We start from the raw sequence: 72,089 nt of genomic DNA, 5'->3' as shown, positions 1-72,089 counted from the left end.
TTCCAGGTACCAGATTCATGTCTTCTTTTCTTTGCACTCAATTTACTTGTTTAGAGTCCAAATTTATCCCTTATGCAGCAGCTTCCTCCGTTTCTTACATTCCTCCATAGCTTACGTAGCGTGAAAAACTATGTCAGAGTTCTTTAGTTTAGTCCTAATTTTTCTTTTCTGTTTTTAACCAGCTAATAAGCTATTTAGAGCATCTACACTTAGTCATCCCATGGAGGGTGTCTTAACTATAAATTAAAATCAATTTAATACTAATATAATCTGAAATTCCCACTAATTTTTTATTAACTTTTCTCCTTCCATTGGTGATCTTTAAATGGGTGTCTTATGTGTACAAAAACTTCTCCCCAAGAGAGACCATATTCTAGACAAGCTTGTGATAGTCTTCTACTTGTCTACAACAATAGAACTGTGGGTTAAATTGATTTTAGGAGATACCTGCAAATGTTTTAGGAGACATGAAAACTGCAAACTTTTTTTTTTTTTTTTTTCTGAAATTCTGTTTCTCCTTTGTATAGATTCATGGTTTCAGTACTAAGGACTGCAAGGTTTATCATTTCGCAATTATTAACCAGATACAAACAGATTCAGATTGTGAAAACACAAATCTTAGGTTCATATTCGAAAACAGTGAATGAAAAGAAATCCAGAGCTGAAGCCAAAGAGAACTAGCTCTAAAGAAAAGGAGAAGAAAAGCTTTTACAGGGAAGGGAAGATATTTCTTTTCTCAAGACTTCAAAGATCACACAAATGACAAAACTAATCCCGATCTTCATCTGCGTTACAAAAAGAGAAAGAGAAGTTTGAATATGACAAGTTGTGTAAGTAAAAGCCTAAAAGGTCATTATCTAGAATGCAAACTCATTCAATCCAACAAAACAAGAAATGTAATACGCCAAATTCTGCTAGACCCTCGCAAATGGTGATCAACAAGAAGAGTTTGTGAAAGCTTAGCAACTTCAACTGATCACTAACTAAAACGAGAACGGCTACATCTGTGATCACATCTAGTTTCTATTTACTGGCACCTTGCAGCCTATCTCACTCTAGAACCAAAGAACTAGTCGAAAGATTGTGTTGCTCATCCTATCTATCTTTCCACACTCATTGAGATCATGTTCATAAAAACACATTGTGTTGCTCAATCTGTCTAACTTTCATAACAGTGCCTTACTAAACACAAAGCAAAATTTGAGAATCTGATAAACCAAAAACGAGCGCTAATTAGCAGCTCTAGCCTTAGCAAATAGCAAGCATCACATCGTACCTAAATGACTCAATCCCATGACGCAAAGGTTCAATCTTTTCAACAACATAACCAAGAAACTCTCCTCTCAAATCCACCGCCTCTCTCCATTCACCACATCTCTCCTCACCAGTGACAAATTCCAAAAAGAATGGCAAGATTCGTCACAATATGGAGAATGCCTCTTGGGATTTAGATCAAGCCCCCACGAACGAAAAATAAGAACACAAAACCAAATATATCTCAATTCCTTAGCTCGTGTTAATTTCTCGATTCAGAACAAACCTGATTTAAGACCCAGAGAAGGAACAAACACACAAAGGATTTAAATCTCTCCAGCCCCTTTCGGGGAAATCAATTTTTTGGAAAACCCCTCTTTATTCTCACTACCCATTTCCTTCCCAATTTTTTCATAAACCAATTATACCCCTTATTCATTTAATTGTACATTTAATTTAATACCAACACATTTTTTATTCAACCAATCAAAAATTTTCTCTCTCTTCTCTCATTAAAAAACAAACCTACTAAATATCTCACCTTTTACGATTGCAGATTTGTTGAAATATTTTAGAATTGCAGATTTGGGACAACTGGAACAACTGGGTACAACTAAGTAGAATATTTACGGAAACCCTAAGTTTGGTGCAACTGGGACAAATGTGTACAACTATGTTGATGGTCTGCTACGGAAGTTATGAAATTATAGGCCGTTTTTTCTCTCTTTCTTTTTCAGGGACAATGAAAAGGAATTCAGTCATACGCTTTGCTTATGACGGATACTATACAAGTATCGGAGAAGATGTACATTGGATTTCTAATGCTGAAGATGAAGAAGTGCATTCTTTTCTTATGAATAAATCGAAAGGGGGACTATCCGGTTCCCCATAATAGTCAATGGGTTCTTCCTGAGGAGATAAAGCAACTGTTCGCCTATCCTCCGGATTATGAGTTAAAACAAGGAAGAAGACAAGAAACAAGATTCCTCTCCGTTGGAGGACATAGAGGAAGAGGACGTAAGAAGAGGTCGCATGGATCGAGCGGTTTGGGCGAGTGGTTTACCAATGATGCTGACGTTGATGGAGACGATGCGGGTGACCAAGGTTGATTTCTCAGTGCTATTTATTAGGTAAATTTAAGAAACGATGTTGTTTGTATTGGTTTTATTTGTGAAACTTATATGTTCTGTGTTGTACAACTAAGTTTTAGCAAGTACAACTATAGTTTATTTCTTTCTCGTATCTGTGCAAATTTTGTCAATCTTGGTACAACTAAGTACCACATGTACAACTAAGGTCTAATGCCTTGGCCAATTTTCAGAATTTTATATAATATGAAAATTTAAAACCAAATTAAAAAAACTTAAAAAAGGCATACACGATGGTAATGAAATTACACAAGAAGTTTTTAACAAAAAAATTCATATTTTTAGAAAATACTGAAATTCTTATTCAAAATCTCACATTTATACACTAACAACCTTATACTTTCATGGTTACTTTATAGATTTGAACTAAAATTTTATAAATTTTTGAAGTACTTGTATTTTGATAAATACAAATGCACAGATACAAAGTAATGGTATTTTTATGAGGCAATACATTCGGTTCCACCAACAAAAATTAAATTAGAGTTGATAACAACTAGATTTACTAAAATCTTTGTATTGTACAACTATGAGCAAAAATGTGCAACCGAGTACAACTGTACAACTATGAACAAATCTATGCTATTATTTAATAATATTTTTCAAAATGACGGCGCCAGATATGCCATTTGTCAGAATTTTTTAGATATTTAGATATTTCCAGATATTTTTAGATATTTCACTGTTTTTTTTTTAATTTTTTTCCAAAACTCTTACAAACCTACATATTTGTCAGATTTTTTGATTAATTTAGATTTGTTTTTTTTGGTTCAAAACGCTTAGATTATATTCAATACATAGATTGATACATAAAAATTTAAGATTCAGATTAAAAGATTCATACATAATTGGATTCAAATTCAAAGATTCATACATAATCACAAAACATAAACCCAGAAACATAGTTGTACCTAATCGTACCAGTTGTACCTAAACACTTAAATTTATACATCAACATCAAAGACCAGTATACAAGCGAAACTCATCATCAGAGACCAAAATAGGAGCTGAACTCTTCTCTTGCTCCATGTGCTTCGCCTGCTCTTGCTCCATCTCCTTCTCTTTTTCCTTCTCTTCCTCTTTCTTCAATATCAAACATTCAAAAGCAATCTTAAATTCTACCTAAATAATACGGATGGTTTTTGGTCACTATGAAACTCTCATTGTCTAAACCAAGACAATAAACGAGCAATCCAAACACAAACTCACATAATCTCATTATCTATCTACATAATTATAAGAGATAAAGTTTGGGTTTTCAACAAATTCAAATCCGAAACACATTTAAACACATTTTGAATCGGAATCCTTTTGAATCTATCTAAAGTAATTCAAATCCGAAAATAGAGAGAAATTCAAATCAAAAATTGGGACAAATTCAATCAGAAAATTACAACAAATTCAAATCCGAAAAATCATCCGTTTCACAAACAAAACCCAACAAAATCCATCGAAATCAAACAAAAGAAAGAATGAGAATGAAGAATTTATAGCTTACAAGAAAGGAGACGAAGGAACGTGGATTTGGATTGGATTTCTAACAAAGAATTTCCAACGAGAAGAAGAATGAAGGTTTCGATTCGGAGAGAAGAGGGAAGAAAAGAAGGTTTGCCGGCGACGAGAGAAGAACGACGGAGAGATGAACGGCGATTAGTCGTTTTTTTTTAGAGAAAAGGGGAAAAAAAATTAGAGTTAGGGATTTGATTTTGGGACTTTACGTTTTTGAGATTTTTGGGGTTAAATGATCCAAAATCTGACCCAATATATGTGGATCTAGATCCAAATTGAGGTTGAGTCAGTAAATAAGTTGAAAACCCAAGTTTTATTTGTCTTTTACTCTTTTCCATAATTAAAATAATTAATTTAACACAAGTTTTTTATTTGGGGGGCTAACTAGAGAATGATTTGAGGAGAGGGGGCCGATGAGAATTTTATCCACACACAAATTTGAAGAAAAATCAAAGACAGCGAGAGGGAGAAATCTACCCGGGAAGAAATTCGCAGGCGTGGTGATTGGAGTTATGAGAAAACGGGAAAAATGGGTTAAGAAACCCTGAGGTTTAAAGAAATTTTTTTTTACTCAGATGTTATATAAAGGTTAAAATATTATTAGTATATTATACATTTTTTTAAAATTATTTATATATCAAGTGTTTTTGTGTAATTATAATTAATATTTTTGATTAGTTTTTTTTTTATTGAGATTGTTTTATTCTTTTTTAATTAAGAAATGATTAATGAAAAATTAGTTTAATCCACTTCATTAAAGGAAAAAATTAAAGACATGTCATGAGAGAAAAAAAAGAAAGAAAGACGAAAGGTTACATAACTTATTGTTTTGCGAAAAATTTACATGTCACGACTGAGTTATAATGCTTCACAAAAGACGAAATATTGCGTAAATTTACATATTACGGCTGACTTATCAAAAGAACAACCTTCACAAGCTTGTCGTGCGTTGTTTCCTCATCTATCTGCACAACTCTACACCCTCTATCGTCGGTGTTAAATACATATTTGTGTTTCTTTACCCAATTACCGGAAACAATAATTACCGGAAACAGATCAATCATATCGGGAGAAGGATGAACGAAATTGAAGAAGAATGAGGAAGACGATGACAAATTGGATGTTCAAAATTTAAGTTCTGGTGATGTGAGAAGCACAGGTGAAGAACAACACAGTGAAGAACATCCTTCGAGTAGAAAAAAGACGTTTCGTTTTTCTTTTGATGATGATGACATGGAATGTCGTATCCGACGTCATTTATTAATTGATGAAGTGGCAAGTAAGCCACCAAGCGAATATGTAAATCAGCTTAATTAAACCATCCATCAAATAAAACTTTAAGTTAGTCGCAACATGAATACTATTACAGTAATTAAAAAACAAAAAAACGGCTACCAAATATTGTTTAATGAGTCGACCGTAATTGCATGTTATTCTGGTAATTAATCTTTCGCTACTAAGTCAGCCGTAATTAGGCCCTGTTTTCCGTTAATCCAGCTCATTACGGCTTATTTATGACACTCGAACATAAATCAGCCGTAACGACAGTCCATAACTAAGTCGTCTTTGATAACTCAGCCAACCGGAGAAAGTTAATTCAACCGTGTCGAAGCAATAACTCAGCCAAAATTTTGACAAATCAACCATCGGATAAAAACTCAGCCGTAACTTAGGCTGGGTTATGCTCGTAAGTCAACCGTTTGCTCTTAACTCAACCATTTTCCTTAAATCAGCCGCAACATACCGTAACTCAGCCGTCATTGCCGCTGTATCGCTTTACCGTTGAGTTCATTAATACACGTCAGCGATTTCTGACATGGCGACGCGGTTTTCCTGACTTGGCAATGACATTCTTTGTAATTACGTTTTTTCCTATAACGTTTAACAGGGCAAGCTGGGTATATAAAATATACCTAAAATATGATAGTAATAAAAAGGATCTGTACGTTTCTGGTCATTTCACCTAATTTGTATGACATCTAAGAAACTTTCCCTTAAAAAAAAACAGAAAAAAAAGTCTGACCTATTTTTTTGGTTATTAAATCCTGACTTTGACAAAACGTATGAAACAGCCCCGGACGTTAACGTTCGTTAACAAAGCAACAATATTAAAACGATGTGTATAGTAAAAACGAAAAAACACATGACTCTCTCACAAAACAGAGTAAAAGGTAAGGCATAGCCGCAGAGGATTTCTAGGAAAAAAACATGACTCCTTAGTCCTTAACAGGGCCGTGCCTCAATGATAAGAAAACAAACATTTGCTTGAGGCAGTAAATTTAGGAAAAAAAGGTTAGGGGCATCATATATTTAATCTCATTAGAGTTATACATATACGTTCATATGGACTTACGAAGCAATGTGTAAAACTGTAAATGTTAGGAAACAATCAAACAAATATTGGGCTTTAAGTCTTTCACAATCTATTGATATGGGTAGATGATCACATGGGCTTAATTTATTAATTAAAAAAACAAACAATTTACCTACAATAATTAAGGCGTTGAAGTGGAGGTTATTAAACAATTAAGGTAAAAGAAGAGATATCGCTTTCTCTCTCGTTAGCCTTTTTTCTGAACAGAGAATGTTGTGGGAATTTTATAAAAGCTTTATAGAGATGATTGCTGATTTTGATGTTGTGATGATAGAACATCTTAGAAGATATAAAGAAGGTAAATCTCGTTTTCATTATCTCAGCAACAAAATTCAGAATGAGTTAATAGCTTTGTTAGCCAATGAGAGAAATGGTATGATTGTCAAAAAAATTCAAGGTGCAAAGTATTTCTCTGTGATTCTTGACTGCACTCGAGATATTAGTCATCATGAGCAAATAACTGTAATTATTCGGTGTGTAGATATTTCTTCAACTTCGACGAGGATCAAAGAATTTTTCTTAATATTCTTGAAAGTTGATGATACATCTGGACAGGGCCGTGCCTCAATGATAAGAAAACAAACATTTGCTTAAGGCAACAAATTTAGGAAAAAAAGTTAGGGGCATATATTTAATCTTATTAGAGTTATATATACATATATGATCATATGGACTTACGAAGCAATGTGTAAAACTGTAAATGTTAGGAAACAATCAAACAATATTGGGCTTTAAGTCTTTAACAATCTATTGATATGGGTAGATGATCACATGTGCTTAATTTATTAATTAAAAAAATAAACAATTTACTTAAAATAATTAAGGCGTAGAAGTGGAGGTTATTAAATAATTAGGGTAAAAGAAGAGATATCGCTTTCTCTCTCGTTAGCCTTTTTTCTGAACAGAAAGTTGTGGGAATTTTTTAAGCTTTATAGAGATGATTGCTGATTTTGATCCTGTGATGATAGAACATCTTAGAAGATATAAAGAAGGTAAATCTCATTCTCATTATCTCAGCAACAAAATTCAGAAAGAGTTAATAGCTTTGTTAGCCAATGAGATAAAATGTATGATTGTAAAAAAAAATCAAGGTGCAAAGTATTTCTCTGTGATTCTTGATTGCACTCCAGATATTAGTCATCATGAGCAAATGATTGTAATTATTCGGTGTGTAGATATTTCTACAACTTCGACGAGGATCGAAGAATTTTTCTTAACATTCTTGAAAGTTGATGATACATTTGGACCGGGCCGTGCCTCAATGATAAGATAACAAACATTTTCTTAGGGCAGCAAATTTAGAAAAAAAAGTCAGGGGCATATATTTAATCTTAGTAGAGTTATACATATATGTTCATATGGACTTATGAAGCAAAGTGTAAAACTGTAAATGTTAGGAAACAATCAAACAAATATCGGGCTTTAAGTCTTTAACAATCTATTGATATAGGTAGATGATCACATGGGCTTAATTTATTAACTAAAAAAACAAACGATTTACTTACAAATAATTAAGGCATTGAAGTGGAGGTTATTAAACAATTAAGGTAAAAGAAGAGATATCGCTTTCTCTCTCGTTAGCTTTTTTTTTTCTGAACAAAGAAGGTTGTGGGAATTTTTTAAGCTTTACAGAGATTATTGCTGATTTTGATCCTGTGATGATAGAAAATAGTAGAAGATATAAAGAAGGTAAATCTCGTTCTCATTATCTCAGCAGCAAAATTCAGAATGAGTTAATAGCTTTGTTAGCCAATGAGATAAAAGGTATGATTGTCAAAAAAATTCTAGGTGCAAAGTATTTCTCTGTGATTTTTGACTGCACTCCAGATATTAGTCATAATGAGCAAATGACTGTAATTATTCGGTGTGTAGATATTTTTACAACTTCGACGAGGATCGAAGAATTTTTCTTAACATTCTTGAAAGTTGATGATACATTTGGAGAGAAACTTTTCCGTGAGCTTCAAGATGTGTTGGATGCTTTTGATTTAGAAATTGGTAATATGAGAGGACAAGGTTACGATAATGGCTCCAATATGAAGGGAAAGCAAAAGGGAGTATAGAAAAGATTTCTTGAGATACATCCCAGAGCGTTTTATACACCATGTAGTTGTCGCAGTTTAAATCTTGCACTTTGTGATATGGCAACCACTTCCTCAAAGGCAATCTCATTTTTTGGGATTATTCAGCGTATGTATTGCTTCTTTTCAACTTCGAATAAGCGATGGAAAATATTTGAAGATCATGTTGATGGCCAGACACTTAAACCTTATCAAACACCCGTTGGGAGAGTCATGTTGAAAGTGTTAAGGCAATTAGATTTCAGGCTCCTAAAATCATGAACGCTTTAGTTTACATTGCCGAAAATAGTGATGATCCGAAAGAACAAAGCGACGCTGAATGTCTTGCAACAAGTGAAACACATGGAATTGGAAGTTTTGAGTTCTTGGTTTCTTTGGTTATTTGGTATAATCTTCTATAAGCTGTTAACATTGCGAGTAAGAGTTTGCAGTCAGAAGACATGAATATTGATGTGGCTATTTCTCAACTGAAGGGGTTGGTTTCTTATTTTCAAAATTATAGAGATTCAGGCTTTGAAAAAGCAAAAGTAGAAGCTATAGAAATTGCAGAATCTATGGAGATTGAGGCTGTATTTCCCAAAAGTAGAAAGCAGGTCATTAGAAGAAAACGACATTATGGTGAAGAATCAGAGAACGTCGAGGGAAGTGTGACATTATCACCTGAAGAGAGTTTTATGATTGACTACTTCATCCAAATCATGGATCAAGCTCTCCACTCACTTGATACGAGATTTGAGCAATTTCAGAGTTATGAACAATATTTGCTTTTTTGTTTGATTTGAAGAAATTGAAATCAGCGAGTGATGATAGTTTGATGGCTTCTTGTGCCAATCTTGAAGATTCTCTAACCCATGGAAAGAATTAAGATATTGTTGGTAACGATCTCTTCTTTGAACTTAAAGTTCTAAGAGAAGCCTTACCAAAAGAAGTTAAAAGACCTACTGAAGTGTTAGATTTTCTGAAAACAGTTGAAGATTGTCATCCAAACTCTTGGATCGCTTATCGAATACTGGTGACGATTCCGGTTTCGGTTGCATCCGCTGAAAGAGTTTTTCAAAGCTGAAGTTAATTAAATCATATCTTCGTTCGAGTATGTCATAAGAAAGATTGAGTGACTTGGCTATCTTATCCATCGAGAGAGAATTGGTTAGAAACGTTGATTTTGAAAGTTTGGTAAACGATTTTGTGGAAAAAAAGGAAAGAAAAACGTTTTAGATTTAATTTTTTGTTTTAGTTTAGTTCTTTTTTGTTTTATGACGATGATGTTTATTTTTGTAGACGTTTTTAGTGTTGGCACGGCTCTGCTCTTTAATTGTTTTCTCTTCTTCGTAAGGCTTTTTGTTTCCTAGAGAATTATCTTCTCAATCTATTCTAGAAGGAGGAACTAAGATGAGGTAAGGCGTTTTTGTTAACCTTAAGGTTTACTGCAATTTCATTACTTCTGAAATTAATTTGGCTTATATGGTGAATAGATCACATTTACAAATTTTGAAGAAACGATTTCCGTTTCATCTAAGTATTTATTATTTTTTTTATTGTTAAGTGATAATATGCACCTACGTGATGATTGATGATATTGGGCAAGTTTATTTCATTGTACTCTTTTGCTTAGCAGGAATTTCTTTCAGATTTAATTATACTAGCTGAAGCATGATGAGTGATGAACTTGAAAATTTTCATCAAAGAAGCAAATTTATATGAAAATCTAAACGGAAAATTGGAAACGATAATCAATGGGCTGCCTCAGAATTCTAAAATCATATGTGGTATATGTTAACCCTAAGAGAAACTCGAATCTGATGTTCTCTATCTCACTATAATTTATGTTCTTCTTAACCAAAATGCTACGTTTTGTTGCCATCACGTCTTTAACATCTGTTAACGTTGGAGACTGTTTCACACGTTTTGTTAAGGTTAGGGTTTAATAACCCGAAAAAAGGTCAGGTTTTTTTTTTCTGTTTTTTTTAAACTTCAGGGGTTTTTACCCATTTTTCCGAGAAAACGTCTCAAAGGTCTTTTTTTTGTGAAATAGGAAACTCAAAACTCCCCCATAAAAACAGATAATTGTTTTAAATTATTTTTAAATCGAAAAATATGGAAATTACTTTTTTACCCTATTCATAACTCTAAAACTACATAGAAAACTTGGATATTTTTCCCTCACCCAAACTCAATCGGATCTAACCTAATTTTTCTAAAAACTAAAGACATTTTTTATTTTTCGTTTTTCTAAATCCCTAATTTTACAAATTCTCCTCTAACTCTTCCTCTTTCTTTTGCGAGTTCGTGTGATAACCACTTCTCTTCCCCTCTTTTCGATTTTCCTCTCTTCCAATCAAAGAAAAACCGCTCCCTTCAACCCATATTAGTCGTTCAATTTCATTCAATTCATCAATTCGTCTCTCAAAATCTTCCAACCAAATTTTATTGATGTGTTCGTGAAACTAGGGAGAACTTAATTGTGAGAAATTATTCGGATTCGATCAAGAATGGTTCCTAAGACACAAAAAAAGGAAGAAGATAGGTGGAGTTCCAAATAAAGAGGTCATGGACGATGGAGAAGGGGTTTAGAGCTGAATCCTATTGTTGAGGAGGAAGTGGTAGAAAAAGTAATACAGAGGGAAAACTAATTCGTTTTGGCTGGGAAAGGTATCGTGATGTCATTTATAATTGAATTTAAATTTTTGGACAGTAATAATGGTATAAATAAGTACAACTAGTGTGTTTTTCTAATAACGATAGAACTAGATAAACTAGTCGGATTTTATTTGTAATATTACTATAACTAGGTAGAACTATTAGCCTTATTAGTCTTTTGAAAAATTTCGAAGAAAGTATAACTTTATTCGATTACTGATTTTCCAGACTAGAGGATACAGAATAACGTCTAAGAGACTTGGTAGAAATAGAGGATCATGCTGATTCTCCAGACCCACTAAATGAGCATGCTGGTGCTTCATACCCACCATGTAAGCGTCTGACAAGGTCAAGAAAAAATGTGGTGTAAAGACAATGATTGGAGAAAATACTACATATGTGGAGTCATTCTTTCTAAGAGCGGTGGATGATATGAATTATTTTTGGTTGTTATGTTTTTAATATTTCTTCATTGTTTACATCCAAATGACATTGTTTATCTGCATGAAGCATCTTCATAAAGAATATACCGTCTTCATTATATATTCGTCTTATGGTGGTTGTTTCGATTTATACTACTGGTAGTACTAGGTGAAACTATGTTGTTGATTTTGTTTTTGGATTTGTACTACTAGTATTACTAGGTAAAACTATGTTCGACATCAAATTACACATTTGCGTCGTCAAATTTACACATGTGCGCCGTAAAAATTCAATTTTAGTCCACACGTGCGCTTTTTTACTCACATATGCGCCGCTAAATTTACTCTTAGTTATACAGAAGATATTAGTTGTACCAAAGTTCAAATAGTTCTACATTGGCTGTTTTCCATATAAATTAGTATTATGTATCCTAAAAATTTGTACTTTTTAGTTCAGTAATTGATTTAAGTAGATTAACCTATAATTCTGAGTAATTTAAGTCGATTAACCTATTGATCGCACACACGATAGATCATTTGACAGGGCTGTATTTTAATTTTCGTACCTACAAATAATACTATATTTGATTTTATGTCTTGTTAAACTATGATGAAATACTAGTAATACTAGAAATAATAAAAATAATGGTAATAGTAGTAATCCTAGGAATAATTGGAGGAAATTTCAAATTTCGGGGGAAACCCAAAAAAATAGGGAAAATTTTTAATTTTTGATTTTGTGGGAAATTTTATCCACATGTGCGCCGTCATACCCACGTGTGCGCAGTCTTTTCCACGTGTGAGAAGCCTTTGACACATGTGCGCAGCTTTTTTACCACTTCGTTATACCTAAGGTACCAGTTGTACCAATTTTCTACATAGTTATACTTTTGGTGTTTTACAGTTTAACCAGTATTACACATCCTAAAATTGCTTATCTAGTTGTACAGTTGAGTGAACTCTATAATTACAGAATTCTTAATGTTTTTTGTAATTGTATGTTAAAAATATATATAATTATAAATTTTTCATCCTAAGTTGGTGTTTTTATAAAAAGTGAACTTAAATGTATAAGGAATATGTTGTATGGTGTCTATTAAAACAATCCGATATGATATAATTTTTTTTCTGAGTTAATTCATTATAAATCATTTATAAGGGTTCATTATCACTTAATAGTCAGTGTTGGAAATCGAAATTCATATTGCATCATACTTTTTCTATCAGTATTACCAAATCTCGTCATTAGTACTAATTGTTATACTCGTTTTACCCATTTTCCATAGAAACAAGTCATAATATTACATCAGGAAAAGCTAGTGTTACATAGTTATCCAAGTCGAAACTGTTTTACAAATCATAAAGTGCAGATAAAATCAAATACTATGATTGCCAAATAATAACTACAAACAAAACAAAACATAACTTCCACTCTTGACAGTTGCTCCTACAATTCATGTTTACTGATGACGTCCACAAACAAAATATATCTACAGTTATTTTCAACTGAAGCTATATATACACTGACATTCTCATCATCAAAAATGTTCATCTCTTGCTCTGGTCCTAACAGTAGTGCATTATACCTCATTTGCAATTTAACCTTATTTTTATCAAACCCAAGCTTCGTGTATATCCTACCTTCTAACGTGGAGAGAGTTATCTTCTCCCATGATTTCTTTATCATCAAACTATACATACCATTGTATATACCAAATAAACACTCATTTGCAATTTAACCTTACTTTTATCTAACCTAAGCTTCGTGTATATCCCACCTTCTAACATGGAGAGAATTATCTTCTCCCATGATGTCTTCATCATCATTAATTTGGTTCTATACCAGATACAAACATTGTTAGCTCAAAAAAAAGTCGTTGAGGCACGTGAATAAGCAAAGAGAAGCATCAAAGGCAAGTGAACAGAGTTTAAAACAGAGCAAGAAGAAACATATTGTATATGAACTTGAGAAATCTTAGCTACAAGATCATGTATATATCTAAAGTAACGGAGATGTGGCCAGTTATTTGTCCAAGAACTTATAATCAGGTGGCAGAATATTCTAGTGTATAGTTCGGGAATGGTTCCAGAATAACTGATCCGTATGTGTTAAAACAAAAGAACATGTTAGTTCTAGTGAATTGTTTGTAATATTATTCACTATATATGTTCACAATTACTTAAAAGAAAAACGTAAAAAAAAAAAAAAAAACTGCGTCTTTTGAAAAATTCTGAAGAAAGTATAACTTTATTAGATTACTGAATTCCCAGACTAGAGGATACAGAATAACTTCTAAGAGACTTGGTAATACTAGAGGATACTTCATATTCTCCAGACCCACTAAATGAGCATGCTGGTCCTTTATACGCACTTTGTGAGCGAGTGACACGGTCAAGAAAAAATGTGGTGTGAAGACAAAGATTGGAGAAAATACTACATCTGTGGAGCCATTCTTTCTAAGAGCGATGGATGATATGAATTATTATTGGTTGTTATGTTTTTAATCTTGCTTCATTGTTGACATCCAAATGACATTGTTTATCTGGATGAAGCATCTTCATGAAGAATATACTGTCTTCATTACATCTTGGTCTTATGGTGGTTGTTTTGATTTGTACTACTAGGTAAAATTACACATGCGCGTCGTCAAATTTACACATGTGCGCCTTACAATTCAATTTTAATCCACACCTGCGCCTTCTTTACTCACTAGTGCGCCACTAAAATTACTCTTAGTTATAAAGAAGATAGTAGTTGTACCAAAGTTCAAATAGTTCTATATTGGCTGTTTTCCATATTAATTAGTATTATGTACCCTAAAAATTTGTATTTTTAGTTTAGTAATTGATATATATATATATATATATATATATATATAGATTAACCTCAAATTCTAAGTTATTTAAGTCGATTAACCTATCGATCGCACACACGATAGATCATTTGACAGGGCTGTATTTTAATTTTCGTACTTTAAATTTGTTTTCTCATTTTGTACCTACATGTAATACTATGTTTTATTTTATGTCTTGTTAAACTATGATGGAATACTGGTAATACTAGTAATACTATAAATAATAGGAATAATGGTAATAGTAGTAATACTAGGAATAATTGGAGTGAATTTCAAATTTTGGGGGAAACCCAAAAAAATTAGGGAAAATTTCAAATGTTTGATTTTGGGGCGAATTTTATCCACGTGTGTGTCGTCTTACCCACGTGTGCGCAGTCTTTTCCATGTGTGCTTAGCCTTTTACACATGTGCATAACTTTTTTACAACTTAGTTATACCAAAGGTACCAGTTGTACCAATTTTCTACATAGTTATACATTTGGTGTTTTCCAGTTTAACCAGTTTTACATAACTTTAAAAATTGCTTATCTAGTTGTACAATTGAGTGAACTCTATAATTATAGAATTCTTACTGTTTTTTGTAATCATATGTTAAAAATATAATACTAACAGATCGGGGAATAGCAAACCCTACTTCGGACGTGGATGGGCCCATGGACAGAGAGAGAATGTTGGACCCACTAACGGTGGCGGTCAGAGTGATCGGATTGTTAGACATAAATTTCATCTAATTTGTTCAACTGTAAAAAATGAAATGATCATGTTAAGAGTGGTGTATGACTTGGATTGGTAATACACTCAAATTAGCCCTAAACTACTCACTCAAATAAAGAGATCAGTATAGTACTTAAGGGTCGAATTCCACAAAATCCTCAAAATCACACAATAGATTATTGGTTTTCTAATCAAGCTACGCAGAAAATAATGTGAAATAAAATAGCTGAGAAATCAAAATCGGGTTTAAAATGCAAAAGGGAAAGAGTTACGCATAGGAAATTTCTGAAGAAAAAATTCAGAATTGTTTAAATAAATTATTATGACTTAATTAAGAACTAGTTCTAAACCTCAAATCACAAAAGTAAAAATCAACTCTCGCTTTAGAGACTATCTATGTCTACACCTAGAATTTCAAATCTTTTTACAAATTCTTAAATCTAAACATGCATTAAAGATCAAGTTTGATTAGTTCACAAAAGTTCTTAAACCAAATCTCTTTGTGAATAGTAATTTTTGCTCATCTAAGATAGTTCAGGAAATCAATTACACTCTCATGTCACTTAATCCTGAGATCAGATTCTAGGTCGCGATTCTAAGCAGGAAGAGCAATCCAGATGAAGAACTCCATGAGATTAGCCCAACAATTCATTCAGATTTGAAAATTCATCAATAACTCTTGAAAATCCAAAACTCTAACAAGAAAACTACTCAGACATAGAGATTAAAACAATCAACAAGATTGAATAGAATTGCATAAAATTATTTAATAAAGAGATTTTGCAGAAATCATCATCACACCTTGATCAGTAGTCAAATCCTTAGTAACCATCCTTTTCACATAACGTCTGATCATAGGAGAAGTCTTCACAACATCAATAAGCGGCATCTCTATAACCAGCTTGTCGATCATAGCGTTGCATCTAGCATCATCTAGCTCTTGCTTGGACTTCCTAGGACTCTTGGGGAAAGGAACTCTTGGTTTGTTTACTTTTTCTGTAGCTGAAATCGGGTTTTGAAGAAGTTTCTGGCCTGGGCGCGATTGGTGTCGGTCGACACTAGCTCATCTTGCATCATCAACATCAATTGATGTCAGTCGACACTAAGCAGTGTCGGTCGACACTGGGTTCTGGTCTACAAAAACTGCATCATCATTCTCTTCCAAGTCGACTATTTTGGATGCAGGAAGCTTCCTCTAAAGCACTGGATTTAATTGCTTTCCACTTCTTAACTAGAAAACACTAACATCTTCTATATTCGTAGTCAATTGCCGGATCTAATTGTTCAATACTAGAATCTTCCCATTCAAATCTTAGGATAATACATCAAGTTTGTGATCAAACTCCTTTGTTTGCTTCTCTTGACCTTTTAGAATCTGTTCGAACATGGATTCGATCGGCTTAATGGTTTCTGGTGGAAGGGGGCTTGGGTTGAAGAAGCGTTATTTTGAGTAAAGCTTGTAGTTCGCTGAACCTGTGTCTGAAATGAAGATTTCTGGTTGTGGCTTCTATATCCCTCATGTTGATGGCCAATTCGCTGACCTTGAGAACCTCTGTTTGACACAATTTCTCAGAAGCATTAGAATTGTCAACATTTGCACCATATTTAACATGTTGATTATTCAGAAGAAAATCAATTTTTGCACTTAACAAGGCAACTTGTTTGTTATCGACTGTCTGAGCTTGCGTCTTCCTTGTAATGTATGCGGTATTATTGCTAATGTTGGAAGCCAAGCTTCCAATCAACATTATTGCGTCGTCGAGATATCTTGACATGAAATTACCATTACTTGCTGCATCCAAAGCCATCTAATAACGCCATTCAACTCCTCTAAAAAAGATACCTAACAACAGAAGCTCACTGAAACCATGATGCGGACAGTCTCTATGATATTCCCTGAATCTGACCCAAGCGTGTAACACCCGCGTCCCGCGATCCTAAAGGGGGCCGGTTTGTTTTAGGGAAAACTAGATCATGGTCGAGAAAGACTAATGAATAAGTTAACCTAAGAAACGAAAGAAACGTTTAAGTCATGAAAAGTGTAGATGACTTAGACGGTTTCGGGATAATCTAGTGATCATGGAGAAATGATCATGGAAAGATTGGGAATGGCGTAGTCAAGGCCGAGAAAACGGACCAAAAGACTTAGCCGGAAAGAACGTGAAAGAACGTTCGAGCTAAACCAGCTAGGTGAGCTGGACAAGCTGAATGAACAAGCTAGCTCAGCTAGGTGAGCTAAACCAGCTGGAGGACTAGCTAGCTCAGCTAGGTGAGCTGACCGGCAGCTCAACCGAGCTCGGTGAACTGATCGAGTACTGACCCAGCTGGGTGGTCTGGTCAGCTGACACTCGAGCTGGTGGACTGTCGTAGCTCGGGGATGAAGAGGTGTCTCGGCCAAAAGGTGTAAGGTCGAGCGGTTACCGACGAATGGTTACTGTTGGCGAAAGGGTGGATAAGGCCAAACGGTTACGATCGGAGAGACGCAACCCTTCGGAAAAGTGTATGGAACGGATGCGATGCTTCGGAAAAGCAACCATTCGCCCCCTATATAAGGGAGGACGTCCACACCATCTCACAATGCCCACAACGATCCAAAACAAGTCCCAAAACACTCTACGAAGTGTTGGTCGGAAAGGGGGTGCGGCTCGGCGAGTATCTCCGGAATCGGAAAGGATTCTCGGAGTCTCGACCGAACTGATGCGCATGCTACCTCCCGATCCAATGGTTCGATGGAATGTATAGGACGGATGGATGGGTCGGATTGGATGGGTCCAACCAATCGTCTTGGAGACAAATCGGATTGGATAGACCGATCGTCGGACGGATCGGATCGGATAGACCGATCGTCGGACGGATCGGATCGGACAGACCGATCGTCGGACGGATCGGACAGACCGATCGTCGGACGGATGGATCGGATCGGAGAAGAAGACCGATCCGGATAGACCGTCGCACAGACGGATCGATTGACCGGGATAGGCGGATCGATCGTCGTGTCAACAAGTCGGATCGACGTATGACCGGATAGGTGTACGATCGGATAAACGGATAAAGGTTTAGATCGGCGGATTGATCGATCGTACCGATCGGCGGGATGACCGATGGTACGTATCGGAGATCTTGTCGAGGGAACATGGCGGATTACATGATCGAGGATTCGATGGGAACCGCCGAAGGGTTCGACGACTTGATTGATGGTTCGGGTCGATAGCTCGATTATGGGGTCGATGGATCGTCCGTTCTATGAATCATATCGTCGAGGGAAGGACACGAAAAGGAAATGGATCGGCAAATCTAAGATTGTCAATATGGAAGTATCGACGGATCTAACGATAAACCAATATATGATATGGTTAACGGAAAGTTAATCGGAAAGGCGTATAAGGGAAAGGTGTTCAAAGAAGCACGAGGATAAGTGCAACCAAACACACCCAAGGGTCGCCCATGGATGCAATCTCACCGGTAAAGGGAGTAAGCACCGAGAATGGGTAAGTGACGTGGTTCACCATGTAAGGATCTAATATCGTGGCCGCCTTCATGTATCAATCGCCATGGCCGATGGTGAAACCGATTAGGAATCGGTAACACCAATGGTGACTCGACGGATAACCAACGGGAAAGTCCACGGTGAGAACCGGTGGACAAAACGGATGTTGGACCCGCGAGCAAACCAAAGGCCGACGGACGAATGATTTCATGGGCTAGCCTACGATAATCCGATGGGTGAATCCACGGACCCTTGGGTGTGATAATGATATTGTTTGGATCGCATGGATGGATCGGTAAGCCGAAGGCGTTATGACCACCATGGACCGTACGGGTAAACGGTTAGTAGACCGTGGGCGGTCGTAGTGATAAACGACCGGATCGGAAACATGGATGGTTCGATAAGCCGAGGGCTTGATCGTCCACCATGAAACCGAAGGGGTGTACGTTTGGAGGACGGATGGACCAATGAGCCAAGAGCTTGATTTGGCCACCGTGAACCAAGGAAAACGTACGATCCCCAATCTCTATCGTAAGGACTTAGACCAGTGGGGTTGGTTGGATGAATGGCTAAGTAACGATAGAGATTGGTCCATCAATACACGATTGGTTAAGAATCGTTGTACGAATGGAATAAGGCGACGAGAGTGCTAAGAGAAGGATCAATAGACGGATCGAAGAGGAATCAAATCCGCATGTAGGCCAAGGTATGTAAACGTATCTAACTTATTAGTTAAGATAGACGTTTGGGAATTGGCCGTTGGATTAGGGATACAAAGAATATGCAATCGTTAGACTTAGAATGGTTAGCGAACAAATTGCATGACTTGGCCGAGTTAATGATCGATCTAAAGTCTAAGGGACAAAGATGATCAAACCGGTACAAGGGTTGGTTGGAATTAAACCAAGGGTAGAAACACTTCCGCTGGGTACTAAGAAAGCGATTATAGAAGTAAGCCTCGTAAAGGCAATTCTATGTTAAATCGCGAAAAATATGGGGGTTCGGCTTGGAAGAGGCACGAACGTGTGACCATGGTCGCCGGACGCCGAGACGTCCGGGACGGGGTCTCACAAGTTGGTATCAGAGCATGCTTGATCCTAGGATGGATAAGTGCTCGGGAAAATGTCATGGTAAATGACTACTAAAGGTGTAACTTAAATGATTGAGTCCTCGGGAAACCGAATTATGAACTTGAACAGTAGTGTTGGTGAGCCGGAAGGGAATTGAGGCAAGAACGCGATTACATGCTTGGAAACCAAAAGAGTTTGCCAAGATGAATTGGTTAAGCCAAGATGATTACCCAAGGGGCAAGAACTACACGTGTATCAAGTGGATAATTATTCGGAGAGAAGGGCTGATCATAAAGTTGAAAAAGTTAGGCTAAGTGTTTGGCGGATAAGGAAGTTGAGGTGAATGAGATTGATGTGCTTGAGGAAAGGTTACCCAAAGCATGATCGGGCACCAAGATACGAGCCTTGTAGTCAAATGACTTAATATAACGAGGAAAAAGGTATTGATCTATTCGGAGAATGACCAAGATCAAGGGAAGTTAGATCTCGTCGGAATTTGACAGAGATCGGGAAAGACTTGATCTATTCGTTGAAAAGATCAAGGGGTATTGACCGAGTCCGGTAAAGGACCAAGGTCGGAAATTATTGACTGAGTCCGGTAAAGGACCAAGGTCGGAAATTATTGACCGAGTTCGGTAAAGGACCAAGGTCGGGAAAAATGACCAAGTCCGGTGTGGACCAAGGTCGGGAAATTATTGACCGAGTCCGGTGTGGACCAAGGTCGGGAAAAGTGACCGAGTCCGGTGTGGACCAAGGTTGGGAAATTATAGACCGAGTCCATAAAGGACCAAGGTCGGGAATAATGACCGTGTCCAAAAAGGACCAAGGTCGGGAATAGTGACCGTGTCCGCAAAGGACCAAGGTTGGGAAATATTGGCCAAGTCCGGGTTGGACCAAGGTCAAAAATTTGTTCTAGTCGGAATTAGACTTGGACGGGTTACATTTGATTGAGTCCAAGAAATGGACCAAGATCGGAAAAATGGATCGAGTCCGAGAAAGGACAGAGATCGAGAATTTGATCGAGTCCAAGAAAGGACCAAGATCTAGAAATTTGATCGTGTGTCGGAAAAGACCAAGATCGGGGAAACTTGATCAAACTCGGAAATAGATATTTGATCAAGTATGGAATCTAAAGTCTTGGGAAGACTAAAGATGAGAAAATGTTAAGGAGTAACTCTAACACCCGCCGAATTCGAGGATGAATTCATTTTAAGGGGGGTAGACTTGTAACACCCGCGTCCCGCGATCCTAAAGGGGGCCGGTTTGTTTTAGGGAAAACTAGATCATGGTCGAGAAAGACTAATGAATAAGTTAACCTAAGAAACGAAAGAAACGTTTAAGTCATGAAAAGCGTAGATGACTTAGACGGTTTCGGGATAATCTAGTGATCATGGAGAAATGATCATGGAAAGATTGGGAATGGCGTAGTCAAGGCCGAGAAAACGGACCGAAAGACTTAGCCGGAAAGAACGTGAAAGAACGTTCGAGCTAAACCAGCTAGGTGAGCTGGACAAGCTGAATGAACAAGCTAGCTCAGCTAGGTGAGCTAAACCAGCTGGAGGACTAGCTAGCTCAGCTAGGTGAGCTGACCGGCAGCTCAACCGAGCTCGGTGAACTGATCGAGTACTGACCCAGCTGGGTGGTCTGGTCAGCTGACACTCGAGCTGGTGGACTGTCGTAGTTCGGGGATGAAGAGGTGTCTCGGCCAAAAGGTGTAAGGTCGAGCGGTTACCGACGAATGGTTACCGTTGGCGAAAGGGTGGATAAGGCCAAACGGTTACGATCGGAGAGACGCAACCCTTCGGAAAAGTGTATGGAACGGATGCGATGCTTCGGAAAAGCAACCATTCGCCCCCTATATAAGGGAGGACGTCCACACCATCTCACAATGCCCACAACAATCCAAAACAAGTCTCAAAACACTCTACGAAGTGTTGGTCGGAAAGGGGGTGCGGCTCGGCGAGTATCTCCGGAATCGGAAAGGATTCTCAGAGTCTCGACCGAACTGATGCGCATGCTACCTCCCGATCCAAAGGTTCGATGGAATGTATAGGACGGATGGATGGGTCGGATTGGATGGGTCCAACCAATCGTCTTGGAGACAAATCGGATTGGATAGACCGATCGTCGGACGGATCGGATCGGATAGACCGATCGTCGGACGGATCGGATCGGACAGACCGATCGTCGGACGGATCGGACAGACCGATCGTCGGACGGATGGATCGGATCGGAGAAGAAGATGGATCCGGATAGACCGTCGCACAGACGGATCGATTGACCGGGATAGGCGGATCGATCGTCGTGTCAACAAGTCGGATCGACGTATGACCGGATAGGTGTACGATCGGATAAATGGATAAAGGTTTAGATCGGCGGATTGATCGATCGTAACGTTCAGCGGGATGACCGATGGTACGTATCGGAGATCTTGTCGAGGGAACATGGCGGATTACATGATCGAGGATTCGATGGGAACCGCCGAAGGGTTCGACGACTTGATTGATGGTTCGGGTCGATAGCTCGATTATGGGGTCGATGGATCGTCCGTTCTATGAATCATATCGTCAAGGGAAGGACACGAAAAGGAAATGGATCGGCAAATCTAAGATTGTCAATATGGAAGTATCGACGGTTCTAACGATAAACCAATATATGATATGGTTAACGGAAAGTTAATCGGAAAGGCGTATAAGGGAAAGGTGTTCAAAGAAGCACGAGGATAAGTGCAACCAAACACACCCAAGGGTCGCCCATGGATGCAATCTCACCGGTAAAGGGAGTAAGCACCGAGAATGGGTAAGTGACGTGGTTCACCATGTAAGGATCTAATATCGCGGCCGCCTTCATGTATCAATCGCCATGGCCGATGGTGAAACCGATTAGGAATCGGTAACACCAATGGTGACTCGACGGATAACCAACGGGAAAGTCCACGGTGAGAACCGGTGGACAAAACGGATGTTGGACCCGCGAGCAAACCAAAGGCCGACGGACGAATGATTTCATGGGCTAGCCTACGATAATCCGATGGGTGAATCCACGGACCCTTGGGTGTGATAATGATATTGTTCGGATCGCATGGATGGATCGGTAAGCCGAAGGCGTTATGACCACCATGGACCGTACGGGTAAACGGTTAGTAGACCGTGGGCGGTCGTAGTGATAAACGACCGGATCGGAAACATGGATGGTTCGATAAGCCGAGGGCTTGATCGTCCACCATGAAACCGAAGGGGTGTACGTTTGGAGGACGGATGGACCAATGAGCCAAGAGCTTGATTTGGCCACCGTGAACCAAGGAAAACGTACGATCCCCAATCTCTATCGTAAGGACTTAGACCAGTGGGGTTGGTTGGATGAATGGCTAAGTAACGATAGAGATTGGTCCATCAATACACGATTGGTTAAGAATCGTTGTACGAATGGAATAAGGCGACGAGAGGGCTAAGAGAAGGATCAATAGACGGATCGAAGAGGAATCAAATCCGCATGTAGGCCAAGGTATGTAAACGTATCTAACTTATTAGTTAAGATAGACGTTTGGGAATTGGCCGTTGGATTAGGGATACAAAGAATATGCAATCGTTAGACTTAGAATGGTTAGCGAACAAATTGCATGACTTGGCCGAGTTAATGATCGATCTAAAGTCTAAGGGACAAAGATGATCAAACCGGTACAAGGGTTGGTTGGAATTAAACCAAGGGTAGAAACACTTCCGCTGGGTACTAAGAAAGCGATTATAGAAATAAGCCTCGTAAAGGCAATTCTATGTTAAATCACGAAAAATATGGGGGTTCGGCTTGGAAGAGGCACGAACGTGTGACCATGGTCGCCGGACGCCGAGACGTCCGGGACGGGGTCTCACAAAGCGGCTTTAAATGCTTTAGCTGCTCCTTGAGAGAAGGTGGAGATATTCATTCTCAGCTCCTCGGACCTTGCATCATTATAAAAGTTGTTTAGAAAAGCAACCTTTATTTTTTTCTAAGTCAGAGATCCGGGCTTCAACTTCTTAAGGCAAGAAGCTGATGTAGCGTCCCGTCCCGGATGTCTCGGCATCCGACGACAATGGACACACGTTCGTATCTCTTCCCGGCCGAACCTCTATATTTTCGCATTTTAACAGAGAATTGCCTTTACGAGGCTTAATTCTATAATCCATTTCTTTTAACACACTGTAAGTCTTTCTACCCTTGGTTTAATTCCAACCAACTCTTGTACCGATTTCATCGTCCTTGTCTATAAGACTTAGATCGAACCTTTAATTGGTCAAGACATGTAATTTGTTCGCTAACCATTCTAAGTTTAACGATTGCATATTCTGTTATCCTAATTCAACGGCCGATTCCCAAACGTCCTAGCTTAAGTAATAAGTCAGATTCGTTTACATACCTTGGCCAACATGCGGATTCGATTTATCTTTGATCCGTCCATTGATTCTTCTCTTAGCCCATTTGTTGCCTTATTGCATTCGTACAACGATTCTTAACCAAACGTGTATTGATGAACCAATCTTTATCGTTACTTAGCCATACATCTAACCAACCCCACTGGTCTAAGTCCCAAGATAGAGATTGGGGATCGTATGTTTCCCTTGGTTCATGGTGGCCGAATCAAGCTCCTAACTCATTGGTCCATCCATCTTCTAAACGTACGCCCCTTTGGTTTCTCGGTGGATGATCAAGCCCTTGGCTTATCGAACCATTCTATGTTTCCGATCCGGTCGCGTATCACTACGACCGCCTACAGTTTATTAACCGTTTACCCGTCTGGTCTTTGGTGGTCGATAAAGCTTTCGGCATATCGATCCATCCATGCGATCCGAACACCTTTCCCTTACACACCTTCTCGTTTAACTTCCTGTTAACCCTATCATTCCATCGGTCTATCTTTGGATTCGTCAATACTTCTATACCGACAATCTGAGATTTGTCTATCTATTTCCTTATCGTGTCCTTCCCTCGACGATCTGATTTGTCGGACAATCCATCGGTCCCATAATCGAGCTATCGATCCGAACCATCAATCGAATCGTCGAACTCTCCGGCGGTTTCCATCGAATCCTCGATCAAGTAATCCGCCATGTTCCCTCGACCAGATCTTGGATACGTACTGACGCTTAGCCCGCTGATCTGTACGAACGATCAATCCGCCGATCTATGCCTTGGTCCGTTTATCAGGTCGTAAGCCACTCTAGTCGTACGCCGATCCGGTTGTACGCCGGTCCGGCCTGTCCAGTCATACACAGATCCAATTTGTTGACACGACGATCAATCTGCATATCTCGGTCGGGCGATCAGTTGATCAGTCTGTGCGATGGTCCTTTCAATCCGTCTTCTCGTCAGATCCGATCGGTCTGTTTGATCCGATCCGTCGGAAGATCGATTTGTCAGATGCAATCCGTCTCTGCGATGATCAGTCCGACCCATCCATCCTTCCAATACATTCCATCGAACCGTGGGATCGGGAGGTAGCATACGCATTAGTTTGGTAGAGGCTCCGAGGATCCATTCCGATTTCGGAGATACTCGCCAACCCGCACCTCCTTTCCGTCCAACAAATTCATGGTGTGTTTTTGGACTGTTTTTGGATTGTGATCATGATTGTGAAGTGTTTTGAAGTCCACTCTTTATATAGGGCCAAATGGTTACCTTTCCAAAGCATCGCATCCGTTTCTTGCACCTTTGTGAAGGGTTGCATCTTTCCGATCATAACCGCTCAGCCTTATCCATCTTTTGGCCAACGGAACCATTTGTTTATAACCGCTCGACCTTAACACCTTTTGGTCGAGACATCCCTTCGCCTCCGAGCTACCACAGTCCACGACTACAAGAAAACATGCCTTTTGCGACTCCTTTTTGTGACTCTTCTTTTGGTCGCAAATATTTGCGACGCTTTTGTTACACTTCAGTGACTCATTTACGAATACAACAAAAACAGACGCATATTCGTCGTGAATATACGACGCCATAGTATAGTCTGAGAACGGTCATAAATCCGCGACCCTTTTACGATACTTTTGCAACCCAAACGACATCCAATTTTTTTTGTCTGAAATATCTTCATCGTCACAAAAGAGTCGTAAATTTACAACTAATTTGCCTCTCTTTAGAGACTTGTTCTGTTTTTAAAATTGTAATTTGATAAAATAGAATGTGTAATATGTTAAGTAACCATATTTTGCAATGTTTATAACTAATACATTGAAATATTAGTTGTTAATGTTTTAATTTTTCATGTTTATAACTAAATCTTTGTAGGAACCTATCATGTATAAAATGTTACATAGACTTTTAAAAGAGAATGATCATAATCTATGTAAGTTTGAAAATAAACTTACCAAATCATTGTTTTATTAAATAAATTGAAAGAAATACTTCACAAATGGACTCTGGAGTGATATATAATACTTATACTAATGTATTTTGATCTAAATGTTGAGAAATCATAAATATTGGTTTGTGACTCATACACGATCGTCGCAAAAGTGTGTCTCTTTGCGATTACTTTGCCACTGCCTAGTGTTACAACGAATGTGCTACTCTTTAGTGACCATTTTGTTACGCATTTTGTGACAAAGTTGCCTCGATTAGTTGAATTATCTAACAAATCTAAAATAATGTCTTGTGACTCATGCGAGTGGTCACAAAAGTGTCACTTTATTGTGATTCTATTGCTACACTATAATTATTTTGCGACTACTTGTGCAACCAGATTGCGACCGACTTGGGACCGGTTTGTGATTTTTACCAAAATTTAGGGTTTTCGATTAGGCGGCAATTAATCCCTCGTGTTTTTTAGGTGTGACTCATTTGACACGGCTTTGCGACTACTTTTCTTTTATGTCTACCACTGAAAAGTCACAAACCCAAACACTTAGCATTTTCTTCGATTTCTCCGCATCTTCTTCGATCTCTCTCTTCCATTCTCTTAGATTCTTCCTCTATCTTCCTCTTTTCTCTTCGATTCTTCCTCTCTTCTTCGATTCGATTACTCTTCTTCCTACTTCGATTCTCTTCCTACTTCGATTCTCTTCCATTCTCTTCTCTACTTCGATTCGATTCAATTCTTCCTCTCTCTCTTCGATTCTTCTGTTCTCTGTAATGGCGCCAAAGGGGAAAGCAAGTAGAGGCCGTGGTGGTGGGAGATCCGGTGTACGAGTGTTCAATGGTCGAAACCCTAAAGTTGCTGTCGGAACGTCTTTGAACGCCTCCAATCCTTTGTCTTCAACCGCAACTGTTCCGAGTCAAACAGTTTCGATGAGTCAAACATCTAGGCCAACTGTTCCGAGTCAGTATCCGGCATCGTCACAACCACCACCTCCTGCTCGCCTTCCATCACCGCAGGTTAGTCAGCAACAGCCGCCTCCTCATCAACAGCCGCCTCCTCATCAACAGCCTCCTCCTAATTATCTGCAGCAGCCGCCGCTTTATCAACCGCCTCCTCCTAATTATCAGCAGCCGTCGCTTTATCAACAGCCGGGTCCTTATCATCAACCTCCTCCTTATCAAGTATCAAAGAATCTCTCTTTTGTTCTTGTCTCAGTTGTGTGAATCAGTGTTTTGTCTGTACATTAAGGCTATTAGGTTAATCAGAGATATCAATGTCAGCACACAGTTTCCTTTTTTCTTGTCTAACTTGTTACCTTCTTGTTGTATCTTCTTTAGGACCAAGACCATCCTCACGACCAAGTCCATCCTCAGCAGATTCCCCAACCTCAGATGCCTCCTCAGGAAAACCCTAATGCTCCACCGCCTGACTACCAGCAGATGTTAGAGAATTTGTTGGTTCTGCCTGGCCGAGAGCATCTTCCACGTCTGAGTAATGTTCCAATTCCAGGCGTTGAGACTATATGGTATAAACCTCCTCTATGTTTAGCTTAATGTTTGGTTAATGTTTTTCATTAAATTAGTTCTCATGTGTAATGTTCTAGCTTGATTATCATAAATTAAGGCTATTAGGTTAATCATTGTCTGTTTAGATCACTTGTTCATTGTCTAATGTCTGTTTTTTATCAAGTGTCTTACTAATGGTCTAATGTCTGTTTTTATCAAATGTCTTACTAATTGTTTGTTATCTTATGCCTAATGTCTGTTTTTATCTATAGGTTTGGCCGAGACAAAAGAGTATTGTCCAGGAGTATTGCTGGAATATTTCGGAGAAAATTTGATGGACCTTACTATAGCTGGAAGGTGACTCCTACAGCCATTCAAGAGCGATATTTCAGATCATTTGCGGTAATGTTTGATATTCCTATCAATGTGCAATAGTATATGTTGCAATGAATTAGTATGAGTTATACTAATTCATACTAATCTGTGTAGGGGAAGTTGAATTGGGATATCGGGATTACGGAGCTAGTCAGAGAAGGATTCTTGGTCATCGCCAAGAAAAGGCTTAAAGGAATTGTTAGTCAAGCGAAGCTTTCTGGTCTCCAACCGTATTGGATTACCAGTAATGACCTGTGGGCACAGATGTGTGCTTATTGGAAAACTAAGGAAGCAATTGAATAGAGTGAAACTGCATCACAGTCCAGAAACAGTGATCGTAATGGTCTTGGAGTCCACAAACACGTATCAGGGCAAAAATCATTCATGCAAGTTCACCAAGAGCTGGTATGAATCTATATAACCTTTCACTTTGTTTTTAAATATTGCACTTAGATCACTATATGTTGTTACCTCTGTTCTGTGATTTTATAGGAGGAAGAATTGGGGCGTCCTGTGTCATATGGAGAAGTGTTTATGCAAACACACACAAGAGCAGATGGTACTTTTGTGGATGCTAAAGCCAAACAAGTAGCTGAGGTCTATAATAAGAGCATAGAAGAGAGACTGTCTGAACTGGCTGAAGATGGTGAAGACGCTTCAGATGATTCCTCTCAGCAGCAACTCACCGGACTCTCACCATTGAAGAAAAGAATGAACTCTTTCTTAAGGTAATCTCGTGTAAGTTTTTGTTTAGAGTTTGCATATCATCATCACTGTTTGGTAATCATATATAGAATCAGTCCATGTTTTATGATTAATACTTGAATGATTCTGTTTTTGATCTTGAATGACTCTATTTGCTAATACTTGAATACTTGACTGATTATCTTTTTGCTTGAGCATGATTCTATTTTTTTTTTCTTAAGTGTACTGAAACAGATGTGAAGGGGAACTATTTTGGCATTGGATCTCTTAAGGTGACCCTTAGGAAAGGGAAAAGAAAAGAAAGCTATTCTAGCAGCTCTTCTTTCTCCATTACCGAGCTTCATGATCAACTTCGTCAAAAGATGGCTGAGCACGACGCAGAGAATGCTCGACATGATGCGGAGCAACAAGCATCTCAAACTAGGATTGCAAACTTGGAGAGGCTTGTTATGTATTGGAAAGAGAATGATCCTGCCTTTGCAGCTTTTGTTGCATCTCAGCCACAACCAACTGCACCAGCCAACTCACAAGCCGCCAATGCAACAACCACCAATGCAACAGCCACCGCCAATGCACCAGCCACCGCCAATGCACCAGCCACAGGCGCCACTGCACCAACAGGAACCGTCGCAGCCACAACAACACCTTCTTCATCCTTCTAAGTGCTTTTGTACATTTTTCTTTCTCTTATGAACATGATGAATATTGTTAATGTTTAAGGTTATGTAAGGCTTTTGATTACATTAGGGCTTTTGGTTAGCAACATTAAGGATTTGATTAGCAACATTTGGATTTATATGAATTCGGTTTTGTTATTTTTAGAATCAAAATATAGCTTATTTACGACTAATTAATAGTCTCTCAAAACCCAAATTAGTCTCAATTAAACGACTGCAATGTTTGTCACTAATTAGTCGCTAACTAACAGGCGTAGCTAAGACGTCGTAAATATACGACTCTTAATGTCAGTCTTTATGTCGTCGCTTATCTGCGATGACATAAATAAGTCTCAATACCATCACAAATATGCGACTACAATGCGACCATTTAATTTAGCGACCGTTTTTTAGCGACCAACTTGAGTAGTCGCAAAGAAGTCGCAAACAACGATTAGCGACCGTTTAAGGACTCGTTTGGGAGTCGCAAAAGGCATGTTTTCTTGTAGTGCTAGCTCGAGTATTAGCTGACCGGTCCACCCAGCTGGGTCAGTACTCGATCAGCTCACTGACCTCGGTTGAGCTGTCGGTCAACTTACCTAGCCGAGCTTCCAGCTGGTTTAGCTTACCTAGATGAGCTAGCTAGTTCATTCAGCTTGTCCAGCTCACCTAGCTGGATTAGCTCGAACTCTTTTATCTGTTTTTTCCAACTAAGTCTTTCGGTCTGTTTCTCGGCCTTGACTACGCCATTCCTAAACTTTCCATGATCATTTCCCCATGATCATTAGATTATCCCGAAATCGTCTAAGTCATCTACCCTTTTCATGACTTAAATGTTTATTACTTCCTTAGGTTAACTTATTCATTGATCTTTCTCGACTATGATCTAGTTTTTCCTAAAACAAATCGGCCCCCTTTAGGATCGCGGTGACGGACGTTACAGCTGCTTCCCCAGCAAGAGAATATGGGAAGAGCTTGCAAAACAGATAGTCATCAGAAACACCTTCTACCTTAATGCTCGAAACTAAGTCTTCAAACCGCTCAATATGATCCATCGGATGTTCATGTGGAATACTTTGAAACGGGTGTTGACTCACAAAAGTATAGAATGTAGGTTTTATCTCGAAATCGCTTCTATAAATTTAGGTTATCGGATTGCAGACCGATTGGAATAGAAGAGATCTGGTCTGTTGTAGTCACCAAGAGTTATCCGACTACCATCTTCTCTATTTTCCCCTTGGAGTCGATCGACACTCAGCTGGTGTCGGTCGACACCATCTACGATTTCTAGAATCACATTTCCCTGTTCATCAATTTCCTGGCCTTCATGGTCGTAAGCCTGACCATCTCTGACTCGTAAGACTCCAGCAGCATCAGGTCTGATAATCAGTTTCAACATATCCACTGATTGAGTAGCTTTGTGGTTGTTGCGTTTGAATTCCTATTAGCTCCTGTCATAAAAAAAAAAAAGAAGAAAAAGAATGCGTAAGTAACAAAGTAAAAAAAAAAAATTAGACTAAATTCTATACCTAGTCTAATGGCGAATCGAAGAGAACTTCGACAACAGCGCCAAATTTGATATTAGTCAAATTAGACCTTAGACTACTCTCCCAAATAAAGAGATCAATTGTAGTACTTTAGGATCGAAATCCAAAAAACTCTCGAATCACACAATAGACTAACAGTTTCGAATTAAGCTAAACAGAAAAGATTGTAAAAATAAAAGCAAGACAAGTAATTAAAATCGAAGTAAATTCAGATGAGGGAAACGTTTGGCTCAGGAATTTCTCAGGAAACATTAGAATAGTAGATCTAGAAATTAGTTAGGAATTATTAAAGAACCGTTCTAGTATTCAAATCACATAACTATAATCAACCAACTCTCGTCTCAATTGACTATCTATGCCTAATAGCAGGAATTCCAACTCTCGTCTGTAAATCCCTGAAACTAAGCAAGTATTAAGATTAGGTTCTGTATGTTCACAAAAGTATCTAGACCAACTCTTGTCTATGTCTAACTACTTCTTCCCACGTAAGATAGTTCCAGTAATAAGCATACTCTCGTGTCAAACGTATTATCCTAAGATCAAGTTCTAGTTAATTACTCAAGAACTAGCATCAAGAACAATCAAGGATGAAGAACTCTAAAAATATTATCCTAACAGGTTATTGATCTACTAATTCATCCAAATCCCTATCGAGAATCCCTAAACCCAACAAGAGGACTACTGAGACATGATTATCGAAGAACAAAACATGTTTTAAAGTAGAAATCTTATAAGAAAACAAGAAGATAATAGAATTTTGAAGGATCTTCTCTGGAGGGAGCTCCACAGGGTTTTAACTCTTAAGAAAAAAAGTAAAAATAAAGCTTAGGTCTAAACAATGACCTTAAAAATCTATATATATGGTCTTAAAAACGTGTAGAGACTTCTTTGAAAATAAGAAAAAGTTCTGGGGCGATTCTGCAAATCTTCAAAACTTCAAAGACACGTCAAATTGAATTGCCGTCAGATATTAGTATCGACCGACACTAGGGTGATATCGATTGACACAGACACCAACATTGGTCTCCGGACTGCTCTTGTAGCATAACTTCTCGGTTTTGCTCCAGAATGATCCATAATCTACAAATTGGTCCCGTATGTGAATTAACCTGAAAAAAACTAGAAAAGACTCTAGAAATAACAAAAAAAACTCAAAAAATACTTATATCATGGTTAAAAACCGTAAAAACATGATATATCACTACGTTAGTTGGCCCAAAATTCAAAACATTTATATATATATATATATATATATATAATACTTTCAATTATCCATAATAATAATATTTTTTTTCTTTGGCCCAATATTTATTACACAACCCACAATCTTTACGTAAAAGAAAAACCCTAGATCTAACTCAGAAATTCCTCAATCGATTCGTCCAGCAAGTGAGTGTCTTATCTCTGATTGTATCATTTCTTAATTCTTTTTCTCATAACCTCTTGTAATAAAAATCTTCTCCTATTTACTCAGATGTTAACCAAAAGTTCGAATATTACTAGAATATCATACATTTTCTAAAAATTACTCATATGTTTTGAGCATTTGTGTAATTACAATTAACACCCTTCATTAGTTTTTTTTTAATTAATAATTTTTAATTCGTTTTTAATTAAAAATAATAAATAAAAATTTGATTATCCATGTCATTAATCCACATCACCAATCTCACACTCCTCAAACTCACGTTATTTCTCCTCTTCTCTTTTTTTTATCTCCAAATCCAAGAAAAACTTTTAGATCTAATAATCTGCAACTAACTTAGGTACAACATTGACAGAGATCTTCAAATTGCAAGATTGGGCTGGATCTTCCTAGACCTCACAGCCACAACGCTTGCCATAGGGTCCCAAATCAAAAGCTTCGTCAGATCTACTCGTAACCACGCTCACGAAAAAAGTCATCAAAAATCAAAACCCAAAACAAAGAGATCTATGGAATTCTACATGATTCGTTACAGGTTGAGTTGAAATCAAGAATAGCTACTCTTTTACTTTGATTTTACATGTCTCTCGTTTAATCTTCCTCTCAATCGATCTATTTGGAGACATTTCTACTTCTATCTATGTTTTGATTCATACGGTTTAGTCTTCCTCCTATGTATCCCTCAAACATATTTTTACGAATCTTAATTTGATTGTTGTTATTTGACCAATAAATTTCATATTGTCTTCTCCAAAAAAATGTTGCTTTCCGATCTGTATTATAAATCAGCCGTAAAGTGATGTAACTCAGCCGTAACGTGATGTAACTCAGCCATAACATATAATTTACACAACCTTTCGTCTTCCCTGAATGATAACTCAGCCGTGACATGTAATTTACCGAACCTTTCGTCTTCCCTGAAGCATATAACTCACCCGTAACATATAATTTACACCCATCTATCGTCTTCCCTGGAGAATATAACTCAGCCGTGACATATAAATTTACCGAACCTTTCGTCTTCCCTTAAACATATAACTCAGCCGTAATGTAATTTTACCGAACCTTTCGTCTTCCCTGGAACATATAACTCAGCTGTGACATGTAAATTGACCGAACTTTTCGTCTTTCCTTAAGCATATAACTCAGCCGTAATGTAATTTTACCGAACCTTTCGTCTTTCCTGGAACATATAACTCAGCCGTGACATGTAAATTGACCGAACCTTTCGTCTTCCCTTAAGCATATAACTCAGCCGTGACATGTAAATTTGCAGCGAAATAATAAGAGACGCAACATTTCCTCTAACTTTATCATTGAGCACCAACTTCACAAGTTTTTCGTGCGTTGTTTTCGCATCTATCTGCACAACTCTACACCCTCTTTCATCGGTGTTAAATACGTATTTGTGTTTTTATACCCAATTACCGGAACCGGATCAACCATATCGGGAGAAGGATGAAAGAAATTGAAGAAGAATGAGGAAGACGATGAGGAATTGGAAGTTCCGGTGATGTGATAAACTCAGGTGAAGAAGACGAGTTGAAAAAATTTGGCCCTATTTTTTTGTCCTTTGATGATGATGACATGGAATGATGACATGGAATGTTGCATCCACGTCATTTTTTAATTGATGAAGTGGCAAGTAAGCCACCAAACGAAAATGTAAATCAGCTTAATTAAACCAGCCATCAAACAAAACTTTAACTCAGCCGCAACATGAATACTATTACAGTAATTAAAAAACGAAAAAACGGCAACTAAATTCAGCCGTTTACTGTCGTAACTCAACCAAAAATATTTAACTCAGTCGTGTCGTTTAATAAGTCGGCCGTCATTGCATGTTATTCTAGTAATTAATCTTTCGCTACTAAGTCAGCCATAATAAGGCCGAGTTTTCCGTTAATCCAGCTCATTACGGCTGATTTATGATACTCAAACATAAATCAGCCGTAACGTTATCCCATAACTAAGCCGTCTTTGATAACTCAGCCAGCCGAAGAAAGTTAAGTCAGCCGTGTCGAAGCAATAACTCAGCCAAAAATTTGACAAATCAACCATCGGGTGAAAACTCAGCCATAACTTAGGCTGGGTTATGCTCGAAAGTCAGCCATTTTATCATAACTCAGACAGATTTCAGTAAGTCAGCCGTAACTCCTGGTTGGGTTATACTCGTAAGTCAGCCGTTTGCTCATAACTCAGCCATTTTTCTTAAATCAGCCGCAACATACCGTAACTCAGCCGTCACTGCCGCTATATCGCTCGACGGCTGAGTTCATTAATACACGTCAGCGATTTCTGATGTGGCGACGCGGCTTTGCTGACGTGGCAGTGGCATTCTTTGTAATTACGTTTTTTCCTGTAACGTTTAACAGGGGTACGCTGGGTATAAAAAATATACCCGAAATATGATAGTAATAAAAAAAAGATCTGTATGTTTCTGGTAATTTCATATAAAATGTATAACATCTGAGTAAATCTCCCTATTTTCAATCTCACTTCGAATCCTCCATCTTTTTTTTTCTTTTTCCGAATGATTTGACTTGGCTTCATCTGGATTTATAGGTCAGATATTGCCTATGGAAAAGAGGATTTAGATGAGAAAGATTTCGGTTAACCGAAATAACCGAGAAAAAACAATTTTGATTTATTTTAGAACTGATTTTAAATCCAATAACCGAATCAAATAAACCGATTTTTGAACCGAACCAAACCAAAATTTCTTATCGGTTCAATTTGGCAGAATTTTGGATAACAGAAACAACCAACTGGTTAAACTGAGTAAACCGAATATCCAAAGCTACTGCAAGAAGATCTAAAATGTGCGAATTCTCGTTAGTCCAATGGTGATTTACTTGGAATGCTTACATTTATCGCGCCAAACTATTTTTACAAGCTCAACAAAAAATGTTAATTCATAAATATCTATTTTTCTGCTTATTGGCAATAAGAATCAATAATAGAGATCAAGGTATATCCTCTAACAGTCACCTGACAAACTTCTATTCTTTAGCTTCATTTGGATTACACTGATAAACTAATCGGTTTAAGTAATTCATTTTTTTTTCTATTACTACTCAAAGGACACTGATAAATCCTTGAAGCCATTACTTTATTATGGCTTCACTCATAAGTCTTCTCGTGCTTTTATTAATGATATAGCGATTGAAAGAGTTTTCCAAACATTTGGATTGATTAAAGACATTAGTTCTTCCGTCATCTTACATATTCTAAAAACATTTTTCATCAGTCTCTCCAAAAAAATTTTCTTTTCTGAATAAATGTAAAATCTATATGTAAAAAAACCGTTTTTACATCGAGTGTAACATTTTCAGGATTCGAAATGGTTTGGACCTTACATTTTAGTTTTGAGTGGAAAAACCAATATGTGAGAAGATCCTATCCACATACTTGTATTGCACAATTAGTGATTCGGGTATTTTTCATAGAGTTTATATCTTACATGAAAGATACTGGGACATTGTTAAGATTAAAAGGACATTATCACTTGCATTAACGTAATACTCTAGCCACAAATAACGAATGAAATTTCTTTGTCTTTAAAAAGAATTAAAATCAGTTTATCCAAATGTTCTAGTTGAATTTTCTTTTCAACAGTTGTTGAATTATTTATTTGTGTCTACCTTATCACAGCATGCAATCGAAATTCGTAATCCATTCCATATTGCAAACATTGTTTTTTCAAAACAATCTTGGTTTTGGGAAAGCATTTTGACTATAACTCTAGAGCGTATAATATGTGATAAAGTAGTTGAATGGATAGCGGTGAAAGTTTAGTTAGCTACGCATGCATGTACAGAAGAACAACTTTTTTTTTAACTCTCACAATTAAAGTAGAAAGAATCCAATACTTATGTCTTTGAAAAAAAAAATCTCTGATTTTTTCGGGCCGTAGGAAAATTGATTAAAGTCATCGAATTCAAATGAATCATTACAAGGCTTTCTTTTTGGCTAAATACTTTAGCTTTTTCTTCGCGAAAAGGAGTGGGAATTATATAATTTAATAAGGTTCCCATCATTAGTATTCAGGAAGAATCATAATTGTCTCCACATACAAAATCTTCGGTCGTGATTCTAGTAACTGAAATCATTATTGTACACGTAATTACATTATATACAACAGTGCGCATCTTATTGCACATGATTAATTTTGAAATGTGCAAAATATTTATGTAAAATGCTTATATTTAACTCTAGCCAGCAAAATATAACTTAGGCAGTATTTTAGAAGAAAACTTGTGTTATAACGTAGATACGGTGTATATTTTGGCCGCTTTCACTATTAAACCGTGTTAGAAGTTACTCCCTCCGTTCCTTGAAGTTTGATGTTCTAGTGTTTTGAGTTTGTTCCACAAAGATTGATTTTCTAGATTTTTCACACTACTCAAAGGACACTGATATTTTTTTCTATTAAACAATGATTGTTTCTTAAGAAATGTGAAATCTCTAGAAAATCAATCTTCTAGGAACAGGGGGAGTATATTGCAAAGAATCACGTCGCTAGTTTAAGTATTATACAAGATATACGATTGATTATTAAGTAAAGTGATAAAATTAGTTACTAATTATTTGAAATAAATATAACACATTGTATAAGTTAAACAATTACTTATTTTTAAAATTATTTGAGCATATTTTGATTACAATATTTTGATGGTAGCTTGTAATACGTTTATGGTAAAATAATTTGTTTTAATCAACCACAAATGAGATTTAATAATAAAGGGCAAATTAATGGTCAGTGCATGCATTTGTATTATCAACTTAAAAGTTTGATTTTTATTTTGACTTGTTAATTGATATATAGACGCAATGATTTTGCAACATAATTCTATTGTAGTATCAGAGTAATGGCACAAACGCGCGAGTTTCTATTTTTCTGTATGGACTTATCTAAATATTTTGAAAAGCCAAAAAGTAGAAACAATTGATAATCACATGATAGTGATATAGCACAAATGATATATTTTTCACCTAATCATTTACATTTTTAAGTCCATAATAATCGCAAGGACCTCAAAATCAAATGAAACTACACGTCGAAATGACTAGTAAATAATGCCATGTCATTAAAAAAAAAAGTTAATTTGTTGGAATATAACCTAAAGTTAAAAATAATCAAAATGATTAGCCACATGGTAAGGCTCATCTCTTTCCTTCCTACTCATCATAAACCTTGGTGGCAGATAATAATTGACGCTGCGATTATCACCTTTAGTCTTGTGACTAGTCTCTTCTTTAGGAACCCAAGGTGGCTTTATCGACCTGATTAGTGCCCAATTAACACCTTCAAAAAACTCATGTCTTTTGATCTCAATAGAGCCTTTGAGACTCCCTAACCTCTTCTTAGGGTTCTTCACCAGTAATTTTATAATAAGATCTTGAGCGTTCACCATATCTTCGTACTCTTTAGGGCTATTCACTATAACCTTTGGGAATGTCAAGGGTGCTTTTAGAATGTTGACTAACGTTTTCTCATTGTTTTCGCCTTTAAACGGTGTCCTACCAAATATCATCTCGTATAGAAATATCCCGTAAGTCCACCAATCTACTGCACTCCCATGTCCTTGCCCTGACAACCCAACAACACTAACTTGTTAGCAAAATGGAGCTAATGTTTGGCTGAACTCAGAACAACTCATTCAAATAGAATGGATAAAAACTCATTCAAATAGTTTCACTACAAAAACTCATTCAAATAGAATGGATAAAAAACAGTTTCATTGCCTCTAGGCAATCACCATTTGAGATAAGTTTTATTAATGTATTTTGAATAAAATGAGGAAATTTAACATAATTATTCAGTAGTATAGTTTAGATGGGTTAGAAAATTAGCTTTCAACTTCATCTTTTTTTTAGGTTTTTTTTTTTTTAAATGGAGAGGATCGATAACATCCATAGATTTTGGAAAAATTTCAAGATTTCAGGAATTTTTTTGGAGCAAACGGATTATTACTAATACATTTCATGATATATACTTCTTCTTTAGCTATAACGATCAATTTTATTTACTTTTATAAAATGTTCCATATTTTATTATTTGTTAGCTTAAAAATCATTTATTTTTCACGTAAATAATTTGAAATTAGCAAAGTACCTGAGATTACTTCCGGTGCCAAGTACTCATGTGTTCCCACAAACGACTTAGATCGTGCATTGATCGGTTCGGCGAAAATTGATGGACATCCACCAGATATGTCTCGAAGTCCATTTGAAACACGAGAACAAGATGAAGGTGATCGAGAAAATGTTCTTGAAACATCGTTACTTTTCACAGTATGGCTAGTACCAGCTGCATTTTCGTGTATTGTTGTCGTAACAACATTTTTCTTTCTTCTTCTGCTGGAAGTTGGAGAGAAGCAGGAGATGACAGGGTTTAACGGAGTTGCCGTGCATGAAGGTGTAGAGCATTTACGGCGGATGCTGATGTCTTCATCGTCTCCTTGATGGCCGCGGTCACGGTCGTTGTCGTTGAGGAGTTGCGGAACGACGTCGCATTTGAAGGAGAGATCGAAATCTGAGAGCATTACGTGACCATCTTCTCTAATTAACACGTTCTCTGGCTTTAGGTCTCTATACACAATTCCCATCATGTGGAGGTACTCTAAGGCCACCAGAGTTTCAGCTGCGTAAAACCTGCCACAGTATCTTGATTTATTAAGCATTTGGTAATTAGTTATTAGATATGCTAAGCTATACTTACATCAGTATTTGTTACTAGTAGGAAGAAATATTGGTTTATTTTTGTAACCGAAGATATTTCAATCATGAATTTTTCTAAAAACACTAAGGTGGAAAAAATGATAAAATTCACATCGTTTTAAAATAATACAATTTTCATAAATTAATTCTACAACACGGAAATTATTTATAACTAATAAGAAAATTTAGTTTCAAAATATTAAAAGCTGTGGTTCACATTTAAAACAAAACACTAAATGCAAAAGTAAACAAACAATTAGAACATGAGATTGATTACATATTGGCTAATTTGAGTCAATCCAATAAAGCTGTTACCAAAAAAAAAAAAAAAAAAAAAAAGAACATGAGATTGATTAATCATGCATGGTTAAAAGAAAGGGCACCTTGTGGAGGAGATAGTGAAACGTTTAGACGGTTGGCGGAGGCGGGCGGCGTAGAGATCACCGCCGGGACAATACTCCATGACAAGAAACGAGTAATGAGAAGCCTCAAAAGCTGCATACAAAGTAGGGCAAAAAGGATGATCAAGCATCCCTAGAATCTTCTTCTCCATCTCCGCCCTTCCAAGCTTTTTCTTCACCGCCACAGCTTCCTTATCCACAACTTTCATAGCATAAAACGCCGTCTCGGGACTTCCACGTATTTGACAAAGGTACACACTTCCGATGTCACCACTTCCCAACCTCTTTAAAAGCCGAAAATGTTCTAACCCGACCGCACGGCCGCAGCACCGACGGAGCCTGGCCATAGCTTCCCATGCGACTTGGTTGGCTTTGTGAGGCTTTGATTGGTTGTAATTGTTGAGGCCATTGTTACTTAGATGAGATATGGAGCTACAACTAGGGCTAGCCGTGAAAGAGCTGCTCAACCAACTCGTGCGCCGGCTCGAGTCCGGTCCGGCGGTGGAGCTCTCATAATCGGACTCATTATCTTTGTAAAAGATACTAGAGTTAGCCATTAGATACGTTTCAAGGGCAAGACAATAACTGTCTTGTCTTCACTATTTATCCATATTCTTCACATAAATCTCTTTTTCACTTTTGTCTTTTTATTTATTTTTATTTTGACATTTTTTAAATTTTTTGTAGTGAAGTTAAAACCATGCGTGAAGATAAACAATTTAGATCCAAGTGCGGATACAAACATAAAGGACAATTGATGAGATGCACATGTCAGGCATGCTCCGCCAAGCTGACACCACCACTATCCTTTGTTTACTCAAAAGTTATAAATATTTGAACAATAAAATCCTATGCCAGCTTTACCTTTAGGTATCATAATAATCCGATGACCCAAAGATGGTCAAATCCCTATTCAGTATTTATATATGAGTAAAATTACAATGAATAACTTAAGAAAATCCCCAATAATACGAGATTGCAAAGAAAGGCTAAATAGAAAATAATGAAATGCAATTTCATGAGGATTTAAAAAAACGTTTTAGGAGCATCTTGGATTTAGTAAATTGGGATGATTTGTTTCTTTTGGAGAATATCTCCTTATTGAATTGGATTTTTTTTTAAAAGTAAAAAGTACCAAAATTTGTCCTATATTATTCTAAAAACTATTTAAAATTAAGGGCTATTAACTTATCAATTATGCCTACCAAAAAAAAAAAACTTATCAATTATATATTAAAAAGAAAAAACAAATCTCGAATCATAAGAAAACTGGGATTTTGTAATTCAATTATACAAAAATTATCTTCTAATTGAAAACTAATTTCTGATACATGTCATATGTTAGTTTAATGATAAGTTAATAGCCCTTAATTTTCAATAATTTTTAATTTTGATATATTCAATTTTGTTGGGTTTTACTTAAATTACATTTTATAGGATTACACACTATTATAATATTAAATTTATCTTTACATATGAATTTAAATTTTTTAATAAAATAAGAAGAGAGAAAAAAAATCAGAAGTCCATAGGTTCTCATCAGCAGAACATGTAATCATATAATGGATCATGGTTATTAGTGTAAATTTGGTTTAGTACATATTACACGAGTTTATATGGTTGGGCATGGGGGATACTCTTTAAGTTTTGGGATACCACTTACGTGATCCGATAGTTACGGACTAAAAGAACCCGGAATAAACACCCATAAATGAAATGATATATATTTTTTCACAAAATTATTCTCATAAAATATTAGTTTCATTACACTTTTCTTTATCGTACAATAAATGATATTATAACTTTTTTACGTAATAAAGATATATATACAAAATTTTCTAGGTTTTATTTTCTGTTTAGATATACAAAATCATTATTTTCATAATATATTAAGACTTTTTTAAAAATATAATAATTGTTTTATGTGTTTTTCCTACATTCTAAGTCATAGGATAATAATAAGCAAATTCAAATTATTTTATTTAAGAATTTTAAATTACAAATATATAAAGAAATTTTGAATAACATATAATTGTTTAATTAAAACCAACGTTGATAAGGATAGAATAAAAACCAACGTGTCTTTTTATCGTTGACCGGTGATTTCTTTTACAACCATTCATTGTTGGTTAAATTACGACTTAATTTTGGATGTGTAATTTTGGTATGAGAATTGCATAGGATTAGATCTGTTTGCTTAGTAGTAATGATTTGTTAATTAAGATTAATGATATGATGATTGTTTTAGTTATATAGGATGATTGTGTTAATGTCATTAAGATGATAAGTTATTGTATGTGTTATATGAAAAAGTGGAATTATCATCTTTCAAGATGATGAAAAGTGGAAGTACAGTGGAACATTGGAAAAGTGGAACAGTGGAAAAATGAAAAATAGTCTACATTGAATTGACGGGTTCTTTGTAGCTCAATAATAGACTGACGAGTCCAGTGGAATTAGATAGGTTCAAAGGTCAGGGGAGATGATCGAATCTGGTATTGATGTGGAGATCTTGCTAAGGGCGAGAATGAGTTTTGTGTTATAGTTTACATAATGGTGCAGACTATAAGAGTGTAGTGTCTTTTTCTATGTGATTGTTGATTTGTGTGTAAAGGTAGTTTCATGTATCGTATTTCCAGTGGACGGAAAGGATCCTCTCACTCAGTAATTCTTTACTCACCCCTTTTTATCCTTTTTCTCCAGGTTAGGGTGAAAATTGTGAGTAGTCGCGCAAATCCGTCTCTCTTGTGGTGTATTTCGGGAACCTCGGATTTATTTTACTTTACCGTTATTTTCTTATATTTTTAAACTTGTTTTTATTTACGTATGAGAAAAAGTTTTCGACTATATTTAAGTTTATTTTTAAGACAAGTTTATATTGAGTTTTTAGTAAAAGAAATGATTCCCGGAAAAGTATGACATAAGAAATTAAGAAATTGGAATAGAGGAAAAGATAAGTAAGGTGAACGCACGCCGTCTCAATGTTAGGGAGACGGGCGTCACAAAAACCCTCCTAACTTGCCTATTTTTGTAACTATACCCTTTATCTCCGAAAAATGCATATTAATCCTACGAAATCCAAAATAATACGCAATGTAACCCTTATTCGCTACCGTCAAGTTCGTAAAATTTGGACAAATAGTATATCAAATCGAAACCATCGTGATTCAACTCTACATTTAGAATTTTATACAACTAATGTACGTGACTGGAAAAACATTTACAATATCTGTATAAGGGTTATATTACACATTATTTTGAATTTCGTATAATTAATCTGTATTTTTCGGAGATGAAGAGTAAAGTTGCAAAAATAGACGAGGTGGAAGGTTTTTTTTTGCACAAAACCCCTTCTAAAAAACATAACCGCACCCTGCTTCATCCCCTAAACTAAAAGTACTTTTTTTTTTTTTTTTTTTTTTAAAACTAAAAATACATTCTCACCAAAAATCGAATGTAATTGCTGATGCTCTATGTAGAGTACAATTTTGATATATATGTACGTAACAAAAAAATGTAATGATAATAATTCGTGAACATAAAGTAGACTGAAACTTAGAAACAAAGTATTGTAGCTTTTCTCTATCAAAAGTTTTGTAGAAACAGCTTGATTCGATGAGTATAGAAAATTTAACAACAAAGTGTAGATGTGACCTTGGTTTGAGGTAATGGAGGGAGGTTAAAGGCGATCGTCCATTTAAGCAGGTTACAGCACTATCTTCTTCTCGTTTTTTATTTATTTTAGATTTCATAATTCTTAATTTGAAAGAGGAAGAGAGAGAGAGAAGAATAGATACTGCATCTTGCAGGGGTTGGGAATATGAATACCAGCTCAGGAGAAACGCCGTCTAACTTGGTTTTTATCTAGTGTAGGTATGTCATGTTAAATAAAATAAGAAGACACGTGTTATCTTTAAAACATCTGAAAATGGTGTCATGAAATTCTTTGGATAGTGTCACTTCCTTTGTATATTATTAGACAAATTGTAATAAACTTAGTTACAAACGACAATACACAAAAGAAAAAAAGAAAAAAAAGAAAAAAAAAATGTTAGTCACACAAATTTCTCGTTTTGACGTTTTATGTTTTCGGTACCATTTTGGTTGTTTTTTTGGAGTTAGTCATTGTTGTTTACTGTTCATGTATTAGAAATATCCCACAAAGTTGCAACATTTATTTTTTCTTTGAATATAATTTAACATTACATTCAAAACAAAACAACAAAAATTATCCCACAAAATTTATATATTTGAGCAATGTGTTCCTTAAAAATGTATGGCAATCTTCCAATTTTGGATGTGAGTTAATGATAGTAGTTGTAAGTTCTCGAGAGAAAACGAAGAAGAAGAAAGTTTGTTATTCAACTTGAAAGATTCTCTTACATGATACTCTCTTTATATAGTAGAGAGTTTTGGTTTGATTCCGGTTTACACAAACCGGTCATACAGACTAATATCCTCCCTTAAGATGAGCCGTATATAGAAAGAAGACTCATCTTGCCAATAAGAGAGTTGAAAAGAGTAGGATACAAAGGTTTGGTTAAGACGTCTGCAATCTGGTCTGTTGTTACCACATGTAAAGTCTTCAGCATCCCTTGTTCAATCCTATCTCTTGTGATATGACAATCATTTTCAACATGCTTTGTGCGCTCATGAAACACAGCATTATTGGCTATGTGGATAGCTTCAGTAGAATCACAAAACAGAGGTACATGCTTTGTTTGTGGTACCTGAAACTCTGCAAGTAATTTCACCAACCAGGCTATTTCTTTACTCCCCATTGCCATTGCCATGTATTCAGACTCAGCAGAAGAACTAGAGGATACATCTTGCTTTCTAGACTTCCAAGAAATCAGAGAATTACAAAGAAACATGCAATACCCTGATGTAGATCTTCTGGAGTCAACACAGTTATTCCAATCTGCATCAGTATAGGCCTTGAGACACAAATCAGACTTGGAAGAATAGAACAAACCCAATCCAATAGTGCCTTTCATGTAGTGAAGGACCTTATATGCTGCTTTCAGATGTGAAGCTTTAGGAGATGATGAAAACTGACATAGCGTGTTGACTGCAAAGGTAATGTCAGGTCTAGTAATAGTCAAGTACATCAACTTCCTAATTAGTCTTCGATATGTTTCAGGATTTTCAATTTCTGGTTCATCACTATGTTGTGACAGCTTCAGACTTGGTTCCATCGGAATAGTTGATGGTCTGCAGCCTAACAAACGAGTTTCCTCTAGTAAATTCAATGTATACTTCCTCTAACACACTGAAAATCCTTCTTTGGTTCTAGCAATTTCCAGGCCTAAAAAATACTTCAGAGGACCTAAATCTCTTAATTTGAAAGCCTTTGCTAGATCATTCTTCAATACCTCTATAGTAGCATCATTATTTCCCGCAATAAAAATGTCATCGACGTAAACAAGTAAAGCAATGTAGTCATTACCTGTTATACGCGTGAATAGAGTATGATCTGCATGAGATTTCTTGAATCCAAGATTCACCAAAGTGGAGCTAAACTTCAAATACCATTGCCTTGAGGCTTGCTTCAACCCATATAAAGATTTCTGTAACTTCAAGACTGCATTATCTGGTAAAACTCCTCCCTGTTTCATAGAGTATTTGGAGGTAAGCTCATGTAGATTTCCTCATTTAAATCTCCATTGAGAAATGAATTTGAAATGTCCAGTTGGTGTAAACTCCACTCCTTGATGGCTGCAAGAGATAATAGAGTCTTGACTGTTGTCATTTTGGCCACTAGAGAAAAAGTATCACCATAATCTAGACCTTCCTTTTGAGTATAACCTTTAGCAACTAATCTTGCCTTGAACCTCTCCAATGTACCATCAGCATTGAGTTTTACTTTAAAAACCCATTTACAACCGATTGGTTTCTTTCCATCAGGTAATGAGCAAACTGTCCAAGTATTAGTAGCTTCTAGAGCATCAATTTCAATTTCCATTGCATCAATCCATTCTTGAATCTTTTTAGCCTGAGCATAAGTATAAGGCTCCAGATATTTGTTTACAGCACAAATATATGAAGTGAACTCTTCTGACAACTGAGCATAATTGATATAAGCAGAAATAGGATACCTCACATCCTTTTGCACATCTGGAACTGCATTACAATAATAATCCTGAAGATGACCAGGCGGTTTAGATTGCCTTTTTGTAGGAACTTCAGAAACTGCAGGAACATGTGTAGATGTAGAAGCTTCACTATGTTCAATGACTATTTGCTCTGTTGAAATGAAAATATCTTGAAGAACCTCTTTATTATCTGCAAAAGGAAACATAGTTTCATAGAAAACGACATGCCTTGATATATGAATTTTATTAGTCTCCAAATCAAGTAACTTGTAGCCTTTGTAACCAGAAGGGTACCCAAGAAAAACACATGCCTGTGCTCTTGGTGCAAACTTGTGTCGTTGTTGAGGACTTGTGGATTCATAGCACAAGCAACCAAAGACCTTTAAAACAGAATAATCTGGTGGTTTTGAATGAAGCAGCTCAAATGGTGACTTATTAGACAGAAGAGCAGTTGGCAGCCTGGTTATCAGAAAAACTGCAGATAGAATGCAATCTCCCCAGAAATCCAAAGGAACACAAGCTTGAAACATCAAAGCCCTAGCCACATTCAGTATGTGTTGATGCTTCCTCTCAACTACTGAGTTCTGTTGTGGTGTTTCAGGGCAAGAATGGTAAGAAATGATACCTTTGGTTCTTATAACTCTTCAAAATGCAACTCAGGGGCATTATCTGATCTTACTGCTTTCACTGGAGTACCATATTGAGTCTCAACCATCTTTAAGAAACCCGGAAATATCTGCAAAACTTCATTCTTTGTTTTCATCAAATAAACCCATGTAGCCCGACTGTAATCATCCACTATTGTCAGAAAGTATCGATATCCTTCAATAGTAGGAGTTCCAAACGGTCCCCATGTGTCAATATGAACTAAATCAAACTTCTGACTAGCCATATTATTCTGAGAAGGAAAAGAGAGATGTTTCTGCTTGGCCTTTTGGCAAATTGAACAGTGAGCTGACTCATCTTTATTCCTTTTTCGTAAACCAAGTACATCATATAGAACATCAATTTTCTCATAAGAGGGATGTCCTAATCTACTGTGCCATAGAGTATTATCAACTACAGCATTGCAATACTGGTTTTCTTTAACATTGGGAAAACTATCTACACTAGAACATTCATCAGAACTAGTGTCTAAGACATATAATCCTCCAATTTGTTTACCGTTTCCAATCTTCTGCTCCTTGATAGGATCTTGAATCACACAGCAATCCTCATCAAAATATACTCTAGACTTCATATCTTTTGTCAACTGACAGACACTTAACAAATTCAGTCTAAATTCTGGGATATACAACACATTTTTCAATGTGATATAAGCATTCAATTTAATCACCCCAACTCCAGCAATCTTAACATTTGATCCAGTAGGTAAGGTTACTTCACTAGACAAACCATTAGATAGGCTTTTAAACAAATCTCTGTTATAAGAAACATGATGAGTTGCACCACTATCTATGATCCATGTATTCAATGTTAATACTTTCTTAGAGGATGTCAAGACACAAAGTAACCAGAGAGTAGAGGGTGAAAAAGAGATACCAGTAAAAGCTGAAGCATTTGAGTCACTTGTACTTGCAACAGAGGCAATAGTAATAGGCAGTCCTGGAGTCTGAAGTTGTGTGCTGAAATAAGCAATCACGTCCTGAATCTGACTCTTTGACATACTGCCTACCAATTCTGCAATCCCATCAGGTCCAATACCTTTTGATGTTGTTACTTTACCATCAGTCAAAGCAAGATTTGCAACAACAGGCTTGGTTTTCTCTGGTGAAGTGATTGTTTTCTGTTTATGCTTGAAGCCAATAGGGTAACCATGTATCTTGTAACAAGTATCAGCAGTGTGTCCAGTGTATCCACAATGAGAACTGTGGATGTAGGATTCACACTCGATTGTCTTTAAGTATTTCAGTGGAGAAAAACTCTTGTAAAATCAGAAAATGAATATGAGAATTCGAAAGGGAAATTAACCAAGAAAAGAAGTAAAGAAATTTGATAAGAATGAAGTACAAAATGCCTTGCGAAAGTAATGAAGAGAGAAAGTTTATTGTATTGCTTAGAAGTAATGAGTAAAAAGTTTTCTTTTCTCTCAAACACATGCGTTTGAGGTTGTTTTTTTAGAGAAAACATGATCAATGCGGTCATTTACTACTCATAATCGCATTGATCTGCATTAATCATGTATGTTACAACTTGACCGAAATGGCTTGAATTTGAACTATCTTGGGCTTTGCATGGATCTTCCGAACTCTTTCTTGCTGACTCCGAACTCCCGCGTTTTGACGCTACCGCGAGCCTCGGACAATATTCTCCTCGCTTCGGCCTTTCTCTATGCGAACTGTCTGTCGAATAAGAGCGAATTCCATACTGGCAAGGATCGAGCTCTTTTACTAGACTGAACCGAACTCCCGACTGGTTAAGCTCGATTCTTATAATAAAATGTCTTTAATTCTAAGAGGATTATTATGTAATAATGACGTGGACAGATCCAAGTGAATCCTACCAAAAATGTGTGGGAGTGCTCGGCTTGGAAGACTTAAGTAAATAGTAATTAATGAATTGAGATCTTTAACACTTTGGAATTACTCCATGTTTTACGCTATTACGCTGATCTCGGATAATCAAGTGATTTGATATCCCTGACAACCGTCATCATTAATTTCTTAATTTTATATTAATACTGCGGGGAAAACCGTCCCACTTCCCAATATTCTCGAGGCGGTCTTCCATCATACTTTAGGGTTCTAAGAGGTAATATTACTTTTCCTTCTTATCTTCTTTACCTAGAAAAATTTCATTCTCATTACAGAGGTTGTTGTTTTCTTTCGGTAAAAAAAAAAAAAAAAACTTTCGTAAAATGTCGAACCTCCCTTCTGAATTTCGCGAATATGAGGCTGATGACCTCGAAGCTCTCATGGGCGAGGGCACCGATCCTCATACCCAAACTGGAGGCGAGTTTGATCTTCACCCTCAGAGTCAATCGACCGTTGATTCTCTCAACGATCTCCGTCGCTTGTGCCACATTCCCCCCCCCCCCGAAGTGGAGATGGTGGTCCCGGAGCCTTACGAGTCTCCAGAGTCGGGGCGAGAGGGTTATTGATGCGCCTATGAAATTTATTTCAAAGGGTGCGGCTTGTTCCTTCCTCTTCCTGAGATACTTCTTACCTACCTCAACCATCTGGGAATTGCCTTCTCTCAGATGTCGCCCAACATGCTCCGGTAACTTATGTGTGTACCTTCACTGTTGCGCGGAGGCGGGCTATTCGTTGGGCCTTAGCGAGCTCTTGGAATTATTCCAGGCTCGCGAATCCCGAACTTCTGGGTATTATGCCCTTTATCCGATCGCAGACCGGAACCTTATTGATGGCCTGCCTTTAAAAGACAACGCTTGGAAGAAGTTTTGGTTCTTCTTCCGTATAAATAGTTTTACCGTTCAGAGTTCTTCTGAACTCCTCCAAACTCACCGGTCATCGAATTTGGGTAGAAACTAGGACTTAAATAAATAAGTTTCCCAGGCTATTTCAAACTACGTTAACACTTTCTCGTTTTTCCGCAAGTTCCCAAATTCGGCCAGTTCCCTCTGTTGACTTCCTCAACTTTTACAAGGCCGTCCTCGGGAGGACAGTTACTTGGAATTCTTTTACTTTGGAGAGAATTCACGGTGCCGAACTTTCTGTCAGAATGGGCCTTACTCATCCCGTCGACCCTCCTCCTGCTGAGATTGATCTCTCGAGTTTGAATGCCCGAGATAGGAGAAGGATCAGAGAAGCAGACAAGAAGGTCAAAGATCAGATCTCTCAGATTGGGAAAAACAAGAAAAACGCATCCTCCATCGGGGACGACAAAGTCTACCGGAAAACTCTCCTAGTTGATGACGGGTCCCTTGAAGGTTCAAAGTCAATGGCGGTCCCCAGCAGCAGACATCATGGTCGCTGCCACTGCTGAAGAAGGAGGTCCCTTAGATGGCTCCTCTCTTATGAAGAAGAGGAAGGCTGAGGGTCCTGAACCCCCGCTTCAGGGAAGGTCCAAGAGCACGAGGAAAGCCGAAGCCATTTCTTCAAGTCTTCCAATTCCTGAATCTGCTGACATTCAGGGTAGAAATCCTGATTCAGGAATTGTTTTGAGAGAGCCGCTGAGTTCAGTGATGCTACCCCCTAGGCGTCCTCGAGGTAACACCTCTAGAGCTCGATCATCTCCGAGCTCAGGACTTGTTTCCAGAGCTTCATCTTTGTCAGGTAATCCTCAATTAACCTTTTGATACTAGAGATTAACTAATTTTTTAAGGAATTCCATATTCATACGAATATCTTTACTTTAGATAAAGAGAAGATTGGAAACATCTTTAGATGTTTCCACACTCGCTCTGAGAAGAAACTTCTGTCTTTTGGGCACTGGAGGGATGACATCAAGAAGATATATATTAGTCATTCATTCCACTCTTCTCAGGTTTGACTGTTTGAATCTGTAAATATTTGATTTTGATTCTCCCTTTTCTTATCGCATCTCATTTTATCAGGCAACCCTGAATGTTAACAGCATCATCAACCATTACGAAGAGGAGCTCACCAAGGTTTCCAAGAGAGCTGCTATTGCCGAAGGAGAGATTGAGAAATTCCAATCTTCCAACCAGCTTACGAAGGAGATGACTGGTCTCGACTCGGCTCGTCAGAAAGAAATCGAGCAAATCGAAAGATATGGCGAGGAGACGAGGAAGAATTTCGCTGAGATAGAGCAAAAGCTAAAAACTGCTCTTGCTGACCAAAACTTCGCAAAGGGTGAGATCGAGCTTCTGAAAACAGAGCTTAGCAAGGTCAAAACAGTTGCTGAGGAGTTCAAGCAAAAAAATGAGTCTCTTTCCAAACTGAAAGATCAGGATGTTCGCAAGATATCTCATGATGCTCGGAAAGAGGTTAAAGGAACTGGGCAAAAATTCCTTCTTGCCGTGCAAGAATTTACCTCTACAGATAAAGCTTGGAACAAACTTAACTCCGAACGTGATGAGATGAAGAGCAATCTCGATCTGATCAAGGAGATAGAAGAAGGAAAAATTGACTTGGCTAATGAAAAGGAGACAGTTGGCGCTGAGCTCGCTGAGACTGAATTAAGCTAGCTACTGCTCCTCGGCCATATTTAGATTTGCAGCAATTTGCCTCTGAGTTCGCTGATTCCCCTCCACTGACCGAACCTAATACCGGTTTGTCTTTGGACGAGATGATGTTAACTGGTTCCCCTAGTGCTCATTTTAATGAGTTCGGAACCAACGTTGACAAAATTTCTTTGGAAAAAACTCAGGAGCTCTCTGGTCAAGATCCTGCTATTTCCTCGCTTATGGAAGATGACTTTAGATCAAGGAGCAAAACTCCTCAGGACGCTAGCTCGCTTAACCCTAAGGTGGTTCTCACAACTCAAGATGCTGCCGTCGGGGGTGTTCCTATCTCAAGCCAAGTAGGAGATAGAGGCGGTTCGCCTATGAATGAATAATGGTGATTGTACTCACCTTTTATGGGGAATGTCCCTTTAATTTTAAGACAAAAAACTTGCTTTGTTGGCCATGGGGCCGTTTATTACTCTTTGAGATTTTTGCCCAAAGGGGCTTTTAGTACTGTTTTGAATAATTTGCCCAAGGGGGTTCTTAATTAAAATTTCTTTAGAAAGAAACATTTAATTTTGGTGGAAACCTGGAGGGTTTGCAAAGTCCTCCTAACCGAAATGGTTTTGAATTATAGGAGAGATAGACTGATCAGACCTACTTGCCTTTTTTAAAGAAAAAACATTAGAATTTTTCTTCGGTCTCTCGGTTGCAAGGTTAGAGCTCGGCTTACAAGAACACTCGTGATACTTCGAAATGTGTTCTATTAGAAAAATCTTAGTGAGAACTGTTTGCTTTTCTTGAAAAGGACAAAAAAGGTTTAATACCATTTATTAACTGCCCTTGAATTTCACGTTCGAAATTCAGTTCGCCTACTAGGTGTTAAGTGATACTTGAATAACCTATGTTTTGTAGGTCTTGTTTGTGCATGTACACAAAAATCGAAAGGTCGTAACTGTCAGATCAATAGATTGACGTTTAACTTCCTTTTTCAATAAATACTCAAGTGAGTAATCTGATATATTTTTCCTATATAAGGAGAGTAGGATTTTGGGAATTTCCTAATAAACCTTTTCTTCACAAGGAACTTTGCAGTTCTCTTTTTCTTGTTTTTGATGGCCTCTCCCCAAGGCGAACCTTCTGATCCTAATCCACCACGATTCCCTTCAAGCGAATCTCTTTTCCTGACGGGGGATGGATTCACTCCACAAGGGGTGGCTATTCCTTGTTTTCTTTCTTCCATGTCTAAGGAAGAACAGATCGAGTGCCATAAATTCATGGAGCAGATTTGAACCCGGTACCAATTGTTTCAAGGTTTTACTTGATAGATTTATAATGCATCTGTTCTTTGCAGATCACCGAAAGGTACGTTTTCCTCTGCTCCGAAAGGCAACGCCTCGGAAAGAAACGCTGTAACCTCGAGGACCGGATTGCTAGAACCGAAAGGAAGATCCGACGTTTGGAGTGGGACGTTCACAACTGGGAGAGGAGGGGATTTGACTCTATCGCTTGTATTCCCGGCTGTCTTCGAGAACACATCAGGTTTCTGAAGAAGCATTGAGATATCTATCAAAGGAGCCTCGAACCTGACGAACGCGTAAATGGTTCGTTGTCCGATGACGTTCTTTCTGCGAACCCTCCTTCTTCTTAATTGTTTATTATTTTGTAACATTCTATTGGGCTCTTTAGGGAATATAATTAGCAATTAACTCGCTTACATTTTCCACGAAGATAGTAATTTCAGATTTTGGGAAATCGTCAATTGATCCTCTTAAATGTGATTGAGTGTATTTCGAATATAAAGTAGGTGTAGCTTATTATTGAATTTAATCAACAATAATTCTACAAAAATGTTCAAGGAAGGTAATTCTCCAGAGAATCCCTCCGACTCGAAAAGATAAGCGATGATCTTCCGGAAACGTCAGACATCGAGCTTATAAAAACGGAAGTAACCGGCAAACCAGAAGAGTCACGCCCATTAGGGTGGGAAACCAGCATTCAGGTTCCAAATGTGTTAATCGAGAAAATATCAGCTCAAGATCGTGTCAAGGCTAAAGAGTTTATTAACAAGGTATTGTTCAACCTAGTAACTTGACTCCTTTTGTTGTTTGTTAAACAAAGCGTTTTGTTTTCTCAGCTTATTACTCAGCAAAAAGAGCTCGAAGATGAGAAAAAAGAGATTAGAAAAAAGAGAATGGAACTAGAGAAGCGTCGCCTCGATATTGCTCGCGAGCTTCATCGCCTCGAAGCCCATCCCTCAGATTGGATCGAGATAGGCCTATAGGAGTACGGAAATATGCCAGGTTGTATCCTGAGCATCGTTGACCTCGCAGGCTAAGGAGCAGAGCTATTCCGTAATCCAAGACCCTTCTAGATCTGGTTTTTGCTTTAGCTAAAAAATATTTCTTCATACATTGTTCGCAACGTACTTTAATATTTATGCTAAAAGATCGAGCTTTATTAAAAACAAGACTCCATGATTGGAGTAATATTTTTATTTTTATAGCTAGACTCGTGTTGAGCGAGCTGCCTACGTACCCAAAATAGGATCAAGTCAAATCGTAGTTCGATATGTTTGCTTTAGCAATAGAACTTTTTCAAGTTGATGATGTTACAAGGCCTTTGAACGGGATTTCCGTCAAGGTCTTTTAAACGGTATACACCATTTCGGATTTTTTCTGTGATTTGATAAGGTCCTTCCCAGTTAATACTGAGTTTTCCAGCTCCTTCTTCTTTCGTGTTATCGAACACTCGCCTTAAAACAAAGTCTCCTACATTTAAAGGTCTGTTTTTTTAACTTTGAGTTATAGTATCGAACGGTCAACTGTTGATAGTTCTGAAGTCGAATAAGGGATTGGTCTCGCCTATCATCAATCGTATCGAGAACGTCTTCTAATAATTTAGAATTCAGTTCTTCGTTAAGTGGACCTCCGCTACGGCGTAAACCAGGAACATTCAGCTCGGCTGGGACTACTGCTTCCATCCCATATACTAATGAGAATGAAGTTTCTCCCGTTTCTTGTCTCGGGGTTGTTCGATATGCCCACAACATAGGTTGCAGCTCGTCGTACCAACCACCTTTTCGAGCATTCAAACGTTTCTTAAGATTGCTGAGAATGGTTTTATTGGAAGCTTCCGCTTGCCCATTTCCTTGAGGATACCTCGGCGTTGAATAGCTAAGTTTTATCCCCCAAGAGGAACAAAAATCTTCATATTTATTTGAAATGAACTGTGGACCATTGTCTGTTACAATTTCGTAAAGAACTCCATGGCGACAAATAATGTGTTTCCACAAGAATGTCTTTACCACAGAATCTTGTATATTTACGTAAGCTTCAGCTTCGATCCATTTGGAAAAATAGTCCGTTAGAACTAATAAGTATTGGACGCCTCACATTGAGCGATGCATCGGGCCAACTATATCCATTGACCACCTCATGAAAGGGTATGGAGCAGATATAGATGATAGAAATTCAGATGGCTGGTGAATGAGAGGAGCGTGCATCTGACACTTTTTACACCGTTTGGCGTAATCGATGCAATCAGAAATCATAGTTGGCCAGAAATATCCTAACCGTTTGATTTTGAAAGTCATTGCTCGTCCCGAATAATGACTACCGCAAAGCCCTTCGTGGACCTCGCTTGTCACTATTTCAACTTTGGGCCCGAAAATACATAAAAGATAAGGATCACTTACGCCTCGCTTGTACAATGACTCTTTAATTATACAATACTTAGCGCTGATGATTCTTAATTTGCGAGCTTGCCATTTGTTCGATGGTAGTTCTCCATTAAGAATGAAATTTTTGATGGGTACCCTCCAGTCAGCCCCCCAATCATTAGCGGAAATATTATCTTTAAGTATAAACTTCCTTGGTTCCGGCTCGGAAGGAATATCAGGATCATTTATCAGAACTTCTTTATTATTTGCGATATCCGGAAGTGACTGTTCAGCTCGAGATGGTTCTTTAATGGGAACCTCTTGATCTTTTAGTTTTCTTCTCGGCTTTGTTTTAGGAAGTTCTGTTTGTGGATTAAGCTCGTCATCTTGAGACTTTGCTCGAGATCTAGTGACAACAAGCGAACTGTTCTTGTTGTCGGTATTTAATTATGGAGTTTCGATATGCTCGACCTCCAAATTATCATCGTTTTCTGTTTCTTCATCCAAAATACTTCGTGAAGAAATGCATTCAACTGGAATCACTCGCTTGAGTTCGGGATCTGAGGTAGAAGCTAGGGCGGCTAAAGCGTCTGCCGAAGTGTTCTCGCCTCGAGGTATTCGAACTAATTCGAATTCTTTGAATCTTCCAGCTAACTTTTTGACGGCCGAAAGGTCGTTGGACCTCTTTAATGTTTTTTGGCGAAGGCATCTTGAGGAAAGCATTAATCTGATTGGGATTTGCTTCTATTCCTCTTTTCGTGACTTTGTATCCTAGGAATTCTCCGGAAGGAACACCAAAAGAACATTTAGCTGGATTTAGTTTCATTCCGAATTCATTCAGAATTTTGAAACATTGCTCAAGATGAGTGATGTGCTCGGATTTCTTAAGAGATTTCACGAGCATATCATCGATATAGACTTCCATCGTTTGGCCCAAATGTTCTGCGAACATTTTGTTAACTAAACGCTGGTATGTTGCTCCGACATTTTTCAGACCGAATGGCATAACTTTGTAACAGTAGATTCTTCTATATGTTATGAAGGACGTTTTCTCTTCGTCTTCGGGATTCATCATGATCTAATTATATCTAGAAAATACATCCATAAATGACAAGAGTTCGTTTCCGGCTGTTGATTCTACAAGCCGATCAATATAAGGGAGAGGAAAGCTGTTTTTCGGACATGCTTTGTTAGTGTCAGTGAAATTGACACATACTCTCCACTTCCCATTCTTCTTTTTGACTACCACGCGGTTTGCTAACCAGTCCGGGTATTTTACTTCTCTAATAAAACCAATTTTCAAAAGCTTATCAACTTCGTCATTGACCGCTTGAGCTCGGTCAGGACCCAGTTTTCTTCTTTTTTGCCTTATTGGTTTAAAACTGGGATCGACGTTTAATTCATGGGTAATGATACTTTTGTCGATTCCGGGCATATCTTTCGCCGACCAGGCGAAAGTACGTTTATTTTCTTTTAGAAATATTACCAATTGATCTTTGATTTCTGAATCTAAAGTAGTGATGATCTTTACTTTTCGATCTGGAAATTCGGAATCAATTTCAACTTCTGTGGTAACTTCATTCGAACTGAGACCACTTGGGTAACGCAAAATGCTTTTCTGCTTAGCGTTTATCATTAATTGCTATTTGAGCTTTAAGCGATGTCCCATGAGGTAGCAAGAACGCGACGTTTCCTGATCTCCTCGAATGGTTCCGATTCCTCCGGGATTTGGAAATTTCTTCACACATTGGTGGTAAGTTGAAGGTACAACCTTCATTTGGTATATCCACGGAGTTCCGAGAATTATGTTGTAAGCGGCCGGTCGGTCGAAAACAATAAATTCTATAATTTTTGGAACCCATGCGGCGAGCACTCGTAGTTTTATGTTTCCTAAGGACATAGATGTGTCACTCGTGAAAGCTACTAATGGTGCCGGCGGACCGATAATGTCGGCTTTACTGATTCCCATTCTTTGAAAAGTGCTTAGAAATATGAGATCTACCGAGCTTCTAGTATCAATTAGACACCTTGTCACTTCGAAGTTCGCAACATCTAAGGTTATCACAAGAGCATCGTCATGAGGCCCTGTTACTCCTTGGGCATCCGAATTGTCGAAAGAGATAGAAGGTATTTGTTCATTTGACTGAAAACCCATAGCAGTTTGAGTTGCTGCTGATTTTTTATGCTTTTTGATTTATCTGATCGAATCTCGGCATAATTTGGATCCTCCCATTATAACATCGATCCTTTTCTTAGGAGTGTTCGGAGTTCCAGGCCCATTGGGCTTATGTTTCTTTTCAGGAGGATTAGAAACTTCGGATTCTTCTTTTTCTTTGTGATAAAAATCAACAAATTCCTCCATATTGAAATTAGCGAGCTCTCCAGCTGCCCACAGCTCGGTGAGGTGCTTTTTGAGTATGCTGCAATCTTTGGTGGAGTGCCCGTTTACTTTGTGAAAAACGCAATAGGCACTTTCATCTCTAACCCAAGAATTAGGAGGATTGTATCTTCCTCTGCTTGGGAAGGGTTTCCCTACAGCATTAGTAGCAGGATTAACTCCGAACCTTTTTTGATCTTTAGGTTCGAACTTTTTCGTCGGATTAGCAATGACTAATTTAGCTGGACGATGCTTCTTAGCGAGACTAAGTTTTTCTTCCTCTGCCTCCATCCAATTGTTAGCTCGGAATAGAGCATCCTGGATGGTGCTTGGACGATTGACAATGAGTTTTTCCCGAAATCGGGATTCGTACCAGAGTCCATTCCGTAAAGCGGATAGGGCAGCAACATGCTATACCCCAGGAATTTTGGCTATTACTTCTTTAAATTTAGCGATATATTTGCGAAGTGGTTCATTCTGACCTTGGGTTAGACTCCAAAGATCTGCATCAGAAGTTGCCTTTTCCATGAACATGGAATATTGTTTTAGGAATACAGAGGATAATTCCTTAAAACTATCAATAGTTTCTGGTTCTAATTGGGTGAACCAGAGCAGTGCCGGTCCGGAAAGATTCTTGGAAAATAGTTTGCAAAATCCGGCATCTTCCTCGCCTGGTTCTTGATCAATTGTGTCTACGGCGATCTGAAAAGCGGCGAGGTGATTTTTAGGACCTCCTTTACCATCATAAGTTGGTAACTTAAGCTTTCGAGAATCTTTGATCCGAAGGTTCGAGATGCTCGAGGTAAAGGGTGTTCGACAAGTTTCTTCGATTACTCGATCGATCTCAGACGCCGAACTGGTCGCCTGATGAAATTTTGACTTCATTTCATTAAGCTCTTGACGAACTTTGATGAAATCATCTGATAGGGTGACATCAGGATCTTCCATAAGGAATCCGTCGTCAATAGAAAGATTTCCCTGACCCTGGGAAATTTCTTCCTCGGTTGGGTTAATCCCATCTCCTGCGGCTGCCGGATTGCTAATACTAGCTGGCTGGCCTACTGGAGGAGTTTGAGTAACCCCGGGCCTGTTTTGTGCGGGAGTCGCGAATAGCCTGCGCTGATGCGTTGTTGTTCGCGTTGAGGACAAATTATCTAAACGGCTTGAAACAACGTTCTGCGCGTTTGAAAAATTTGTCTGGGTGGTTTGGACACTCGTTAAGGTTTGCTCGATTGAGTTCAACCTTTCACTAAGAGTGGTGTTGGCACCAACAAGTGTACCCATCTGACTGATCAGATCGGTGGTTGTCTGAGTAAGCAAGGCAATTGCATCGCTCAATGCTTGCTGATCAGCCATAGTTTCTTGGTTGGGAAAAAAGGATTAAAGAGTTTTGTGGTAGAGTCCCCACAGGCGGCGCCAAAATGTGGATGTAGGATTCACACTCGATTGTCTTTAAGTATTTTAGTGGAGAAAAACTCTTGTAAAATCAGAAAATGAATATGAGAATTCGAAAGAGAAATTAACCAAGAAAAGAAGTAAAGAAATTTGATAAGAATGAAGTACAAAATGCCTTAAGAAAGTAATGAAGAGAGAAAGTTTATTGTATTGCTTAGAACTAATGAGTAAAAAAGTTTCTTTTCTCTCAAACACATGCGTTTGAGGTTGTTTTTATACAGAAAACATGATCAATGCGGTCATTTACTACTCATAATCGCATTGATCCGCATTAATAATGTAGGTTACAACTTGACCGAAACGGCTTGAATTTGAACTATCTTGGGCTTCGCATGGATCTTCCGAACTCTTTCTTGCTGACTCCGAACTCCCGCGTTTTGACGCTGCCGCGAGCCTCGAACAATATTCTCCTTGCTTCGGCCTTTCTCTATACGAACTGTCTGTCGAATAAAAGCGAACCCCATACTGGCAAAGATCGAGCTCTTTTACTAGACTGAACCGAACTCCCGACTGGTTAAGCTCGATTTTTATAATAAAATGTCTTTAATTCTAAGAAGATTATTATGTAATAATGACGTGGACAGATCCAAGTGGATCCTACTGAAAATGTGTGGGATCCGACCCCAACAAGAACATTGAATTTTTGGTTTTGAATTAGCCGGATAAGATCGAGTAGCATTCACCGCAAACTGATCATTCTGAGTGGCTGAAACAAGAAATGTGGAAGCATTGGTTGGTACTGTAACTATGTTGCGCTGACTGTGATCCTAATCCAAGAGGTTGTAAATCTCTGCCAAATCTGGTATTGTTTTCTTTATCAGACTCCGAATTGTTGAGTAAGATTCATTCAAACCTGACAGAAACTAAACAATCTTTGCATGTTCAGAGACCAAGGCAGTAGCATTGCAGCATTTGTAGTTCTTACATGTGTTAACACAGCTAGCACCATCCAAATCATCCCACAAAGTCTTTAACGCAGTATAGTAATCAGCAAGACTCAGTGTACCTTGTTGCAAACTCCAAATCTGCTAAGTCAAATGGTAAGATCTTGGCAAATTTGTTATATGAAATCTTGTATCCAAATCCTTCCGTATCTCAGCAGCATCATTAAACCTCAGTTTGCTCTTGTAAATTTTTTTTCGTGACAGAGTTCAAGATCCAAGACTTAACCATACTGTTAAATCTTGACCAAACTCTAAAACTGAGATCGGATTCAGGAGGTCTAGGTAAGCTTCCATCAACAAATACGATCTTATTCTTAGCATCTAACGCAATAAACATCGCTATTTTCCAAGACAAAAAGTTAGATCCATCCAATACCTCAGAGACGAGAGTGTTTCCAGGACAGTCACCATTTGTAAGCGCAAAAGATGAGTAGTGAGCATCCGTGAAATCGAATTGCGGCATCGGATAGATCGACGGTGGTCTTGTAACGAAATTTGGTTGAATCGGAGGTGAAATCGGTGGAATTGGTGAAGATGGAACGCGATCTGGTGTTTTATCAGCTGAATTCTTAGTCGATCTTCTTGTGCGACGCCGGAATTTCTCCACGGAAACCATTGCAAGATCAGAAACTTGATTAGAGCTGAAGAAACGGAGAGAAACGAAGAAATTTAGGTCGGATCTGATGAATTTTGAGATTCATCGCTCTGATACCATGATAGTAGTTGCAAGTTCTCGAGAGAAAACAAGGAAGAAGAAGAAAGTTTGTTATTCAACTTGAAAGATTCTGTTACATGATACTCTCTTTATATAGTAGAGAGTTTAGGTTTGATTCCGGTTTACACAAACCGGTCATATAGACTAATAGTTAAGTCTATACTTACTAATACATTGTTATTGTAGGAGCTTGACAATAGCTGTCGGAGATACGTACTTATGTTAATGTACTCATAAAGCAAAACAATAGAGTAGATCAAAAGAGTAGATTTGGCTTCCGCAGTTTTAAAATCTAGAGATGGTATATATAATGAAAACAAAAAACTCGTTAGCAATCCATGTACCATGTATCTTGATTGTTATTGTACTTGTTTATCTAGCTAGGTCTCATTTGAAGCCTTAATTGTTTTAATCACGTGCTTGCAACAATTTGTAGTTACATTAATTTGCACGAGTTTCAACTTGGTACACATTTCAAGTCAACGTAAGAAAGCGTCATGCATGTTAGAAAGTAGAAACACTTGTTGTAAGGTACAATTAAAACAAGAGATTCTTCATAAGCTCTTCCTCATCCATTTAGACGCCACCTAGAGATCAGAAAAAGGAAAAGATATCAATTCAAAAGTTCGAAATCTATAGAATAACATTCTAAAAGAAGAAAGAGAATATATATTGACTCACCATAATCTCTTGTTGTCTTGCATTTGAAGCATTCAGCCCTGCTTGCGTAGTTATGAACCCCACAACCGACCCTAGGACAAAACCAATCGCCAGTTTTCCATCCGGGAGGACAAGCTGTGCCATCATTCCCGTAAGCAACCATTTGAGCACCGTAGTACTGTTCCGTATACTCGACTTTAACCATTCCACATCGGTAGCAACTTGTTCGGCTTGCGTAATTGTGGCTCCCACAATTCAATGCACCACAATACCAATCACCAGCCATAACTTCGGTCCTGTTGTACAAGTACGTTGACACATCTACCCCTCCAAATTTGGGGTATCCGCATTTTTGGCATGACTCTCTTTTTTTGAAGTTTGCGTGTTGACACGCACCACATAGCCAATCTCCTCCGGTCCAACTCATCTTTCTCTTTATGTATCTCTTACCACCTGAAACGTTAACTAGTAGCGTTCAGGCAACTTACTAGATCTAAATTTTAGGTGTGAAAAAAAACCTTATGAAGGAGCTAAAATTTAAGGAAAAAAACGAGCGAACCTGAGAAGACAAGAGACTGGTGAGCGAAAGGAATTGGTGAAGTTTTTAGTTTGAGGAACATGGCATTTTATAGGCTTTAATGATCAGAGAATGTATACTTAGATAGATTCTGATTCCATCAACTTTCTTTGCAACATGAGGATATAGTAAATGAAATACAACTAAAGATATGAATTTCGGACAAACAAGCCTTGTTGTAAGAAGACTTCAAGACAAGTAGATTAATTTGAATGATGTACATTATAATTTTCAAAGGGTGCAAATACATTCTTTGGATCATCTAAGACCTTTTTGTGTTTGTGTGACACCATGTTTTGTCTTGTGATGGTTTTACGAAAATAATCTTAATATCAACGTTCAAACATTACGGTGAAGTAGACATCCGATACCGATTAATGTAAAAGTTGAAACTGTTTCATGTGAAGGAGAAAAAAGTCATCAAGGATCATTAGGAAGGAAATAACGAGAGCGTCCTTGAGGGCTTAAAGTGATTCTCAATTGCATTATTGTAGGTATAAAAGAGAAGAGGATGATGAAGGGTATTATTCTCTTGTGTTGCCCCCCAATAACCATTTGTTCCAATTCTGTCCTTCATTCATGTTCCTTCACACCTAGCTCGTTGATGGATTTCGAAATCTTTCATATTATCCGTTTCGTTTCTATTATCTTGTAATGGAATACAAATAGTACACTATATATAATTTATAAAGTTATGTGTGGATATGGGAAAATGTCAAAACAACTTACCAATCATATTAAAACATATGTTCATTCAATAATTAACTAATAATTTTGTGTTAGATGTTTAAAAAAAACAATGTAGTATAATTCAAACTATAAAATTAAGAAATTTCTTATCTAAAATCTAATAAACGAAAGACATATTAGATATTTTGAAATTCAAATTTAGTTTACATATAATCTCTTGTAGATCAAATTGAGCAACAATAAGAATTCACTGATTTTAGAATTATACACGTATATTTCATCATCTATCCATATAATGAAAAAAAAACATAAGTGAAAAGAATGAAAACTAAACCAAATTTGATAAAATCTTTATCATCTTATCTACTATGTTTTGCTTGTTTATTTTTTAGTTATTTTTTCAGTACTCTTTATTCATTTACAGACAATAGCGCCTTCATTTCTCATAAATTTTGCAAATAATTTTTTTTTACGGAGCAACAAATTTAACATTAGAAAAATTATCATACACAGTTTTAGATGGTTATCAAGCAATCATTTTTCTAGTGACAACAAACAGAAAAAAATAGAAGGAAAATTTGGTTTAGTATTGTTCTACATACTCTCTCTCTTTTCCGACAGCTATTATCTAGTGAGAAGTAAGAAAAAATGGTTTCTTTCAAAAAAATAATATGGGAGAAAATATCGTAAATAATAAGTTTACTCTTTTATTATTTCTTATATAAAATTACAGTTTGTCATTTTTCTATAATTTCATCGGGAATATACATTGGCGTAAGGCAATACTGTAACACTTTAATTTTTCTTTTCTTTTTATTAAAATGTTAAAGTTATCGATCAACAAGAAAACAGATAAATTTTTACCAAAGAGTATATACAAATGGAATTTGGTTAACACCAAAGTAAAGATAAAGAGACTTTAAAAAAAAAAAACATATATCAAAAGCCTAGTATCCAAAAAATTAGATGAAACTCCCCCGGGTGTGTTCTCTTCTAGTTAATGTCTTAAGGGCCATATGGGGCAGTCATAACGCGGACGGTATTAAAGTGTTACAAAAAACTATATAATACTAAATTCACTCAGAATTTATTCTTTATTATAATGCCAATTTATTCTTTCTAACGCTTTTATTCTTTTTTTCTTCAATAATTCAAAAGTTATCATACCAAGATTCACTTAGGCATGTCTACGTTCATTCTTCTTCCCCTACATGAATCGGTTCAAATTAAGTTTAAATAAACTTTTACCATTTCGAACATGATTTTTTCTACGTTATCTTAAATTGTCCGATTTTCAATTCTTGTTGTCGGCTACTTCAACATTTACAGGATGATATTGGAATGATTAAGCATTAATCAGTTTGACATATCATCTTCTTATTATTCTCTCAATGCCATAATTGTCTTCATAAAATAGTATTGTGTAGTTGGTGCTGTTTATGAACACATTATACATAACATTTTTTTCTTTTTTTTAGTTAAAGGTTTTTTAACAATTTTTACTTACCTACTTCTCATTTTTCTGGTGGTTTGGTTTTATAAGTCATGGCTGTATCCATAGTACCAAAATATTGACATCAAATGATTCTATCTAACGTACATTTTTAAGCAACAACACTTATAAAAAATTATTTGTTCATATATCTCATCTTTATCTTACAAAAACTTAAGAAATTATTGGAAACTCGCGACACTTTACTGATATTAACTGAGAATCACTATATATTTTCTTTTTCTTTTACTCATATTGAAAAGTTAATTGAAAATCAATTTCTTAATATTTCATCCATCCAAATATTACTTTGTGCTTAACATATTTATTATTCATTAAGTTATTTATATGAGTAGAAATATTACTTTAGGTAAGTTCAAAATAAACATGAAAAAGATAGAGAAAGCACGAGCTGTTAAAGAAAGTTAGTCTCTCTAACGTTATTTTCCTCATTATAATTTCTTTATTATCCTTGCCTGTAAAAACTCGATAATTACACTATGTGTCGTTGATAGTCAAATCAATTAAAAAAGAATTCTTTTAAATCACTTTTTTCAAAGCCAAAGTATTAGATCGTAGTAATGTAACCAAGAAAGGTTACTTTTAGGAGGAAGGAATGTTTGTAAATAAAGCAAATTGGGTTGCGGCGAGAGGACGCTGTTTGTGTGTTTTCTTCACTCAGTTGTTCTTCGCTCTTTTTTATATTTGATGTTTGCTGTGTCAACAATTCTATATGTTTCTTGGGAGAGAAGCAACCTTTCATTTTATATACTAAATTGAGAATTAATTTTGAGATGACAAACCAAGTAGAATCCTTAACCCATGAATATGGCCCGCGTACAAAGGATTTGATTCGTATAAGTTTGTATTATAGTTTGTGATGTATATTTTATTTAGTTAAGGAGATTTTTTTTATGATATCATTTCGATCGATAAAACTTAATCCATAGCTCATAATTTTGATTATGTTGGTCGTAACGTGATTTGATGAAGTTGAACTTCGATATTAAATGCCTCCAAAAATGACCATTTGACTAAAAGAACTTTCCCAAATTAGTGAGGAGATGTAAATGTTGGATTCATAAATAACGAGGGTGTTAAATAAGCTGGCGAAAGAGAAATACTATGTTAGTTAATAGTTATTTTTGAAGAAATTCTAAGCTAAAACAAAATATGGTGGATAGGATTTAAAGTTGGGGTGTTGTAACATTTGGGATTTTATCCACACTCGGCTTACACAAATAAATAGATACAATAAAGTAACAAGAGTTTTAAGAGAAAAGGGAGGATTCTAGCGTGTTGACACCGAGGGGGATTCGATAAGAAAGAATCAAAATCAATACACAAGATGTGTCACAAATGGCATATATTCCTAGATGGACTAACTATTACATCAATCATCTTAAGTAGTGTATTCCATTGGTCGTAACTTTTTCATTGTTCGATTTATTTTTGGTTTTTGTTGCATAGTCATACAAAATAAATCGACATCCTTGGCACTTGTTGCATAAGGTATAATATAACTGTTTTTTCTTCTTTGATAATAAGCTCATATGAATATTCCATCTCTATGCTACATTAATTCGGTTGAATATTCATCTTTAAATTATTAATATACTAGGAGTTATCTCGTGCTACACATATGTTTTATTTACATATTTTTCCGTTAATTCTGTTTATGAGATTACAATTTTAGAGTTCATTTGTTCCATTGGCATTGCTCCTATAACGTGATAAAGACTCACTTGGATTTTCTTTGGTTACAGTTTCAGGTTTTCGAACACTTTTTCAGGTAGGTCAGAAATTTCTTAATTTTTCGACTCTAAGTAAGCAAATGAGCGAGTGGGAGTATTTAAAGGGGAACTATGTGAAAACGCAAGAGCTATCGTATATTGAAACTAGTTCACGGTGTAAGGCAGAAACTGAGTCAAGAACTGAGTCACAAACTGAGACACGGGTTTCTTTAAAAAACTCCTTTTTTGATTAATAGAAAATACGTTTACAAGGTTTCTCCTTAAAATATTTTCTATTCTCTCAATCTCTCGTTCTTAGATCACAACCCGATCAAAAACTCTCTCAAGACAAACCCCTTAGCCCCCTTAAGCATTATGCTTTCTTACAAGAAACCCCATAACCTTAATGTCTAAGAATTCTCTTGCTCTTTTGTGCTCAGCTTTTCTAAAACCTAAACACCCTATTTATACTAAATAGGTCGTGTCTATACAACAAGCCGATTTCCTATTCTAACACTAATAGGAATAGACAATTTTCTTTTTCTTTAAGGATTAAGAAATTGTACTTTCTCTTCATATTTCTTTTTCCTCCTATGAAAAGAAACTCTTTAGTCTTCTAGAATCTTCTCCAAGCTTCTAGTATCCACAGCCAACAACCATAGACCGACTTTACCAATTTCCAAATACTTGCTTCACGTAATTCTGTTCTGTTGAACTACTTCTTGTACTACTCTGAACTAGTTCAACGACTACTTCAGCAGCTTCATCTTCACTCTCCGCCTTCTATAAATGTCGCTTTCTGTTTCTCTTCATCTTGATATAAAACTCATTAAGAATACATCAACAATCTCTCCCTTTCTTAGTGAGTTTTATAATCCAAGCTTCACACATCATGAACTTCAATTATCATGAACTTCAATTATTACTTTGATGATCTCCAAACTCTATCTCAACCTCGAAACAAGGATCTCAGCAGCTTCTAAAACTCGGTCTTCACAACACCAACAATCTCCCCCTTGATGATTGAGTTTTAGAACCAAAGCATATACTTAAAGCTTAGATGAAACATCTTGTTTTGTCGTATAACTTCATGTGCTACTTTGTCATTATTACATTGAGGCTGCATCAACAATCTCCCCCTTTTTAACTTTGTGTGTCTCTCAAGCATCTGTAACACACATACATAAAGCTACACACACAAGCCACATAGGATTCCACCAAAGAATTTGAACAAGCAAAACCAGCTTCTAAACTCCCCCATAATCATATGCCACCTTCTTCTCCCCTTGCTTGTGAGCACACACAAGTTAAAAACATATTCATAGGTTGACACAATCATAACTAATGGCTGAACAACTTCAAAGTTCAAGTTGGACAAATCTGAAACTTCATATGACTTCTGTCCAAAATAGGTTTAATAAAACCCAAACCAACAGTCAAAAACTCAATCCCATCGTTGAATTTCAAGACAGTAGTACCACGAAGCTTGCCACCAAGTTTTAGCTCGATCAGACTACTTTTAGATCTCCAAACGTTGCCTTGAATTATGCATCTTGAAACTGTTTTTCTGCTCCACTAATCCGAAAATTTCAAACTTTGTCATTGATGATGCATATCATATCTTCTCTTCTTCTTTTTATTTTACCCCCATGGATGTAGTCTTCTCTAATATCCACCAGAAACAAAATTTTGAATCTGATTTTGTAAGATTTCCTTTAAATCCAAGACCATATCGATCAGTTTTGCCAATGTTTAGAATATGATCCAACTGCTTCGTGCTATTATTAAGCATCCTCAAATTCTTGTGTGTTTCTTCAAGTTTCACTATAGCTTGTGATGCTTCTTTTTCTTTCTCTATTGCATATTTTTGTGTTTCAGCCACCTTTGCCTCTAACTTGACTTTTTTTCTTGTCAACACTGAATTCTCCTCAACTAGGTTAAGCTATTGTTCATATAATATCTTGTAATTGACATTCTCTACCTCATTGCAGCCTTCTGATGAAAGTTCTGATACAATAGCAGGTTCTGATGCAAGTTTTGATACAGTTGCAGGTTCTGTTGCAGGTTCTGTTGCAGGTTCTGCTGCAGGTTCTGCTGCAGGTTAGGATATAGTTGCAGGTTAGGATATAGTTGCAGGTTCTATTACTGTTGCAGGTTCTATTACTGTTGCAGGTTCTATTACAGTTGCAGTCTTTGTATCAGTTGCAGTCATATTGCGAGAATATCCACTTTCTGACGTACTTCTTGATTTTCCTAACTTACTTCCTATGCGTCCTGATGTATTTTCTGATGCAGTCTGATACAGATCAGATTTCTTCACCCATATTTGACTACGGAATCCATTCTAGGAAATTTTCCCTTGATGTTTAAGTCTACTTACTCTTTCTCTGAATCTGTAGCAATATGCATTAATGTGCCCATTCTCTCCACAAAAGTAACATCCAGTTCGTTTGAATGCATTACTTTCATTTTTGTTTGGATTTGGTGGAGAGACACTTTCATCTACAAACTTGATTTGCCCTGTTTAAGATCCTTCTTGTCCAGTATATATCACAAACCTCTGTTAGATTTTCTTACTCTTGTAGAAACAGTCAGCTTGTCCTTCGTACTTTCTTGACAGATTTTCATTTTATCCCTCAGCTCATTCTGCAGTAACTCAACAAGTGCATCAAGGCGACGCTTTTCTTTTACTACGGCTTGATTTTCTTGTCCAATCTCAATCGGTGTGTCACGTACCTCCTTATAACATTCAGCAAAGTCATCTTCATGATCTTCTTCAGAGTCAGACAACTTCATGATCTTCTTCAGACTCATACCCTGACACTTCTTCACCATCTTCAAATTCAGCTTTTCCCAAAAGTGTAACAAAATGATTTACTTCTTCTTCAACAACACTTTCTTCCTCTGAATCATCTTCTATTCTCTGTATTGATTTTTCTTTTCTTATTTTATGATTACTAACACATTCATGCTGAGTATGTCCAATACCTTTGCACCCAAAGCACTTTGCATCCTTTTTCTTCAATGTGGAACATACATATTGGAAGTGTCCATATCCTAAGCACTCATGACATTGCATATTTGCCTTCATCTGGATACTTTTTGCTTGAGCTGAACCTCTTCTGTCCTTGTTCTTCTTCTACCTTCCTTAATAGTTGATCAAATCTTTGAAACAACAAACTTAAAGGATCATCTTCTTCTACTTCCTGAGTTTTCCTTTCAAGAGAAGTTAATGCCAAATCCTTTGGATTTTTCACTTTCTTCACACCCACTAGTTCCATCTCATGAGCTTGAAGCATTCCGACCACATCTCCAAAGCTAAAGTCTTCCGTGTTATGTGACACACTTAAGGCAGTTTTATATGCCATGAATCTCGAAGGTAAACATCGTAGAAACTTCTTCACAAGTTTCTTATCTTTGTACTTCTTTCCAAGTATCAATGCTTCTTGAGCCAAAGAACTTATCTTTGAACTAAAACCAGAAATTGAATCACGTTCTTCCATCTTCAGATTTTCAAATCTTGAGGCTAACATGTCTTTCCTTGAGTTCTTCACCTTCACGGTTCCATCAAAATGATTTTGAAAGATATCCCAAGCTTCTTTTGCTGTTTCACATCCCTGAATCAGTTCAAACTGGTTTCTTCCAACGTTATTGTGAAAAGCGATGAGTGCCTTTGGCGTTATACTTTGATTTTTTCAATTCATCATTAGTCCAGTCATTCTCCGGCTTAGCAACATCAGCTCCTGATTTATCCTTGATTTTGGGTTCATCTCACTTTTTCAATATGGCTTTCCAAGCATAGACATCAATGCCTCTTATAACCGCCTTCATCCTTGATTTCCAAAAACCATAGTTTCCATCATTCAATATTACTCTTGACCCGATGTCAAGTCCATGAAATCTCTCCATCTTCTCCACATGATCTCACCTATATGCAATCCTCATAGGTGACCGCTCTGATACCAATTGAAAACGAAAGAGCTATCGTATGTATGAAAACTAGTTCACGGTGTAAGATAGAAACTGAGTCAGGAACTGAGTCACAAACTGAGACACGGGTTTCTTCAAAAAAACTCTTTTTTTTGATTAATAGAAAATACGTTTAAAAGGTTTCTCCTTAAACTATTTTCTATTCTCTCAATCTCTCGTTCTTAGATCACAACCCGATCAACAACTCCCTCAAGACAAACCCCTTAGCCCCCTTAAGCATTATGCTTTCTTACAAGAAACCCCATAACCTTAATGTCTAAGAATTCTCTTGCTCTTTTGTGCTCATCTTTTCTAAAGCCTAAACACCTTTTTTATACTAAATAGGTCGTGGCTATATAACAAGCCGATTTTCTATTCTAACACTAATAGGAATAGACAATTTCCTTTTTTTTAAGGATTAGGAAATTGTCATTTCTCTTCCTGTTTCTTTTTTCTCCCGTGAAAAAGAAACCCTTCAGTCTTCTAGAATTTTCTCCAAACTTCTAGTATCCACATCCAACCGCCATAGACCGACTTTACCAATTTCCAAATACTTGCTTCACGTAATTCTGTTCTTTCTTGTACTACTCTGAACTAGTTCAACGACTATTTCAGCAGCTTCATCTTCACTCTCCGCCTTCTATAAATGGCGTTTTCTGTTTCTCTTCGTCTTGATATAAAACTCATTAATAAAAAATCAACACTAAGTTGGTTGGGATGCATGTGGAGGACAGCTTATGTCCCGCCGTCGCAACAAGTGGTCCGATATGGTTTTCCACCGCGATTATATTCACACTAATCATCCTCTGTGCGATGACACATGACGATTTCGGATAACTATCAGGTCTAACTAATAACTATGAGGTCTAACGAATAAGGTCGACCACCGAAAAGATATGATTCGGCGTGGCACAACCTCAACCACAAATTTTTCACGAACCTGCGTGGTCGTCTCTTAGCCACCTGGTTCTGTGAATTGCCCGTTCGGCTGTTTTTGGTCCATTGAAACTATGCAGCTACTTACAAGCTTGCTTGTGAATATGGTTGGTGCGAGGCCATCGATCGGTCATGGTGAGTTACCCGTACCGGTTTGCCTAAGATGGATTTTCACCGGCAATCTACAACGTCTCCTTGACCAAAACTAATAAGATCTCAGCTAATTTAGTATTTGATCTTATTTAATGGAGTCTCAACCAACTGAGAGTGATTGACAATGGGCTTGGCTTGAGCCGAGTTTTCCCGTTTAACGGAGAAACACTTTATTTTTCTAATGCATGCTCCTTTACCATGGTCAACTGTTCTTGCATTCCCTTTGCTTGATTTTGGTCTTTGGTTGGCCATTTGTTTCGCATTCGTCTGTCCGGATCTTAGTTCACAGTCATAGATATTACAGAAAAGCGTTTGAATTTTTCTTGGATGTCTTGATAATATTTTTGTCTTATTTTTTCCATATTTCCTTGACAAACAAATTAATCTAAGAAATTGATATTATAATTTTTAATTTTATAAAACCGAGAAGCGTAATTAATATTACCAGATCCAGAATAAAATTTTAGCCTGATTATAACTATATGCATCTTATATATATAAGAAAAGTTTAATTCCAAATACAAGTGGGATGACAATTCTCCTTTCGGTGTAACCTTTTAATTTTTTATACCAAACTTTTGTTTTCTATGTAGTCTTTCGCAAAAATGAAATGTGATTGGTGAATTCGTAATTACGAAAAATATTTATGGAACACAAACCTGTGAGACTGTTGAGAAAAAAATTTAAAGAGAGAAAGGAGAAAAATAGAGAAGAGAGCCATTTTTTAACCGATGGTTGGAGGTTTCCACAACTCCATCCGTTGATTAGACTTGATATGTTTCGTTTTAATGTTGTTTGGTGGTGGTCCGCTGTTTTGGGGCAAGTTTATGTCGATGTTTCTTCTTCCTACTTTTGCCATCTTTTTGGCGTTTAACCGGTCGATCTACAGTTTGCCCCATCTATTGTGGTGGGTGAAGCGGTTGGACAATTTTTCTAGTTTCTTCTACTCGAGTTCAAGACCAGATATGATTGAGATCTGATTACTTTTTTGTTTTCTCCAATCGCACCTTAAGTTTTGAATAATAGATGGTTTCAAAACCTCAAGAGAAAGGTCCATTAAGCTGGAGTAAATAACTATATGTTTCAATTTCAAAAATTTGTAAACATCAAACGAGGACATGAAGACTAGGACTTTTTGGTGAGGTTTGTGATTTTTATCTACATCAAGACAATTTCCGATATTAGAGATGGACTGATGCATTGTCTCTTACACTTATTTTCATTTTGGCTTTCATGTTTATATTATAGTGGTGGGCTTTAAAGGTGGCAACATATTTTGGGAATTCTTTTCTCTATATATATATATATATATATATTTTTTTTTTTTTAGGTTAAGCTCAAGAGATAAGTTTTATATTTGATGTTACCGACCTACAACTCTATAAGTAGGGTCGAGAGTTGTTCTTTGTTATTTGGTTATTTTTGATTAATAAAACGGTTCTTAACAGAGCGGATAAATACGAAAAGGGTCCTTGAATATTAATGGATTAACAAATAACGATTTGTATCTCGGAGTTCTTAATTATGTATATCGATGGATCAAAAGACAAAGAATTCAAAGACTTTGAATTGAGAAAAGCTTTCAATGAAGAGGATTAATATTTAATTGATAAGATCTTGTGTTTAGCGGTTTTGGTTAATATTTTTCTAGTGTTTTCTAAAATTGTTTGCTTATTTCCTAACAAAAATACATAACTTATTAAAAAAACTATTCTTGCAAGACTTGAACTCATCACTTTTTTATCAATGAATGAGATGATAACCAAATGTACAATAAGACATGTTTTAAAATTTGATGACCTATTTTGTTGCCTAAAGTCCGGCTTAGATCAAAATTTGTCTGGCGATACATGAACTAACACTTTACCGGATAGCTTAGGCTCTGGACTATGAATCTGTTTCCTCTTTGCTTCTATGTCTTCCCTCTAGTTTGTTAGACTTTCAGAGCGGCTACGTAAACCCCCTCGCTCTTCATATTCTTATTTTTTTTAGTAAGCTTCACAACAACTTAAAATAGCTCAATAAACAGACCCATGACATGTGGGCTTAGCGTTTTAGAGGCCCATCTCTTTGCATCTCTTGTATACCTTTCGCCCAATCTTGGCCCAGCAGATTTATTGACCCAAACGTTGAACATGGATTCAGGTTTGACCCACAAACAATTATCTATGACTTTTGTTTGTTTGACCCTACAAAGAATCCCACGATGTTTGACATTCTACTTCTCTACATATTACAAAGGGGAAAAATGTCATTTAATCCCCAACTTTCAAATTGTGGCCATTTGAGACATCAACTTCATATGTGGCTATTTAAAACATGA

At 37.0% G+C, this 72,089-nt stretch overlaps 4 protein-coding genes and 1 long non-coding RNA gene across 6 annotated transcripts; 2 read left to right on the top strand and 3 right to left on the bottom strand.

Annotated features, from left to right (window-relative positions):
- Window positions 1–535: 535 nt before the first annotated feature.
- LOC110228892 lies at window positions 536–1,627 on the bottom strand. Its single transcript, XR_002332374.1, has 2 exons — window positions 1,277–1,627; window positions 536–785 (listed from the first exon to the last, which is right to left on the bottom strand). It is a non-coding gene; the product is annotated as an uncharacterized LOC110228892 (long non-coding RNA).
- Window positions 1,628–26,655: 25,028 nt separating this feature from the next.
- LOC9315068 (extensin) lies at window positions 26,656–27,822 on the top strand. Its single transcript, XM_002880772.2, has 3 exons — window positions 26,656–27,063; window positions 27,220–27,407; window positions 27,660–27,822. The coding sequence occupies exons 1-3, from the start codon at window positions 26,656–26,658 to the stop codon at window positions 27,820–27,822; spliced, it is 759 nt and encodes a 252-aa protein (XP_002880818.2).
- Window positions 27,823–37,035: 9,213 nt separating this feature from the next.
- On the bottom strand, window positions 37,036–40,186 carry LOC9315067 (protein kinase PINOID 2). Of its 2 annotated transcripts, none has more exons than XM_021030107.1 (3): window positions 39,203–40,186; window positions 38,215–38,765; window positions 37,036–37,689 (listed from the first exon to the last, which is right to left on the bottom strand). In XM_021030107.1, exons 1-3 carry the CDS (start codon window positions 39,775–39,777, stop codon window positions 37,226–37,228), a joined length of 1,590 nt encoding a protein of 529 aa, XP_020885766.1. In that variant the 5' UTR covers window positions 39,778–40,186; the 3' UTR covers window positions 37,036–37,225. The 2 variants fall into 2 exon arrangements, with proteins under 2 accessions (XP_020885766.1, XP_020885767.1); XM_021030108.1 differs by having other exon boundaries at window positions 38,215–38,753; window positions 39,203–40,184.
- Window positions 40,187–49,186: 9,000 nt separating this feature from the next.
- LOC110229251 lies at window positions 49,187–50,796 on the top strand. The gene is made up of 4 exons (XM_021028997.1): window positions 49,187–49,550; window positions 49,634–49,761; window positions 49,832–50,389; window positions 50,458–50,796. The coding sequence occupies exons 1-4, from the start codon at window positions 49,187–49,189 to the stop codon at window positions 50,794–50,796; spliced, it is 1,389 nt and encodes a 462-aa protein (XP_020884656.1).
- Window positions 50,797–59,933: 9,137 nt separating this feature from the next.
- Window positions 59,934–60,910, bottom strand: LOC9315066. Its single transcript, XM_002878953.2, has 3 exons — window positions 60,776–60,910; window positions 60,238–60,669; window positions 59,934–60,143 (listed from the first exon to the last, which is right to left on the bottom strand). The coding sequence occupies exons 1-3, from the start codon at window positions 60,834–60,836 to the stop codon at window positions 60,133–60,135; spliced, it is 504 nt and encodes a 167-aa protein (XP_002878999.2). The 5' UTR covers window positions 60,837–60,910; the 3' UTR covers window positions 59,934–60,132.
- Between the last annotated feature and the right edge of the window lie 11,179 nt (window positions 60,911–72,089).

Source organism: Arabidopsis lyrata (assembly GCF_000004255.2).
Source record: "Arabidopsis lyrata subsp. lyrata unplaced genomic scaffold ARALYscaffold_4, whole genome shotgun sequence".
In the NCBI taxonomy this organism is placed as follows: Eukaryota; Viridiplantae; Streptophyta; class Magnoliopsida; order Brassicales; family Brassicaceae; genus Arabidopsis; species Arabidopsis lyrata.
The sequence above is the reverse complement of the archived record's forward strand: the minus strand, read 5'-3'. Positions and strand labels throughout refer to the sequence as shown.

Excerpts from the sequence above, each read along its gene's own strand:
- LOC9315067 (XM_021030107.1), bottom strand. The coding sequence starts at position 39,777 with ATGGCTAACTCTAGTATCTTTTACAAAGATAATGAGTCCGATTATGAG. Across the intron at positions 38,766-39,202 it reads TTCACTATCTCCTCCACAAG|ATACTGTGGCAGGTTTTACG; the intron begins GTGCCCTTTCTT and ends TAATAAATCAAG. Across the intron at positions 37,690-38,214 it reads GGCACCGGAAGTAATCTCAG|GGCAAGGACATGGGAGTGCA; the intron begins GTACTTTGCTAA and ends TTGGGTTGTCAG.
- LOC110229251 (XM_021028997.1), top strand. The coding sequence starts at position 49,187 with ATGACGGGTCCCTTGAAGGTTCAAAGTCAATGGCGGTCCCCAGCAGCA. Across the intron at positions 49,551-49,633 it reads CAGAGCTTCATCTTTGTCAG|ATAAAGAGAAGATTGGAAAC; the intron begins GTAATCCTCAAT and ends TCTTTACTTTAG. Across the intron at positions 49,762-49,831 it reads ATTCATTCCACTCTTCTCAG|GCAACCCTGAATGTTAACAG; the intron begins GTTTGACTGTTT and ends TCATTTTATCAG.
- LOC9315068 (XM_002880772.2), top strand. The coding sequence starts at position 26,656 with ATGGCGCCAAAGGGGAAAGCAAGTAGAGGCCGTGGTGGTGGGAGATCC. Across the intron at positions 27,064-27,219 it reads ATCAACCTCCTCCTTATCAA|GACCAAGACCATCCTCACGA; the intron begins GTATCAAAGAAT and ends TATCTTCTTTAG. Across the intron at positions 27,408-27,659 it reads CCAGGCGTTGAGACTATATG|GTTTGGCCGAGACAAAAGAG; the intron begins GTATAAACCTCC and ends TTTTATCTATAG.
- LOC9315066 (XM_002878953.2), bottom strand. The coding sequence starts at position 60,836 with ATGTTCCTCAAACTAAAAACTTCACCAATTCCTTTCGCTCACCAGTCT. Across the intron at positions 60,670-60,775 it reads CCAGTCTCTTGTCTTCTCAG|GTGGTAAGAGATACATAAAG; the intron begins GTTCGCTCGTTT and ends TTAACGTTTCAG.